The sequence below is a fragment of the Pseudorasbora parva genome, chromosome 9, assembly GCF_024679245.1.
Source record: "Pseudorasbora parva isolate DD20220531a chromosome 9, ASM2467924v1, whole genome shotgun sequence".
NCBI classification, from domain to species: Eukaryota; Metazoa; Chordata; class Actinopteri; order Cypriniformes; family Gobionidae; genus Pseudorasbora; species Pseudorasbora parva.
Window position 1 is genome coordinate 34,221,101 of NC_090180.1, and position 59,583 is coordinate 34,280,683.

The 59,583-nt window shown below is 38.0% G+C and overlaps 1 protein-coding gene and 1 long non-coding RNA gene across 2 annotated transcripts; one reads left to right on the forward strand and one right to left on the reverse strand.

Annotated features, from left to right (window-relative positions):
* Window positions 1-17,029: 17,029 nt before the first annotated feature.
* On the reverse strand, window positions 17,030-57,008 carry gng7 (guanine nucleotide binding protein (G protein), gamma 7). The gene is made up of 4 exons (XM_067452339.1): window positions 56,575-57,008; window positions 50,718-50,779; window positions 22,250-22,371; window positions 17,030-20,027 (listed from the first exon to the last, which is right to left on the reverse strand). Exons 3-4 carry the CDS (start codon window positions 22,328-22,330, stop codon window positions 19,902-19,904), a joined length of 207 nt encoding a protein of 68 aa, XP_067308440.1. The 5' UTR covers window positions 22,331-22,371; window positions 50,718-50,779; window positions 56,575-57,008; the 3' UTR covers window positions 17,030-19,901.
* On the forward strand, window positions 32,543-33,564 carry LOC137089668 (uncharacterized). The gene is made up of 2 exons (XR_010907757.1): window positions 32,543-32,675; window positions 32,893-33,564. It is a non-coding gene; the product is annotated as an uncharacterized lncRNA (long non-coding RNA).
* Window positions 57,009-59,583: the final 2,575 nt, after the last annotated feature.

Sequence of the window (59,583 nt, forward strand, 5' to 3'; positions counted from 1 at the left end):
CACAAGCCAAAAGTCAAATTTGGGAAAGGTAGCATTCGGAAATATTTCATCCGGTTATCTAAAATAGATTATTATTTATAATTAAAACTACTTAATTCATGGCCACGTTTGATTCATTCATTCCCCCATCTTAATTAAATCGTGACCATTTGCAAATCTGTTCCCTAATTTTAATTAAATAATTAATTCCCATGATTAAATTCAGTTCAATCGAGGCCATGATTGAACTAAAACTAAAACATGAGAAGAGATTTCTTAATTCATGGTCATAATATTTCCCTCCCCCCTCTCATGTCATGTGCAGGGCTCCATACTGTTGCTCAGAAAATATTAAGATTAAAATCCTTTGAAAATGAAATATTTATTGAAATGATTTCAATAAATATTTTTAAATGAACACCCCGCACCTGACTGAATGGTTGCATCCAATATCTATTGATAATTTCAACCTTGTTTTCAAATAACAATAAATACTGCACTGTAAAAAATATTTTAAGTACAATGAGCTTGGATGTTTAAGTTATTTAAACTGACTTTAAGAAATGAGTTGTATGTTGTATAACTAAACTTATAAAACAAAGTTTCACATTTCTTAACTTATTTTGATGAGTTAAAACAATGTAAAAACACATGTTGTCATAACTTACTGAAAAAATCATTTTTTACAGTGCGGATGCAACTATTCAGATGTTACTCGCAAAAAGTCAGTATAAAACATGACAGGTGCAGTTATGCATTATTCAAAAATGAAAAATCTTTCTTCATTTACTCACCCACAAGTTGTTCCAAACTTGTGGATTCCTTTCTTTTCCTGAACTCAAAAGAAGATATTTTGAATAATGTCAGTAACCAAACAGTCCCCATTGATTTCCATATTATTTTTTCCCCATACTATGGAAGTCAATGGGGCTCATCAACTGTTTGGTAAACCATATTCTTCCAAATATATTATTTTGAATTCAGCAGAAGAAAGAGATCCATGCCAGTTTGGAACAACTCAAGAGTGAGTAAAGGCAGAATTTTCATTTATTTGTTGAACTCTCCCTTTAACTGGGGTCGTGGATGGCCATGTTGCCGAAATAGTGTGAAGTCAGAACGAGAGTCATGTGCAGCTGGGTCTCTCTGTCTGACACACTAATGAGTTCATGTGTTCTGAGCCAAGGTCAGGGGCAGAGAAAAATAAGACCCTCTCATCACTCCGTTCCTTATGAAGTCCACTTTTGTGCAGCAGCAAACAGAGCAGTCACATGACTTTTAAAGACTCACAAGACATTTTATGTCTGTGAGTAGTTTAAATTAGTTCGGGTTGAATGACAAGGTCTGTTTAACAATAGCCTAAAGCAGAATTGTCCATTTGTACAAATCGCTTCATTCATTTCATTTAATGTTTTACAGCGCATGGATAGATGCATAGATGGATAGATTCAATTCAATTGACATTTATTTCTATAGCGCTTTTCACAATACATATCGTCACAAAGCAGCTTTACAGAAAATGCATGCGTCTGCATTACAATTTAGAGTGATTTGTTATCAGTCGTGACTGTGTCCAAGTTATGGATTTCAGAAAATACACAAATCGCAGTTAGCTAACAATGTATTAATAAACAATGTAATAATGTAAGGCAGAAACAATGGGCTCATTGAAGTCAAGAATACATGCTGTTAACAACAACGTAGAAAGGGTCGGTTGGTGGTAGAGTTGGAGTTGTCTCTTTACGGTGCTGGTCACCTGAAGTCTTTATGAGAGGCCGGATGGCAGTCCTGAGATAAAACAGAACAGGAAAATAATTAGCATAGCTGCTGTTCAAAACATTAAGCAAAGACAATCATGTGCAATGGTATAACTGGTGTACAAGGTGATGAGATGCATTATGTAAATGATTGTCTAAAGAGATGTCTTTAGCTGCTAATATGTGGCAAGCCACTCGATCAGATTAGATTCGATTTTTGCATCACATATCATTAATCGTGAAAACCTAATGCTGCATCCACCCACCGTTCTCCTTGACGCAACGGGACGTTGTTGTCAAATACGGGTCCTGTCCCATGGTAAATAAACTCATGAGCATGTCATACACAGCTTTACAGCCCACATTTCCTGTTGTCACCACAGCATGTTTCCTTTTACGACACTGGAGATGAATGGTCTGTAAATACGGAACAACCAGCAAGAATAGCAACACAAACAGATTTGTGCGACTGAAGGGCACCAGTTCAAAATCAACCCAAATTACTCTCTTCATTCTCCAGAGTTTTTATCATTTCCATGACAAAAAGGTGTATCGACTCATAACTTGCCGATTAGAGCACACTTTAAAAAAAATCCCATTCTAGGATGTATAATGTGTATAATGTGCTAGGTTAATTATTGTCTGTGTTGTGTGTATAGACTGTATTTTATGATTTTTCTGTACTGCCGGTGAGTGCAGACCATACACTGATAAGAGCACTCAGTGGTTTCTCCACTTCCTCTACAGTCTTACACTCAGGAGACACCATATCTGTCTGACTGAGGGTTACCGTTGGTAACAGATATTCATTCATTAGTCACGTTAAACTGAGGTTGGGAACACATGGACTCCCTCCTGTGACTGATTGATTAGCAGAAGTTAAGTGCGCCGGAGCCAGTGGGAAGTCAGGCACGCGCCCATCAGCTCTGAGTCTGTAATCTGACAGCACACATTGCACAAAGACAATGCCACACACAAAGCCCTGATGAAGTGGGCTACAACTTAACAGAGCATTTCCACTTCGCAAAGACACAGAGAGGGTTCGTCAGCTTTAAACAGTGCCACGTGCACCTAATCTTCATTTTGTACAAATTGCTGTTTGCATCCTCCAAACGCAGGGCCAGATCAAACCAACCCGTTTTTCATTTGAAGTTGCATTGTCACTTCCACTAATAAGCGGATCTAACTTCAGTGTTGCCCGAAACAAATCAATCAAGCAAACATTTCTAAAGTCACATTTTATGCTCATATGTGAAAGTAATTATTAGGCTCCTGTTTCCTCAGCAGAAATCAATCAGTCTGGGGCAATCAGCAGCGGCGGAGAGAGACGACCACTAATGCCAAACCTAATATTTCTGCAGGGCTCGGGGTCAGAACCACAGTGGCAGAAAGAAAGGCACGGTCACAGGTTTTAAGAACTAGTCAAAACACATGGCCTAGTGCACAAAAGTTTTAATCACTTTTAATCAGATCTCTGGTGTATGATTAGATCAGGATCATAACACATACTTTCATAGCATGTATTAAAATTATCTAAAAACTTGTTATTCCAGAATTCATAAAATGTACACAGTCAAAAAAAACTGAAAAAACCCTACCCTAAAAAAAGGTTTTAAAATGACCATGTTTTTCTTTGTGTAAAGAATATTAAAGTTTAAAAATAAAATAAAAAATGTATGTCAATGTGTTTTTAATATGCTTTCAGACAAATCATGAGCAAATTCATGAGTCAACACTGAGTATTTTCTTCTTAAAATCCAGTGAACCAATAGCCTAGAAATCAAGACACACCCTAGCGGCAGCAAATCTAATCTGCCTGCAAGTGTCGTCTAGCAATTCTCAATAGACTTCTGAGCTGTAATCGCCAAAGTCTTGCCGGGCCAATCACATCGTGTATAGAGTCGGTGGGCGGGGCCATAATGACGACGGCCGAGTTGCGTATGCGTGCTTCTAGTAAACACAGAAACTGGCGAACGGCGGTCTTTCGACCGCGACCCTGGAAGACTTGGAGTTAAGCTTTTCTCTGAGAAAAGAACACTGAAGTCATTCTTAAAAAGGGAAGATGTGTTCGGAGTTTTGCCGACCGGATATGGCAAACGTTTAATCTGTCACCTAGCTCTGCTTCACCTTCATTGCTCTGGTTGGTTGTAGCACTATCCTATCGTGTGCAGAGGGAGTTTGAAAGACAACCGTTTATCCCGCCCCTCAAAAATGCGGTTTGAAACTACCTTGTACCCAACCATCTCAACATGCGGCAGGCTGTTGCATATCATCATTACTATGCTGTGCAGCAGGAGACTCAAGAGAAGCTATAGGCCTACTGGTATATTTTTCTGTTGATATGTAAAATCGAGTTTAGCAATATAGCAGGTGAATTATGTATATGATGTACTGTACATTATGATGAACTACACTGCATTGCCAAAAGTTTTGGGACGCCTGCCTCTACATGCACATGAACTTTAATGACACCCCATTCTTAATCCGTAGGGATAAATATAGAGTTAGCCCACCCTTTGCAGCTATAACAGCTATTTAACTCTTTGGGGAAGGCTTCCCACAAGGTTTAGGAGTGTGTTTATGGGAATTTTTGACCATTCTTCTAGAAGTGCATTTGTGAGGTCAGACACTGATGTTGGACGAGAAGGCCTGCCTCGCATTCTCCGCTCTAATTAATCCCAAAGGTGTTCTTTCAGGTTGAGGTCAGGACTCTGTGCAGGCTAGTCAAGTTTCTCCACACCAAACTCGCTTATGCATGTCTTTATGGACCTTGCTTTGTACACTGGTGCACAGTTATGTTGAAACAGGAAGAGTCCACCCTCAAACTGTTCCCACAAAGTTGTAGCATGAAATTGTCCAAAATGTCTTGGTATTCTGAAGCATTAAGAGTTCCTTTCACTGGAACCAAGCCCAACCCCAAGAAAACAACCCACACCATAATTACCCCTCCACCAAACATTACACTTGCAGTCAGGCAAGTTACGTTCTCCTGGCAACCACCAAACCTACACTAATCCATCAGATTGCCAGACAGAGAAGAGTGTTTTGTCAGTCCAGAGAACGCGTCTCCACTGCTCTAGTATAGTGGCGGCTTTACACCACTGCATCTGATACTTTGCATTGCACTTGGTGATGTACAGCTTGGATGCAGCTGCTCGGCCATGGAAGTTTGTTGGTCTGTAGCTACTGACTTTGCAGAAAGTCGGCAACTTCTACGCACCGTGCGTCTCAGCATGAGTTGTCCCCACTCATGAAAGTGATAGAAACCTGAATTCAATGATTGGGTGTCCCAATACTTTTGGGAATATTGTTTGCATGCACACACGTACTGACGTTCCATGAAGTTCAAAGCGTTTCTAAGGATACTGATTTTTATAACAGGGACATAGTTTGTGTAACATTAGCAACAGGTTATTAGCTGTTTGATAATGTAGTCATAAATAGAACAAGGCATCGGTTTACCAATGGCGTCACATCCAGTACAGACAAAATCACTCATAACTGGTTCTATTGTCTTTTTTGGCAAAAACTGTAAAAGTGTAATTAGTTAACTGTAAGTTAATGGGGGAGGGAGGGGGGCTATATTTTTGAAATACAATACATGCAATTCTATTGTAAAACATTGTTAACAGATTCTAATTTATGCATGAAAAATTATGATGAATATTTTGGCCAAATAGGTTGGTATATATTAACATTAAAGTTAATAACTGCAAAATGTACAAATATTTGTTGTTAAAATTATGTACCAAAATAGTAACACTGTTTACTATTTACTATTACTGTTTACTAAGTTATGGGAACCACAAATGTTTTTTTTTACTGTAAATGTAACAAAAACCTTTTAGAAATGTAAAATAATAGATTTTTCCCAAATTGTATTTAAAAAAAAAGAAAGAATAGAAAACACATTTGCAGCTGCTTATTTAGCTGTTAGCAAACCTATTTAGTCTCTTCCTTGTCTTCTTTAAGCACTGAGGTCAAAGGCCACCTGATCACTTCAGGTCATCAAAGGTCATCTTATTCATTGAGTCTCTCCAAAAGTCTGAGTGAGCAGGTCATTTTAACAGTGCTTGCTCAGGGAGACAAACAAGGGGGTGGCTTAACTTTCACTTCCTGCAGTTGAGTGTTCTCTGAATCGGCTCTAAACTAACTGGAAGTGCAAGGGTCAGTATTTTATAAAATGATAATGATAAAAAAAAGAGTCAAATTATGGTAAACAAACAGGCAGTCAGATACAAACAAACATCTTGTACCGTACTATTCCAGGAATATTATTGGATGGTGGAGTAGAATCATGTTTACAGTGTTTTCATTCTGTTTGATTCAAGTACAAACATGCAGTTCCAAGATAGAGACACCGAATCCTGTGCCAGCAAAGCATCTTTTATGTAACCGACAACAGACTGTTCAATAATCACAGTGACTCAATTCTAAAAAATCAACTGTTTCTCACTGTCTTCTCAAAACTTTTTTTCCGCCATGCTGAGAATGTGTTGAAAAGCATATTTACAATGTTCACAGCAGGCCGTCTGAACCTCCATGACTAGCTGGCTCTCAGCCAGGCGTCTGTGTATCGGTGTCTGGGAGACTGCATGATCCGCAACGGTTACAGCCCTGATCACGCAGTCATCACAGTGGCTTAACAAACCTTCAGCGGCCCCAGCTAACTGTCTAAGTCTGGCAGACTCCAGCTAACTGTCTGGCTATGCAGGTAGCTTTTGCACTCAAGAGACAAATTAGGCAAACGGGCTAGTAATAATAATTGTAGTGTGTACTGTCTGTTCTTTTGGTGTGAGTATGTGTCTGTCTCGTGCGTGTGTAAATCAGACACTGATATAGTATATAAGAATGACTTTGTATGTTGTGAGTCAATATAGTTGCAAGATAGAGCACAGTGTTCTTTTGAAGATCCCAGGAGATAAATAAAACTATGAAAACTATCTTGAAAGCTTGCGTTACCAAGTACCAAGTGTTATATTATGTGACTACAGATTGGTTTTTCAGAGATCTCACTCTTCCCAAAATGACACAAAACAAGCAGAAAACAGGATTACAGCTAAAGAGACAAATTACACAGTTGTTTTGTCTGTCAGAGCTATGCAGACACTTTCTGACAGTGTTATTTCAGAATAAACAATCGGAGTAATTAGCCACTCCTCGCATTAGGACTTTGTATTTTTTGTTCTCTCACATTTACACATCAGAGCTATTTTTATAAGAATGTGTTTTTGTATGAGGTATATTTTTCATTTGCAAACATGCAATATTTAAATTAAATATGAATGCATTTTTATCATCATTGAATCGGATTAGACCGTTAGCATCGCGCTCAAAAATGACCAAAGACTTTATTTTTTCAAAGATAATATTTTTTCTCTTTAAAACTTGACTGTTCTGTAGTTACACCATAACCAACGGAAAATGAAAAGTTTTGATTTTTAGGCCGATAGTGATAGGAACTATTCTCTCATTCCTGCATAATAATCAGGGTACTTAGCTGCCGTACCATGGGTGAAGCAGCGCAGTGATATCACGTAGAAAATATTTCCTAGCTATATCGGTCTAAAAAAAAGATTTCATTTTCCGTTAGCCACGATGTAACTACAGAAGAGTCAAGTTTTAAATAGGAACATATTGAACGATTTTGGTCTTTTTTTTTGAGTGCAATGCTAATGGTCTAATCCGATTCAATTACCTATGCTAAGCTATGCTAACAGTGCTCCCGCCAGATACAGAGATCGGCTTAATCAATTCAAAAACAGTAAAACTCAACTGTTTAACTCTCAGGGACTTGGAAAATCAGCCTATTTTCAAAAACAAAAACAAAAGTGGTGTGTTCCTTTAAAAACATTACAAAGTCTTGTCTCTCAAAGAGGTTAAAAAGTATATAAATGTAAAAAAAATTAAGAAAATGGCCGATGGTTTCGCTAGATAAGACTCAATTCCTCCTCCGCCCCTGACGCCCTCGGAAGCCCTTTGAAACTGCATTGATGTGGACCTTCAACCTGTTGGTTTCTATTGAAAACCATTATGTGGAGAAACATTTTGAAATGTTTTCCTAAAAAAAAAAAGAATTTCTTTTCCACTGAAGAAATAAAGACATCTGGGATGGGATAGGGGGTGAGTAAATTTTCATTTGGAGTGAACTAATCCTTTAATTAAAAGTACAGTAAAAACAGTAATATTGTATAATAAAAATATAAAAAAATAAAATATAAATTGTACAATTTAAGAGTTTCCTATTTTAATATATTTTTAAATGTATTTCTAAAACAGCATTTGTTTATTGATATAACTGTATATTTTAAATGTTTTAACTTTTCTAAAAACCTTTAAAACACTGTCTTTATATGCACACTGCTTCTCAACGATTCACCTGATAATAGTCATGTTGCAACTTCGGTTCAAGCCCAGGGATTCTCCAAATCTACAAATGAGCAATACAAGCCAATGGCACTTTTTCCAGAAACCGAAGCTAATACTACGTCATTCGTAGAGCTAACAGGAAGTGGGCTTTGCATGCTGAGCCGAAAGGGTTCCAGATAAACGGTGACAATGCATAGAAAAAGGGAAGTGGCTCTTCTCGTTTCTTTTGTACCGGCAGTTAATCCTGGACTGAATGCAGATGGCTAGGGGGTGACAAAACCTGGCTCGGCATGGGGGTCAGAGGGGTCCACCGCAGACAAGCTTCATTATAGAGCTACAGGCTGCACAGATCCAAGTTAAATGCATCTTGGTAGGTAAAAATGCATCAAACTAGATCTAATTATGTTTAAGACCTTCAAAGACACACATCAAAGACAAAATGCACCACAGTGTTAAATACTCTTAAGTGACTGTTCCTTTTAAGAAAGAGGGAAACCATGAGGTCAGAATTCCACATCGCTCTGTCAGTTAGACACGGCACGGATTGCATTCCATGCATTCCACATTCCAAAGGTCACTGCAGGAGGCCGGTACAGTACTAACTACACCCTGAACAAGTAACTGCTTGATATGCAATTGTACAAGTCAGATTGCCTCTAGAAGTTTGTGCAACGTGCTCAACATTCCTGCCATGCATTAGTTGACTTTGACCATGCTAATTGCCTAATTTCATGAGTTTAGATATCTATATTTAAATCAATCCTAAAAGGCTCCCAAAGCCGTGATGATTGTCTTGTTATTCGTCTCTTTTTTCAAGGTGTGTCAGATCTGTCTCTTTTTCATTAGCAACGATAATGTTCACAAAAAAAACTGCAGTCAATTATTGCATTTAGAATGACTTGTTTTACTTGCTGGCTTGTTGTCAACTTAAAGTGGCTTAATACAATCAAAGCGAATATACACACCCTCACATTGGAAACAAATCATACACCCACCCACATAAATACACACATTCGGCCTTAAGAAGATTTCCAAAGCTGCATTTCGCTAAATTGGATAGTTCACCCCAAAAATCACTCAACTTTAAGTTGGTCAATACCTGTTCAATTTTATTTATTCTGTGGAAGACAAACACACACACGTGTGTGTGTGTGTGTGTGTGTGTGTGTGTGTGTGTGTGTGTGTGTGTGTGTGTGTGTGTGTGTGTCTTCCACTATATAAATAAAATCGAACAGGTATTGACCAACTTGAAGTTGAGTGATTTTTGGGGTGAACTATTTTTTTTAATTTGTTTTATTATAATTTTTTCTCTTTTGTCCACACAACGGAAGTCAGTCGTGTGTTATTTTGAACCCCATTGACTTCAATTGTATAGCAAAAAAACAGTTAAAACATTCTTCAAAATAACTTCTTTTGGTTTTTACAGAGAAAAAAAAAGGTTTGGAAAGGTTTGGAACAACAGGAAGATTTGTAAATTATGAAATCATTTTCATTTTTGGGTGAAACTATAAAGTACGCCTTGCCATACAGACAGTTCAGTAATTCATAGACATGCATAAATGAAATTTCCGGTTAAGAAATGTTCAGGTATTTCAGCTTGTTCATTCTTTTAATTCTTTAAACATGCCATTGATGCAGTTGACAAACTCAGTTTCAAGACACATGCCGTTACATGTTCTACTGAAGCATAATTGCTAACTGTTACCCATATATGGGTGCCATTTATAACAGAAACTTCCTGGAAATTCATAGTCTAAGTAAATAATTGACTGTGCTCAGGATGATGGGCATACCTTATCTCTGAACCTTTTCAAAACATGCTATAAATCTGACACAAGCTTCAGAGGAGCTGCCATCTAAGGCAGTTCATTTTAGACCACGTTTATTTGAGCGGATGCATTTCCTTTTTAAAGCATATTTCATTATTGGAGAGATTAAGTGCAGATGGATTCCAGAGTAAAAGACTGTTGATTATTGAACAGACAGAAGAAGCTAATGTCACTCAGTGTCAGCAGGGGAACGAGGCCTCATTATCTGAAGCCCACCTGATCAGCAATGAGAAGACTTAAAGATCATTTATGTAATGTTCCATGTGCAGCGACCGAAGGTGTTAACAAAGTCTGCTAATAATACTGGAATTACGCAGCCAAACAATTCATTCATAATGGCACCTAAAATTAAAGTGGTAAATCTTTCAAATGAATTTTGCATTAGATGTTTCTCCTAAAATGCAATGTGTGAGGAGATATGGTACACTAAGATTTTTTTGATCGACTGGCCAGTAGTGACACAATATAAACATTTCTGACTTGGTTGTGTGAGCGAAAATTGGCCCCTATGGGGGGACCCGGTTTATATAAAACCTTAAAATAAAACCTTTTTCTAATATATAATTGTACAAAAAAAGTTAAACTTCTATCTGAAATAACACTGTAAAAAAAGTAAAAGTATCCTGGTTGCCTTCAAATTTTGAGTTTATTGGGGGAAAAATAGTTAATAGAATGAAGGAAATTGGTTTAATAAATAGAAACTCAAAATATTATTGTATTAGAACCACATAAAAAAATGTGATAAATCATGAAAATAGCACAATTTGGCATGTTTCACTGTGTCACGAATAAAACACTCAATTACCCAATACGCTTACTATGGGGAACACATTAACTACGACTTTTGCCTCAATAAACTCGTAGTTTGTAGCATTCAAGGATTAAGGTTGGGTAGGATTAAGGGATGCAGAATAAGGTCAAAAGAATAAGGCATTAACATGTGCTTTATACACTCCAAAAAATGCTGGGTTAAAAACAACCCAAGTTGGGTTGAAAATGGATAAACCCAGAAATTGGGTTGTTTGAACCCAGTAAAAGGACCCATTTAAACAACCCAATTTCTGGGTTTGTCCATTTTCAACCCAACTTGGGTTATTTTTAACCCAGTATTTTTTAGTGTATACTAATAAACAGCCAATATCCTTGTAATATGCATGCTAATAAGCAACTAGTTAATAGTTAATAACTGAAAAGCGTTACCAATCTTTTAATAATATTTAAATAAACGTTGTCGATTCTCAAAAATGTTCATTGTATTAACTCAAATTTTTATTTTCAATTAACTAAAAATGAATGCAACCAGGTAACTTATTTAACAGTGTACTATATTTGCAATTATATTCAAATTACATGAGTGCACCTTAAAGGAAACATCGCCAACGGCACTCCATCTTGCTGCTTTTAGGAGTCTAAACTATAAAATAAAATTGTATGTAATGTTCTTTCTAATAGGCAGCCTTTACACACTGTTTAAAGGGATAGTGCTTACACAAATTTTAATTCTATCATCATTTACTCACCCTCATGCCTTTCCAAATTGTATGACTTCCCAAAACACAAAAAAAGACAATATTCTGAAGTCTTTCAACGATAAACAAAATACTGGTCCCCACTGACTTTCAATGTATATACTAATTTTCTTTCAGAAGAAAGAAAGAAACACCTGTTTGAAACGACACAAGGGTGATTAAATAATGGGGGGGGGGGCTTTTTGTGTGATCTACCCCTTTAAATAAGAGTGCTTCATTACATTTTACACTGGCATTAATCTAACGTTTTGCACTACAGATTTAGCATGCTTTACAGTCAATGTATGATAAAACATGTTATTTTGCCAAAGTTATGAGAATAGGATTAGTGTTAAGGAGAAAATCAGTTTGTAGGGGAGAATGTGCCTGCATGCCAACTAGAGGAAGGCCTATTGTGAAAGAAATGTGATTTTTTTTTTTTTAAACTAGCTGAGCTTGTGGAGAAAGAGCAAGAAAATCGAAATTCCTAAGCTTTTTGTTTTCTAGCATCTACCCATGCCCATCCTTTACTAATGACTTTAGTAATGCATGACTGGTTAAGGCTGTAGAGGATAGTAGTCTTTCCTGAGGAGCCGGGGTAGGACAGCGACGGGTGCCAGGAGTGCATTTTTTGTCACGAGACTAAATGGATTTTGTGGGGAGTGTCAAAACTTACAATGTAAAATATTCATAACATGTCTTCCATAGGAAACTGTAGGTGGAGGTGGAATGTGGCATGACAGAAAGCACCGTCTTTCTCTTTCTGTCCCCCCATCCCGTTTCATCCGCCCCCTCCAATATCAGGTTATGTGCAGGGCTCAGGAAACAAACGACTGTTTTGATCGTCTGATAGCGCGTTAAAAGCCTGTTCTGTGTACAGCTGATGTAAAGCCATTCAAGATACCACCACCGATAAAATCATGCAGAATGCTGACTGAATGATTTAGTCATGTTGTACAACCCCTTATTTGTGCATTGCAAGCGACTACTCACATACTGTAAACTCTTTGCAATGAAAGTACACAATTGCCAAAAGTATTGTAAAAGCACCCTCCAAATAATTGAATTTAGGTGTTTCAATCACTTCCATTGTCAAAGATTAATAAAATCAAGCACCTAGGCATGCAGACTGCTTCTACAATTTCTTTTATTTATGAAAGAATGGATTGCTCTCTGGAGCTCAGTGAACTCAAGTGCCATACCATGATAGGTTGCCACCTGTGCCATAAGTCCATTTGTGATATTTCTTCACTACTAAATATTTCACGGTCAACTTTTAGTGGATATAAAAAATAAAGTGGAAACAATTGGGAACAACAGCAACTCGGCCGTAAAATGGTAAGCCACGTAAAATCACAGAATGGGGTCAGCACACGCTGAGGCGCACAGTGCGCAGAAATCGCTAACTTTCTGCAGTGTCAATAGCTACAGACATCCAAACTTTGTGTGGCCTTCAGATCAGCTCAACAATGGTGCGTAGAGAACTTCATGGAATGGGTTTCCGTGGCAATGCAAAGCGTCGGATGCAGTGGTGTAACTGCCACTCAGATGCAGTGGCTTAATCTCCCCATTATTGTAAGAGGCGGGACCTTTCCGGGCAAAGTGCGCTAAGCTGCTGTCCAATCACAACACGGGAAGCGCTGGCCCAATCAGAACTCGTTACGTGTTTCTGAAGGAGGGACTTCATCGAACAAGAAAATCATCAGGCCGTTTTTAGGACAGAGAAAACAGCGGTGCACAGATAAGTAAATTGTGTGAAAAACTTTTTTTTTACACGCGAAACATGAACTCATGTTATATTGCACACTGTAAACATAATCAAAGCTTCGAAAACACACGAAGAACGGGACCTTTAAATTCCACGAATTAAGAATGTGGTCTTCATGTGAATATAAAGGCAGGAATCCCAAAACTCTTTATACTGTCAAATCCATACACATGGCAACCTTTCAGTGATGTTTGCCAGTTAACTACTGAACATTTGGAGTGAGAAAGTCAGGACATATGTGGACTACTGAGGCTGCTGTTATTATTGACCATTGCACAATCCCATCTTTTGCTTGCATTTTATAGCGATGCATATCATAAAGATATTAAGAGTTTGATTGATATTAATAAGCTGAGAATTATTTTCATGTTATGGATGATAACAGATAAATAGCTGACATTTATAGCTGGTATATACTATATATATATATATATATATATATATATATATATATATATATATATATATATATATATATATATTTATATATATATATATATATATAGTCCGGGGCGGGGGGGGGGGGGGGATAATAAAACACTAAAACCTGAAACATTCTAAAAACATCAGAAATTAAATTCAATGAAGTGAATCTAGGCCTCACAAGATTACAGTATGTAAAATATATACAGTGTTGTTTAATCCTACACATTTTTCAAAAAGATTATAAACAGGTGTTAGATGCGGCAAAAATGAGCATGCACACTAAAAACATCCAATATCAACCAATATAAATTTTTGGTAGATCAGTTAGCTTTTGTTTGTTGTTTTCTGATAGAAATGAATGTGTTTATTCAGCAAGAACACAAACTGATAAAGTGACGGTTAACACGTTTACATAGAAAGTGCAAGAGGACAAGAAAATTCAGCAAAGAATCCTGACAAATGCAAAATTTTCCACAAAAATAAAGCAGACACTGATAATAATAATAATAATAATAATTATTATTATTATTATTAACATGGACCGACATGTGGCCTTAACTACTATGTACTAACATTTTAATTAATGATTTGATACAATGTACTTGTTGTGTACATACATGCTTTAACATTGTACTTACATTTTTAAAATTAGCTGCATGTAATTACATTCTGTAATTATTACATTTATAATTATATTGCTGACCTTTCCCTTACACCTAACCCTACCCATAAACTTACCCATGCCACTACATCTGTCCCTAACTTTACCCTATCCCACCTCAATATCAGCAAAAGCGTTTTACAATACAATATTATCACAATAAGTACATTATACGTATTTTCTGATGCAGAGTAATGACACTGAAAATTCATCTTTGCCATCACTGGAATAAATTACATATTAAAATATATTTAAACAGAAGATGACTATTTTAAATTATATTGATATTTCTCAATTGTACTGTTTTTATATATGTAATTTTATTGTATTAAATGTAATCTTAAAAATATATAGCATAATAACTAGTATTGGCTGATTCATCGTACCTCAATGTGAAAATGCAGCTAGATTGTACATGTAATATTTATCTCAACACTGCTAAACTGCTTATAACTTATTTCTGTTGTTGTTGAAGTTGAATCAAGGCAAAATACGTTCTAGAAATGATGAACTGATATAACTCAGGCCGTTTTACAATCCTCTGCTTGGCTGAAACTTTGTTTTGCTCAGCTTTCAGAGTCTGCAGCACACTAGTAAACAAAGGCAAGCATGCATACACTTGCACATGCTCACGGATCAGTCTTAAGCCCTTAAGACGTTAACTATTGCTTTGCAACTGCGTGTTAATGATACAGACTCGATCCCTGCAAAACCAACACCTTTGCAACATGCAAAACAACAACAGCTGATGGTGGTCACTGTCATTTTTCCACCACAAAAACACTGTCTGTCCCTCATAATCCCCCTTGTATTTTCTGCCCCACCTTGCTGCATGTTTTCTCTTCAAGCTTGTGCACAAAGATCAGGTATTTTTTTCAGAATTTCCACAGCCGATTACAAGAGTAAGTGCATGCCAAAACAAAATAGAGGATAAATGTCTCCATTGTTGACCTCAAGCACACTTTTTCTTCCTCTCCGTCCTATGGTTGTCAGTGTCTGCACACATGCATGCCACTTATGTAACATGCCCAGTTTCATGTACCACCCTGAGTTGTTGTCCTCCGTTGAAAAGAGTAGCTGAACTGGGAGGTTTTGGCCCTACCCAGCACTTCCCTTTAATGTGAATATGACACATGCCCAGACTCCACTCCCTCCATACTCACATGTCAGGGAAGAATACTACGAGAACCCCGTCACACACTCTCACATGCTGCTCCAGGTTTGTTTACCACCAGCTGTTGGTTAGCTGAGTCACTCTGCCTTTATTTTAACAGACTGTTCTAATTTCACTTCTGCACCCTTCATTCTCTTTCAAGTCTTTTAAAAAATATATAGCTATGCTGTAGAACAGTGACTTACAGGGTGACCTACAACATCTAGTGCACAAAAACAGAGAATGGAAGATTTGTTGTATAGGTGCTGTCATTAGGAATATTTGTGCAAGTCTAAAATGAAAACCATAAGTCAACAGTATTATGTAATATCTCATCTATTCCAAAAGGTGAATAGCATGAATTGACATACTATAAAGCATTGCAAACATGTGCTTAAAATTACAATTCTGTCATTAATTACTCATTCATTAATTACCTTCATGTTGTTCCAAATCTGCAAGACCTTTGTTCATCTTCGGAACACAAATTAAGATATTTGCAACGATACCGTGCTCTCGGACCCCTCCATACGTTTTGTGTGCAAAAAAACAAACAAAATTAAAAAGTTTATTCAACAATTTCCTCTAGTCTGTGTCATTCTCCTAGGCTGTTGATGTAGTAAATGCAGCGCAGCATTTCCGAGATCTGTCAGAAAGGCAGCTCCCCATTGGCCAGCTCCTGCGTCAGCATCACACGCAGGCGTTGTGGTGAGCATGTGAACAGCGTCGGCCAATGGTAAGCCGGCGTTCTGACGTAGAACTCGAAGGGGCTGCACTGAATTTAGCCTAGGAGAATGACACAGACGAGAATACATTTTTGAATAAAGTCGCTATATTTTTGTTTGTTTTTTGCACACAAAAAGTATGGAAGGGTCAGAGAGCTCCACAATATCATTAAAAATATCTTAAAATGTTCATTTGGGTTCTATGGAATTATTTGACTTATTACATAACATCGATTCATGCTTAAATTGTTATAGAAATAGTTGACAATATCTGAAATCATTATTCTTATAATTATGCATATTATTCAAACTTTAGTAAACAATGTTAATGCTATTTACTTATAATAATTATTCACTCTAAAGAATGCTGGGTTAAAAACAATTCAAGTTGGGTTGAAAATGGACGAACCCAGAAATTGGGTTGTTTGACCCTACAGTGAATGGACCCATTCAAACAACCCAATTTCAGGGTTTGTCCATTTTTAATTAACCCAACTTGAGATGTTTTTAACCCAGCATTCTTCAGAGTGTTGTGCAGAAGAAGAAGAAAAAAGCAATAAAAAGACGATAGATAGATCGATCTGGGGGTGTTTGGGAAACCTGTTTGAAACAATAATTACTTTTGCAAATTCATTTGGACTTCCAGAAATGTCACACTTCTGTATTAATGCAAAAGTGCTGCAAAATACTCCTAAACCATTCCATTTGCCCAACATATTTAATTATTAATAATAAAAATAATAAAAGAGTGTATTGCTTTTCATAAATTGTATTGTTAACACACAACTGTCAGATGTGTGACACCGTTTTCTTCGAACAATTCAGTCAAGCATGTTTAATAAACAGATCCGCATCGATGCAGAGTAACATTTTCTTTATTTTATTTCATCTACTTTTTCCGATATCATCATTTTTAAACAGCAATATCCACAAAATATTAACATTGTGCAAGAAAACATGATTTATGGCACATCCGAGAAGAACAATTACAAAAAATAGATATATTTCTTCATAATCAAGGCAGAAAGATACATATGCATACACAGGAAAAAAACACAAATTAATGGGACAGGCTGAGATTGAAATCTACTGGCTAAGGACTCAGCTACAGATATTACCCACACAAAGCCTAAATCTCACCTCTCATGGTCATGAAAGAGCTCGATGGTGGGTGAAGTCGAACAACGTCAGGGAACAAGGAATTGAGGTTAAGGTATCGCGGCCTTCTCAGCACCTTGAGTGTCCTCGCTGCGCGCAACGCTCACTCGTCCTAGCGCTCGCAAACAACGGGTCTCACAACGTAGCGAGACGTTTTCTCAGCTAAATGATGGCGGGGACTTATTAAACCTAAGGGGCGGGGAGTTGTTAGTGTACTTAGGGTCGGCGCTATACTGAGTCAAGAAGGTGGAGAACTCGATTCTAACAAGCTAACTTAGCTTAGCTGACTTTCACAGTGGTTGCTCCAGTGTAATACCAACAAATGTGGTACAGCGAGTTTGGTGGCTTCTGTAGTGCTAGTTTAGCACATTTGAGCACTTTGCACTTGGCCTGAAAGGCTTGTTCCTAAAGTGGACTTCCTTTGCAATAACATGGTCAGCAATGGAAAAGTCAGACTTTCTAAATGTAACACTTGAAGCGATTCAATTATAATCCTTCATTATATAATGTGACGCTTTTTCCCCTGAAGTGCCCATCTCTCTCAAGTTATTTGAAATGCAAAAAGCCACCACACTGCTCCGTTCAGGATTGACAGGAAGTGATGTCGCTGGAGCAGCTCAGTCGCTGAGCGATTCTGTTGTTCGCTGACCTGCTGGATGACACATAGCATCTCGTGACCTTCGCACGCCTTAGTCATTCTTAACACAGGAGCTGATGACGGCGTCCCGTGGGCCGCAGAGAGCACAAACCCCCTCTGTCCCATAACGAGACCCTTTTTTCTGCACTGTGTTGCTATTTCCCAGCATACGAGGCGGGATAGTGGGGGGATGCTGTTTTTAGCACTTATCTAAATACTGAGAGTGACTGTTCGGGGATCGTCACATGCAAAACCTTGGTCACTCTTGGTGACCCAGAAGACTTTGTGATGCCTGCGAGCATCATGTGCTGAGTGCAAATTGGACAATTTGAGTTGTGGGTTGACCTTGCCACTCATCTTTTGCATGTGACTGCTCAGGCCGAGCCAAACCAGACGGCCTGTTGCATAACACTGAACATCCTGCCCTTTAGATAGACTTAACAACACGGGCCAGCTCATGAAACGTGCCTCGAAAACAAAACCTTGTGTGGGCATTGTGTCAACAATCTCTTCCACATTCCCTCAAAGGGAGCAGGTAACCCATTGACTATCACACGCACAAGCACTGAAGCCGTCCATCAAACCCTTCTCTCGCATCTTTTGCCTCACCTTAAAGAGGACTAACTCAACGGTTAAATATGAACGATGGAAGAAAACGGAAATATTACACAAAGATTACAAAAAGATAAAACATCCACAAAAGAAAGGAAGAATGCGCTTTAGTTATCAAACACTGTACAGTTTCATACTCAATGACCAGATTCCATGTTTCCATAGAAAGAAGAAATTGGAACAAACAAATCCAAACAGCTATTCTCAAAGTTAACACCTCTGAACATATCCAAAAGAAAGTTTATACATTTTTTTTCCTTCTGTATGGATTTTACAATCAAGTTTGGTTTCAGAGAAAAACAAAAATGGCCTTTGCAGGGGCTTCGACTTTAAAATGACTAAATTTAACGGGGCATGTCCAAGCCTCTGCTCTTAGGATTGAAATTGTTCATTATTATTTGATATATTTGATATCAAACTTTGGCCTTTTTTGGCTTTTAATAAATTTGACCACAAATGTTGCACCACGTTTTTGTATTTCACATTAATATCTCAAATAATAGGGCTCCATTTTTATAAAGAACTGCACTTTAGGAGGGAGCTGGGAAGGATAGTATTAGGTAAATATATTTTCTGCATTATATAAAATCATTTCTTTATAACTTAGTGTTTGAGGATTCTGAAATATAGTATAAACATTAGAGAAAAACAAAGCATTAAGTCTAATGAGTTTTAATCAATGAAAAGAAAAACTACAGCTCACAAACGGACTGAGAAAAAAAACTAAAAAGTAAAAATATTGGCAACTCTGGTTAATGTCTTGAATCCCTTTGTAAAACATGAAATGCACTGTTTTGATAAAGGTAAGCATACCTGGATTCAGTTTTGGCCATACAAATCTAAAAGGAACCTTAAGCTTGCACAATGCAGGTTTAATACTGAACAACCGTTTACCACAGGGTGACTGGGCTAGCCAGCTAGTCAGTCAGCATAATCATGACTGTCTTCCTCTACTCTCCTCCATCACCTATGGTAACAAGGTCAGCCGCTGCACTGAAAAACATGCTGGAGTATCTCTCAGTCTCTGTGTAATCTTTTGAAACGGTTTAGAAATCTGAAATCTGCCACCTCCTGTTAAGTGCGTCTATATGCATGAATGTAAACAGGCGTGCTGTGCTGATTCATTCATATAGATTCGCTCAACGCCGGGCTACATGACGCTAGGTAATACAGATACTGCCCCTTTTTGTTTTTACCGAGAGAGTGTGGCATTTATTTTCTGGAGAATACCAGGTAAAAAGAAGGGTTGGACTGAATTGCCCATTGACTGGGGATGGGCATCGGTTAAAGTGGGACTGAGATAGCTGGGCTAGACAGTGTAGCTATAGAATGATGCAAGGCTTCTTGTCTTTGAAAGGATTCTCTGAGGTGGGAACCCCCACCAGCAGAGGGTCGCTGCGGGCATGCTGCTCACAGTAACTCATGAGGTCTGCAGCAGCCTTAGACACCTAGGGAAAAGACAGAGAGAGAGAAGGGAAGAGGAAGAGATGTGATGCAGAGTGAAAGACTATCATCAAAGGCTGAGTGCAAGCAATACAAATCTTTCTTCATGTTTTGTTTTATGTCACTTTTACTTTGAAAAGTGTAGAAAGATGACTGTAAATGAAGGGGAGGGAGGAGTATTGCCCTATGATTTCCACGATGCAGAAAACGCGGAATCCCGTCATAAAAACGGAATGCCCTATATTACTGTATAAAGTGTAATTTCACAGAATTTATAAAATTATTGATGAATAAATAAAAGGCAGGTCAGTACACTTAAAAAAACTGCGATACAGACTAGTGTCTGTGAATATTAAACCGACACAAGACGCAATCCTAGATGTTCTGCGTGTCTGTGTGAATGATTGGCGCAGACGCGTGGTTTCATTTACCACACACACATTGAAACACTGCCGCCTCCCTATATGAAGACATGAACACGAGCGTCCGCTCTGAGAGTCAATTCATGAGCATTTTACCATTCCATTTGAGAAAAACTATCGTTATATCATGACACAGCAGCACATCAAAACAAAAGTTTGAAGTCGTGACAGAAATATATTACTTTTATTGTACAATAGAGTTTAAATGCATTAATGTAAAAATAAAACTAACACTAATAATAATAATAATAACAACAACAAATTATTATTAAACCTTTTTTTTTGTGCAGCACTTTGCTTGACAAAACGTTTAATTTCATATGATTAAAAGATCAATTAAAATAATTTGTTATGCCTTCGTTTGATTGATCTTAGAAATTAAATTTTATTTTTAAATTAATAAATTTATGTTTTTATGAATACATATAATTAATTAAGCTTTTTGAATATTACAATTTATTTAAATCATTAAAATGGAACCAGAACATTTAAAACAGAAAACAGAATTTGGTCAAAATAAAACAGAATTTGATAAAATAAAACATATTTCAAGCCCCAAGAATGTCATTTTTGTAAATTCTTGTTAAATTGTGTAAGTTTCATGTTATGATTTCAATTAATTTACATGCTTTTTGATTACTAAACTTGAATTTAACCATTCAAATTGAGTCAAAAAATACAAAAACTTAAAACCAGGAAAAAAAAATTAAAGCAGAAATGTTTTAATAGAATTAAATATAATAGATTTATACTTTATAGCTAAGATTTAAACTTAAATAGATTTCATAGGGCTCTAAAGGTTTTTTTTTTTTTAATACTGTTAAAATACACTTATAATACTACAGTAAATACCTGTTACCTGGAAATGGTTTAATATCTCTTAATATGTCAAATTAAATTAAATGTCAAATTCATGGTTTTAGGAAGGCACCATATCATTTATGGTGAAAAACAGTAAAATGACATTCTTAAAAGTCCCTGCATGATCCTATTTTATATATTATATTATATTATATTATATTATATTATATTATATTATATTATATTATATTATATTATATTATATTATATTATATTATATTATATTATTTATTTATAATTATATTATATTTATTTAAAAATGTACAATAACAAAAAATATATATATAAAAAAAATTATATATATATATATATAATTATATTTATTTAAAAATTTACAATAACAAAAAAATATATATATTTGTATCATTATTAATGTACATTGTGGTGTTTTTTTGTGTTACATTTTTTGCTATTTATTTAGTGTTCATTATTTCGTGTCATGTTTGTCAACACCCTTGTGGTATTTTGAATTGCGTGTATGAGTCTGTGCACGTCTGCATGAGAATATTGCTCATGCGTTATGGACAGGCCACTTATGATGAACTCTGATTCATCGTTGCCTTCTATTGTGACACCTGTATTATTATGGTGGTTATCAGTACATTTTAATATAAAGCAGATTTTAGTAAGGTGATAGTTATATTACCCTTATGTCACTTCTTGAAATTTACAGTTACAAGCTGTAAAATAAAAAGGCATCCCGTAATATCAGACACATTGTCACAGCATTTTATATGATTCATTTCTGGCAACCACAGCTGCTCTCTTATACTGTACTTTTAAGAAGATATTTCTTTACAGTGTAGTATTCAAACCGTTTTTCTCATATGAACATCACAGGCCTAGATAGCAACCACTGTACTAACATATCGAAAACAAGCAAATAAGCTATTGCTATTGGTTGAAATCAAATGTGTTTCACAGAATAATGAAAACTTGTGTACCTTAATACGTTCGAAGCCTGCCTCGATCCTCAGCTGCTCCACCAACTTCCTGGCCTGGGCTATGTTATTAGTCGTCGACATTCTCTGCCATCGGTTATCGTGCCAAGTAAAATGAGAAAATTCTACAAGAAAACAAAGATGCAACAACATTAAAATGCGAGCAGCATTCAAAGCATGCACAGTGTGATGTATGAACAATTTATGTAATAAATGAGATGCTTCTTGAGGTGCTTTCAAACTCAATTTATACTTTTAGAGGACATTAAATGGTTAGTTAACCCAAAAATTACGATTCTGTCATTAATTACTCACCCTCACCCTAATATTTTGTTCCCAACCCACAAGACCTTCATTCATCTTCGGAAAACACAAATTAAGATTTTTGATGATATTGGAGAGCTCTCTGACCTCTACATAGACAGCTATTTAACCAACAATTTCAAGGTCCAGAAAGGTAGGAAGGGCATTGTTAAAATAGTCCATGTGACTCCAGTGGTTCAAACTTAATATTATGAAGCGACAAGAACACTTTTTTTGCGCAAAAAACTAACAAAAATAATGACTTTATTCAGCGTGTCAGACTCCTAGGCTGTTGATGTAGTAAATACAGTGCAGCTCTGAGTTATGTCAGAGCTACGCCAGCACTCCAGCTTACCATTGGCCGATGCTGATCACGTGAGCACCATGACGCACGCGTGATGTTGACACAGGAGCCGACCAACGTAAACTGTGTAGGAGACTGACACATACTTGAAGAACTTGTTGAATAAAGCTGTTATTTTGCACAAAAATAAAGTTTTCCCGTCACTTCACAACATAAAGGTTGAGCCACATGGACTATTTTAACAATCGCACTGTTTAACGTTTAACAATCGTTTTCGTACCTTTCTAGACTTTGAAAAGTGTTATTACATTGCTGTCTATGGAGGGGTCAGAGAGCGGTCTGATTTATCACATCTTAATTCGTGTTCTGAAGATGAACGAAGGTCTGATGGGTTGGAAACGACATTATGGTGAGGAATTAATGACAGAATTTACATTTTTGGATGAACTATCCCTTTAACAAAACCTTAAAACTGGCAAGCAGGGACAGCAGGGAGTAAAAATTAACGTGTAATAATTAAAGGGATAGTTCACCCCAAATTAAAAATTTGCATAATTTAAATTGCCCTTATGTGGTACAAATCCACTATTTTTTATATTGTTTTTTTCATGCAATAAAAGTCAGTAGGGTCAAATGTTTTGAACCACAATGACTTTCATTATATCGGCAAAAAAATTGTGGTCATACAGGTTTTGAACAATATGAGAGTGAGTAAACAGATTGTTTTATTTTTTGGGTGAACCATCCCTTGAAGTTACTATTATATCTTATAACTTGAGAGAGTCAAGCCTCTAGAATAGTTTACCTATATAAATAATATGTCAATCAAGATTTTTGTTAGATAACTCCGACCACACAACAACCCAGAAACATCAGTCCAGACCACCCAGTTCAGTGGGCAATTAATCAGACTAACAGTACAACTGAAAACAGGTGCGGCTGTCCTCTGAGGCCAAGCAAACCAGCTTATCTTCTCCCTCCTTATTTTAGGACCAAGTATTCTGAAAACAAAACGTGTGAGGAAAGATGAACCAGCACCCTAAAAGGGATAACAAATTAAGACCTTTCCATCATGATTTTGAAGAATGTTTCAACTGTTTTTCCAATAAGGTCAAACTGGAACACACTTGACCCCATTGACTTCTACTGTATGGAGGCGGGGGAAAAATCATCTTTTGTGTCCCACAGAAGAAAGTAAGTCATACAGGTTTGGAACAACATAAGGGAGGCTAAATGATCCCTTTAAGGCATAAACTGTTTCTCTTTCTGTTTCTCATGTCATGTGATTTGCTTAATACAAGCCTTTCATACAGCTACAACCACCAAAAGGTCATTTTAAGAACCACTTAGCAACACCAAGCAAATTTTAATATCAGCACACCCACAGAGAGGTGATTATCAAAGTAACCGCAGAGAGAGAGGAAACACTGGAGGCAGTGAAAGGTTTGGTTCTTTCTGGAGACAAACACACTCCTTATACGACCCCCTCCCTTTGCTTCACGCACGCGCTCCCAAACCAGCGCTGCACCCCTGGCATTCCAGGACGTTCCTAGAAGGGGCCGTAGTTCTAAACACATGTTGCTTAGTGCCTGGGCTTTGTCTTCTCACAGCAAACACAGTCTCTTTCACGGCTCCGTGTGCTGCATTCCAGGAAATGTGCACAGCGGCCCTGCATACATAATTGCGGCACTCTAGAATACATTGGCATATTCATTCAAACATACAGGACGATGTCTCCCTTCACAATTTTTTTTCCAACCACATCTTCCTTTTTTTTTAAAGAAAACCCTCACAGGAATACTGTTAAAAGGCACTAGCTTTGAATACACAGTGTCATAGTGTGTTTCAGGTAGGCTCCATGTAGGCTGCTGATATTTCTTCTTATATACTGAAAAGTAGCAAGTTTTACATTCACAAAAGTGAAAAATTTATCTTCAGTATATCTGGGTATAATTAAGAAAGTTGCAACTGAATACTTGGTATTTTGATTTTAATATGAGACCTGTAAATTTCAATTTGACTAAGACTGCAACTAGTTGGCAACTAGAAGTGTTTGCATTGCAGCTTATTTTAATACTAAAGTGTAGATTAAAACAAAACGATGCATTGCAGAATGTACGTTTACATGTTCAGCTTTTATCAAGCTACAGCTGCTTTTTGCATAGTCAATGTAAAGTCTTCATCTTACTGCCCAAGTATACATGACACAATGCGTAATCAAATACTTGAAGGATGAAATACATGTCCGACGTGCAATCGCATTGCATTTAGATCTGTTAGTAGTCTGAATTCAGTCGGACTACCCTTATGTAAACAAAGTGTGCTTAATTGCATCGAATGTGCACTTGTAGTGTACTTCAAATCTTACAAGTATACTTAAAAAAAAAACTATACCTGCCGATAATCTAGTAATAATGTGAAGAACACTTAAAGGGGTCATATAATGGCATTTTTGTATAAGTTAATATGATTATTTAGTGTCTAAATTAAAACTTTGTAATATACTTTAATTAAAAATTCTATTTAGTATTCTAAGAAATCACTCATTTAATCTGGTGAAAAACAGCTCTGTTTTCAGCAAGCCGTTTCTGTGCATGTCCCTATTATGCTAATGAGCTTTGCTCACCCGCCCCTCTGTTCTGTGGGGGCTTTGAGTGTGAAGCGTTGCTTAGACAACAGGAGAAAGTTTGACAATGCGAGTCTCTCAGGACACATCTTTGCAAGTTAAACCGTATCAATTCGATATATCAGATATATCAACATCAAAACGACTGCTATGTTCATTATTACACCCAAGAACAGAACACCACAATCGCCAAAGACGCCATTCTGCTCCAGCATATCCACAATGGCGGACAACTTGCGCTCGCTCAGGGCGGGTCTGAGCTGAAACGCTGCTGTCAATCAACGGTCGTGGGAGCGGTGTCCAGTTCGTTTGACGTCACAAATCGAACGGCTTGATTTCAGACAGGTGAAAACATGAGATTTAAAAAAAAAACCACTTGATTTATTTTTATCATTATAGGATGGTTGTGTATAGTCACTACCAACACACATTGCTGTATAAACAACTTGTAAAAGTACATGTACCATTATATGACCCCTTTAAAGGAAGTGTATGTAAGATTGTGGCCAAAACTGGTACTGGAATCATTAACCCCCTACTCCTGACTCGAGGTTGCCAGATAGGCTGCAGGATCCAGGAACGTTTGTAGCTGTAGCTGTGGTAACTAGAGCAGAGCTGGCAACCCGGATGCCGAAACACTACTGACTTGTGATTGGTCGATAGGTGGAGGGCGGAGCTTCAGGCCAAAACACAACATGTCAACATCAACATCAGTTGAGGGCTGCAACAACAACTTTTAAATGACAATATCCTGGCCGGACTACTGTTGTCAGTGATATAAGTATTTGAAATCAACATGATTTCTTAATCTGACATATCAGGGCGATTTTATGATTCATTGAAACACAGCTTACATACAGTTCCTTTAAGTGTACTCAGGACTGACACAACTTAATAACGTCAAACTTAAAAAAAACTGTAAAATAACATTTTTAATCAATATATTTTAATAATCCTTTGCTGTGCTTTAATGTACACTTATTCTGATGTGTTGATTAACATACTGAAGGACTGTAGTGGGTTATGAAATATTGCATATAAAATATTTATTTGCAATTAACATGCAATCAAGAGCCATAAAACATTACATTCAGATGGCACATAAGTATTTTCTTAGTATATTATTTCCAGAATAAGTACTCTTTTTAAAAGGTTTGCCAATGTGTCACAGATGTGCATTTATTGGCATTTTACAACACGCTTACTCTACAAAGTGGGTTAAATCAAAGAGGCTTCGAATGTCATAAGGCACCACTGAGTGTGCTGAACTGCATAGATATTTATTTTCTCCTCAGAGTCAGTCAGGATTTTTAACCCTTATCGATGTCTTACACACACACATACACACACACACACCTCATTCTCTCTTTCGGAGCAGGAATCAGGCTCACGTGCAACCACACACTGCTCTTTGGCATAACAGTGTGGTCTGCAGCACCAAGGAGAGTCTCCAAAACAGGCGTCTCTTTCTCCACTCTGTGGAATTCTGATCCAGTAAGGAAGAAGAGGAGGAGGAAGGGGGCAGTGGAAAACTGCACCCCACCCTTGAGTCCCTATTCTCCATTTTAAGGCACAATGAGGTGGTACATATTCAACAATAATAAAAATGTATTCAGAGAATAGATAAGGTTTAATTTGCTGATATAACACTGAACAAAACCTTTACATTTAATCATCGATAAATGTTTAAAACATTTCTATATATGCACTAATGCATTTTTAAATTTACCATGAACGGGAGGTTGCACCCAACTTTACTTCAGTATTGTGATGTATTTTTCCAGCAAAACGGAATACTGAATGAGAAAAATAAAGGGTGTGGCATGTTTTTTTTCCCACTAGGATTGATTAGATCTAGGAAAGTGGGCGTTCAATTCAGCTCTCGGTCAAAACTTGCGGCAGACTGACAGTTGGAAAGGGTGTTCTACCCAAGAGGGGAATTTAAGATTTTGATCAAAGACTACAAAGCCCAACAAAAAACAAAATTGTGAATCAACTTGCATAAATTGTTCACAAGGCTAGTAATGTGTGCAATAAAAAGTAAAATAGGGTACATTTATGTTTTTCTACGGACTTAAAAATACCAGGTTGTTAATAAACAAACCTTATTATTATGAACGAAATGAATTAACAATGAACAATAAACTTTTTCCCTAGCCGACCATACAAAAAAAATAAATCATGCATTCTTCCAATATTTTTTTCCTTCTAACCCTTTTGGTGTGTCCCTGAAGCATCAGAAAAGCAAAACTAGAGTTGCAGGATGTAAAGGATGCAGCATGTAAACAGTGGTCAGGTGAGAATCCGAAGTATGCATCATTCTGTTTGGTCACAGTCTGTTCTGATATGTGCGGCTTTGCAAGCAGACATTTTTCTCGAGTTCAAAGTGAGGCGGCAGTTCCCGCCAGCTTTCCGATCAAGCGGTAGTATTAAATCAAAAAGCCTTTGCCTCTAACGGACACCTGGTGGCAACGTGCCGGCTCTCTCAGTAATCTCACCAGGCTCCAGATGCTTCCTCACATTCCCGCCCTTTGAGGGCTCGGCGGGAATACCGTATATGACTGTTCTAAACAAGGAGCGTGAAGAGGAAAAGAGGGGGGAGAGAGAGAGGAAAATAGAGAGTGTTCTGGCCGTCAACAAAACCTGACCAACGGCCTTTCGAGCCTAGCCAGGAAAGATGTCTCATTTCAACAACCAATAGAATTTGAGCCTGGGTGATTATTTAGGCCACAGGAATTTGTGCCTGCTCATTACTTAAGCATGTGAAAATAATAGCTGCTCCATCACTGCTAATACCAGGTTATGCAGTACTTAGACAAGGTGTTATAATTATATATATATATATATATATATATATATATATATATATATATATATATATATATATATATATATATATATATATATATATATATATATATATATATATATATATTATATTCAAAATAGCTTCGAACAAAAATGCAATCACAATCATCATCTTTTCAATGAGTAGCAGTATCATTCCTGAACTAAAGCTGATGTTTGTATTTTTTGATGTTAAGATAACGTATTGTGCAAAGGTTCCTTTAAAGGAACTGTATGTAAGAAATGTATTTCAATAAATCATTAAATGGCCCTGATATGTCACTAGACATTAAGAAATCATGTTCATTTCAGCAGTGTTTCGGCACTAGGGTTGCCAGCTCTGCTCTAGTTACCATAGCTGCAGCTACAAATGTTCCTGCTGATCCTGCGGCCTATCTGGCAACCTCGAGTCAGGGGGGAGGGGGAGAGGGGATACACCGCTCTACAGTCATTTGAAAGTGATTGCAGTGCCAGTTTTGGCCACAATCTTAAATACACTTCCTTTAAAGGAACTGTATGTAAGAAAAGCAGTTCAATTAATCAAAAAATGGCCCTGGTATGTCACTAGACATTAAGAAATCATGTTCATTTCAAATACTTATATCACTGACAACAGTAGTCAGGCCAGGATATTGTCATTTAAAAGTTGTTGTTGCAGCCCTCAACTGATGTTAATGTTGACATGTTGTGTTTTAGCCTGAAGCGCCGCCCTCCACCTAATCAACCAATCACAAAGTCGGTAGCGTTTCTACATCCGGGGTGCCAGCTTTGCTCTAGTTACCACAGCTGCAGCTACAAACGTTCCTACTGGATCCTGCAGCCTATCTGGCAACCTCGAGTCAGGAGGAGGGGAAAAGGGGTTACACCTCTTTACAGTCAGAAAGTGATTGCAGTACCAGTTTTGGCCACAATCTTACATACACTTCCTTTAATGCTCATCAAGGCTGCATTTATTTGAACAAACTCATTACTGCATGCATTACTCCACTCTTCAGTGTCACACGATCCTCCAAAAAAATCATTCTAATATGCATAGAAAGCCATTGAATGGACAAAAATCTGTGTAGTACATGATGAGTCATCACTATTTTCGGTCAAAGTCTGAATTTTTTAAATATATAGAGCTAAAAGTAAAATCTGTCAACACTAGCAAACGGATTTGCCTCAATGCTTACACAAATGGACTAAAAGCAGGCTAACCACCAACTAGTGAATGTTGATTATGTAGTTTTGCACATCCCTATTACTGCAAACGGCTGTTGCCTTCCACACCTTTCCCCGAACATGACAGGCTCAGTCAGCTGCCCCAAAGCTTCTTACAAGAATCAGAAACCGAAAACACATACAGCATGATCAGCTGCCAGCAGAAATGCCAGAAGTGTTTCCCTCAGTTTACAGGATTTTCCAGCAGAGCAGCACACTTGAAGGGGGAGGGAAATGAGAGGCAAGGAAGGAAAACGAGAGGAAATTAATGGGATTTCTCATCTCCCAGCTGAGATCAAGCGAGGGAGTGTTTGCTCACGTCAGCATGCATGTGCATGGAGGGGTCACAGAACATTTGTGTGCTTATGTCTGTGTCTGGGTGTGACCAATGGGGACACTGAGACAGACGGACTCATGGCCAGGCAGACAGAAAAATAGACACAAATAATTGAAGTGGGTGGAAATTATTTGGACAGGCTTGTACAACGTGTTCCCTGCAGAACCATTACTGATACAGTTCTGGCAGACACATGCGGTATATGCAAAAATGCGAAGATCATTATGGGACTGTTCTCAGTTTTAGTTGATTATAAAAAGGTTCATAGCATCAATATAATGAGCTTACCAATGAATTACAACGATGACTATGTTGAATTCTTGAGGTCAGGGACTGGTGCAACATCAACACCCCTCTGAAAGGTTTGCTCAGACAGGTGGAGCTGGCATTGCCGGTGTGTGCATCACTTCATGGTACCTACGCCACCCTGTTCAAAACTTGTTTAGCAAAAAGGCGAACAAAAGAGGGATTTGAAAATGCCTGAACATCTCAAGTCAAGCCACTTTATGATAATAACTTAAATAGTCATACAGTGAAAATGGTTGCTAAGGAATTCATTAAGCATTTGTTTAACAGTTGGAGGAATTGTAGGAATGCGGTCCGATGCAATGTGTCGAACGTTACAGGAAGGTATTGTGACCACAAATCCAGTTTTCACAACGCATAAATACTCCTAATGGGATACTAATGCAAGATGCAATAGTCAACATTCTTTAAAACAGGGGTCTTCAGCCTTTTTAGGTCCATTAGTGTTTAGAGACATAAAGCAAGACTTTTTGGCTACTTTGTAGTTTTGCTGAGTATCAATGATATTAGCAACATTTACTCTCCACTTGACTACATTTTTAAACAAGTAAATGTACTTTTTAATCCAATGACATTTGTGATGAGTAATGCAGTTGCACATTACATTTTGCATGGCACCTAACGTTTTCTGAGGCAGTTTAATTCTTCTATAAAGAAGCGAAATCGCATTCACCATCTAATAATTTACGTGAATGCGAGTGCATTAGCAGGTAGTTGCTGATTCGCAGGTGTTTGATTTAGAAGGTGAGGCCATGACTGCAGCTGGTGATGCAGTCAAAACCAGCACGTCCAGTGCAAGTAGACTTTAACTAATTTTACTTAACATTATGTTATTTAATCACCATATTGACAAGACCTTTTTGAAGGATATTGGTTTAGTTATAGTCTTTTTGCATACTTGAGCTTAACTGAGGCTGTTGTGTCGACCTTGATTTAATGCAATATGGAGGGGCTCAGTTTTATTTTGATTTTAGAAAATAAAAATGATTTCTAATCTTACACATTTTCAGTGGCATGTCTCTTAGGTGTTTAGAACTACTACATCTTTAAAAATGCAGCAATCAGTTTTTAAGTAAAAGTCTTGTATCTGATTCTGATTTTAACAGTGCTTAAAGCGTTACTTCAGTGATTAGCATATAGCTTTGTATCAGTAGAAACCCTGGAGAATATTCAAATGATTGTGCTACATACGAACTCCCCACCCTAAACCTACCCAAGAGCGTGTCATATATACGCCATAAAATGCGTATCATATGCACGCGAAAAACAGCGTATCATATGCACGGCAAAATGTTTTAAGTAATTTATTCCTGTGATGGCAAAGCTGAATTCTCAGCAATCTTCAGTGTCACATGATTTATTACACACACACACAAATTTTATTTAGAGGCCAAATACAAAGAGTGTCTGCCTTATTATTTTGCAGATACCTGCATAACACCAATTGTAATATTCTCTTAGATCAGCAGAAATACACCCAAACTAGACACTTAAAGACAGCAAGGCCATATGTATGCAAAACTAACTAACCAACATGCTTATTTTTTTAAACTTACAATCAGCAAGTGAACCTGTATGCAAAAACCGTCAGCCACTGTTAAATTGCACAGTGAAAGGTTCACTCTACAAATGACAGATACTGAAAACAGATGCAAGGTTGACTATGCACAACGCCCCGTCTCTGGAAAAACAGGCAGTTAATGCCAGAAAAGCACAGAAACATGTTTCTCTAGTGCCTTGGGAGGAGGCCCCTATTTTGACAACTCGGCAAAGTGAGGTTGAGGTTAAAACTCTGAGCAGGAGGGAAAATGAACAATAAACTTGCCCCTACAAAACCTGGAATAAAGGTGACAGGAGGATGAGGTCAGGAAGTGCATCTAGTCAAAACACAAAGAGTGTGTAGGAGAACCATGCCATCTCCGCTTCTACTACATAGGTGACTAGCCATAGATGGAAAGAAAATTAAGCACAAAAAGTTTTTCTGCAATGATGAAATATTTGGTTGCATGAAAATCGGATCTAGAAACGTGAGAAATACTAAACTAGGTGACTCAGGAAGGTACATGAGCTGATAAACATCTGCAGTGGAACAAAAAAATACTGTGTCTTGCCCTCTTCCTATTCTGAGAATTGGGTATTTACGAGATGGCACAAACCATAACAGCCTTTTTGTGATTCACTGCTGGTCAGAACTTTGTGACTGAGTGAGTCTAGAAGCAGGACACTTGGTTTACTCACAGGGTCGCTCGTGCAAACATGTGGTTTCACCATGATGTGTGTGCACATTGGACACAAACAAGGCCTTTGAGGTGGGAATCAGAGCCAGGTGGATAGTAATTAACCATTGTGATCAGGCAGTAAACATGCATACAGGGCAGAGCAGAGCAAGTGACTAACCAGCTTCTTTCACAACAGCCGACTTCCTCCCCCGGTCCTCTTCCTAATATGGGCAAAGGAAGCTGTATCAACGGAAATGGGGAACTCCTAAGGGGTACAGCTTACAGTAAGTATGATTGCTACTTATCTGGGGGATTCTGAGTTGACACGTCCCATTGCCTAATATAGCAAACTGTCTGTTGTCCTGCTCCTTCAAGTGAGCAGGCGTTTACACTGGAAAGTTTGCAACATGTTCAACAAATATAACACGTATCATTTTGAGCTGTGGATAAAGACGACTTGTGGTGGAAACATTATCCATGTTTTCCTCAATGTTTTTTTAGAGCTGCGCCAGCTCCAGTGACATTTTGTTTGGACTGAAAGACTTCGATGGGACAGAATGGTTGGATCTGTCCTTGTGGGAATGTACATGCGTGGAGATTGGGAGATATTTGAGATGACATTTCTGGTCAAGGCAGCCTGTGACGCAAGAGCACTGCGCATGTCTTTCCTCTTTTGGCCCCAGATAAAACTACAGCACTGGGAACACTGATAACTTACGCCATGAAATCAAAATTGCCAATTCTTACATTTTTTATGGAATACTGCAGTGAGTATTATACATACACTGTGCACATCTTTTATTTATTCATGTGCACTATCAATCTTTTTTTTTAAAAACAAAAAAACAATAACTTGACCTTGCCTTCACAATGACATCTCTTCATGAGGGCGGGACAAAAAAAAGCATCACATGAGATTGCAGCAATTCGATTTTAAAGGTGCCGTGGACTGACTTTTGACTGACGTGATTTTACATTCAAAAACATCATTATGAATAATTAAAAGGCTATTTTCTACCCTGGTTTTGAGTCTCTTCCAGCAACGTTCAATTTTTATGGGCATGCTGCACTGAAGACTTGGAAGTTAATGCCCACCGCTAGGATTGAATCCTATGTTTTATTATTTTCACTTTCCATATTGTGAATAATAAATGTATTTTAATTTGCTTGTTACACATGGAACCTATTTATTGTAATAATTATTTGACGTCACATAGCATACTTTTACTCTCAGAATTATTCCTTGGCATCCTCACGAAGTAAACTGGATTTTGTACATCGTTTGCGTGCTGGAGGTAAACGATTATTATTACATCAGGTGCAGAGGGATGTTAACATTTAAGATAGCACTATCAAAGAGTCTAAAGAGGGAAGTTAACAGCGAAAACAGGGCATACAAACAAGAATGGGAAGACATCTGTGCATGCATCCTACCTGGTTTTGTGAATGCAAAGCTGGTGTGTCTAATCTGCAACGAAGTTGTCACTGTTTCTAAAGAATATAATATCAGACGGCACCACAAGACGAAGCATGGCACCTTTTTTGCTGGTTCTTGTCAATATTTTTTGATAAAAAGGAAGCTCAATTTGAGTTGTTATTGTTCATGTGTGTTGTGCTGATCCCCCGCGATATAGGCAAACGTTTCAATGGTTCACCGTTCGCTTTATCAAACCACACATTTCATGACGGCTGTTTTAGAGGCGTGTCTAGCGATCTATTCCACAGACTCTTGAATGTCTTTCAGAACTTTTCAAATTAAAAACTCTCAATTTATCCCAAAATAAAACATTGCTGCTAAAACGTTGTCGTATTCTTTTGAAGGCAAAATCACTAAAGACAAAATTGATTGTAAGTGAATGCTGATTATACCAAGGTTTGCACTACCCGCTCTGAGCGGTGTTCGAACTCAGGACTTTCCGCACGGGAGTCTGACTCTCTTAACGACGAGGCTAAATGCTGCATATTTTTCACTGGCTAGACGATCCGAGCGTCTTGTGAAATGTCGGGAGTTTACCTCCACAGTTCTCATTAGCTCACCTCCATTACACCGACAGATACATTTCAGAACCAGCCACTATCAAAATGAAACAGATTTGGCAGATGCGGGCCGTCAGTTGCCAACCACTGCAATAGGGGGAAAAAGCCAGTCAGTTCATGCAAGTTCATGCCCTCGTCGAAGGAATGACATGAGCAAAAATCAATCAAATGTAAAAAGGAAATGAACATAAATAATCTGAAACTGATAAGTATAAAGAAAAGAAAAAAGTTCAATTCAATTCAACGACTCACTCACTCGTACTTGTTTCATTTCTGGATGTGGAAGAATCAACTTTTTTGAACAAATCAAGACAAATACATATTTAACCATCACTTGCCTTGGCAAATAATTAAAAAAAAGTAATTTAAGATATATAGAAATAAAAAGAAAATATAGAAGTAAAAGCTATTTAAAATATTTGTAAAAATATGCACAGTGAAATAGATGTCCAAAAATCATCTGGAATTGTCCTTACCCCCTTGTCACAGCTCCCCTGCAAAAGGCTTAGTATAATTTATGACTATGCAAACTGCCCAAGGCTACAAGAAAGGCAAGTTTCATCTTTGATCCAGAGTCTTGCAATCTTTCAGGGAAACCCTGAAAACCCTACCTCTTTCTCTTTAATCTGATATTATAACTCCAGGAAGTGACTGTGGTGTTCTGCAGTGTTACAGAGCTTGTTTATCTCCCCAAACAGTACACTAGATGACCTCTGTGACGACCTCTGTGATGACCTCTTTGACATCTTACAAGTGCCAGTTCTGCTGACAGACACCCTCCCCCGCTGACCGTTGCACTGCTTAACTTGAATCTGCACTCCATGACGCACATTACACGCATCTCCTGCAAGCTCTATGTATACAAACAAGAGACCCATTAGCATGGTTCAACACGCGGTTCAGTTAATGTTCTCCATTCCTCCTTAAAAAATAAATACAAACCTCTTCAATGACTATGACATGGTCATAGACAACAAACTAAATAAACCCTTAGGGCTTTATTGCAGTTTGACCCACTCGTTGGCGTTGCAATGAAAAGCTGCAATGAAGCCACTCAAGGGAAGCCTTCTCCTATTGTAAACATGCACAGGTGATTTGTGATTTTGAAGCAAATATGATGACTTGGTAATGATTACATAATTTACAAACAGTCAGGCCAATCCAATATGGCATCCAATACATCAAAATACATCAAAAATGATATAATAAGTTTTGTGAATGTGATAAAATGCTGGCAAATTACCTAAGGGTAAGAATTAACTAAAAAACATTGTTTTCATTAATTAAAATAAAGCTGAAAAAATAATAATAAAAAGTAAGTATTAGAAAATTACTGAAATAAATAAGTACTGAAATAACTTAAACTAATATACAAATATATATATATATATATATATATATATATATATATATATATATATATAAATGATTATTAGGAACACCTGTTCCTAAAACGATTTCTCATTAATGCAATTATCTAATTAACCAATCACATGGCAGTTGCTTTAATGCGTTTAGGGCTGTGGTACTGGTCAAGACAATCTCCTGAACTCTAAACTGAATGTCAAAATGGGAAAGAAAGGTGATTTAAGCCATTTTAAATGTGGCATGGTTGTTGGTGCCAGACGGGCCAGTCTGAGTATTTCACAATCTGATCAGTTACTGGGATTTTCACACACAACCATTTCTAGGGTTTACAAAGAATGGTGTGAAAAGAGAAAAACGTTTAGTATGGGGCAGTCCTGTGGGTGAAAATGCCTTGTTGATGCCAGAGATCAGATTAGAATAGGCCCCTGATTCAAGCTAATAGAAGAGCAACTTTGACTGAAATAACCACTCGTAAGACCGAGGTATGCAACAAAGCAATTTGTGAAGCCACAACACGCACAACCTTGAGGCGGATAGGCTACAACAGCAGAAGACCCCACCGGATACCACTCATCTCCACTAAAAAGAAGAAAAAGAGGCTACAATTTGCATTAGCTCACCAAAATTGGACAGTTGAAGACTGAAAAAATATTGCCTGGTCTGATGAGGTTCGATTTCTGTTGAGACATTCAGATGGTAGAGTCAAAATTTGTCGTAAACAGAATGAGAAAATGGATCCATCATGCCTTGTTACCACTGTGCAGGCTGGTGGTGGTGGTGTAATGGTGTAGGGGATGTTTTCTTTGCACACTGTAGGCCCCTTAGTGCCAGCTGGGCATCGTTTAAATGCCACGGCCTACCTAAGCATTGTTTCTGACCATGTCCATCCTTGTGTGACCACCATATCCTCTGATGGCTACTTCCAGCAGAATAATGCACCATGTCACAAAGCTCGAATCATTTCAAATTGGTTTCTTGAACATGACAATGAGTTCACTGTACTAAAATTGCCCCCACAGTCACCAGATCTCAACCCAATAGAGCATCTTTGGGATGTGGTGGAATGGGAGCTTCGTGCTCTGGATGTGCATCCCACAAATCTCCATCAACTGCAAGATGATATCCTATCAATATGGGCCAACATTTCTAAATAATGCTTTCAGCACCTTGTTGAATCAATACCATGTAGAATTAAGGCAGTTCTGAAGGCAAAAGGGGGTCAAACACAGTATTAGTATGGTGTTCCTAATAGTCCTTTAGGTGAGTATATATAATAATAGATTATATTTATAATGCAATTTTCATTCCGAAGAATCTCAAAGTGCTTTAATATATGAACATGAATAATATATAATAGTAATAACTAATATAACTAATTATAACTTAATATAATAATATAACTAATAAAAATAAATATTAAAATAAAAAGCTAATGCAAATATATCTACTCATTGAATGCCAAAATGATTGAACAATCAACATAAAGGAAGAATAATTTCCATAATATTTGCTTAATTGTGTCTTCTAAATGTTAGTGATGCTTACGACGATTCCAGTTAAACAAATCACACACAAATATTAGGGGTGTACGAAAATATCGATATACGTGAATATTGCAATATTATTTTTGGCGATACTGTATCGATTCTCAAAAACACTGTATCGATATTTATATATTTATTTCTTTACATCCAAGATTCGTGGGTTTGTGTTCGGTTGAAACCACAGAATGTATAACACCCAACCGCAAGATGGCAGTGTTATCTCAGAACGTATAACTGAGCGGAGCCGGAGAAGCGCAAGGTAAAAGTGTGTGCATCGCAAGTGTTTGCATTAGCAAACCCAGCTCTCAATACGATAGAATTATTAAGCTCCTGCAGTATACAGAGCTGAAGTGTGGACTCTTTTTGCCTTCAGCTAAAAAGAAGCCAATAAGGAAATCGACAAGAATCATTTTGTTTGCAAATAGGTCAAGTTAAAATCTAATACTCGAGAAACACATTGAAACAGAGAGCTCGCTTAACATCCTGACGTCACCCTCGCTGCTGAGAAGCGTTTCGATAGAATGTACTGCAAGTTTTCCTCTCAGTAACAAAATAAACACACATCAGAACTGACAGCGGTTGCAGCAGAATGAAAGATCATAGCGATGTGGATGCACCAGCTCTGCAGTTCAGTACTTGAAATAGCACTTTATACAATAGACTGCTTTATAGAAAATAGCTTAACTGTATTAAATATATAAAACAAACAGTCATTCAGTCATGAAATGGACTGCACTTTCTGTTGTTAAATAGCCACTGCTATACTGTGAACCTTTAAAACATATACAGCAGTCACTTTACATTTGACTTTACTCAGATTGCACAAAATAGTGATTAGTGATATAAATTATACTGTATTAATTAAATAAAATCTCGTGTTCACTTGTCTCGTGTCTCGTGTTTTAGGCATATGGTTGTGTTCTTTATTCTTTTAAATTATATATTTAAAAAAAAAAAAGAAATATCGCAATATATTGCCTCTCTTACAATATCGCAATATATTACAATATATCGTATCGTAACCCCTGTATCGTGATACGTATTATATCGCCAGATTCTTGGCAATACAGAGCCCTAACAAATATAACACTGCAAGCTCATTAATATTATTACGGTCATTTACCTAGATTGAGTTAGCAGAGTTCAATTTTTTTGTACCTTTTGAAAAGCATCCATATCACGCATATGTACATTGACCAATAAATAGCACAGTTCCCATTCTAGAGTAACTGATTTATCTGTCAGTTAATGAAGTGGAAGTCACAAAATGATTGAAATGCCTACCCTTAGGTAGAACAAGTCATTATTGTACGGGAGACGTTTCCTAACCGAAGCACATGGAATCAATTGCACATGACTTGTAATGGAGACAAATCTTGATAATTACTATGGCAGGAATTGAGGCAACTTTAATAAAGTGACCATTCACTGATGTCACACGGTTTTATAAATGGTGACCAAGGGGGAGAGAAAATGAGACGGAATGTTTAGAGTCAGTCTACGGTCGCTCTCTGCGTCTGTCGCCGCCTAAAACAGCAGGGCATTGGGAGATATACAGCAGGTCGTTTCGCACCTCTGTCGTGAAACTGCGTAAAGCAGGCGGTTCACATGCACGGCAGAGGATTCCTGACCTGGTCCCTGTTGGACTCCCGCTGAGAAGGGCTGTTGCAGATATCAGCTGCACAGGTGTCAAACCTCACTCCTGCTTTCCCAAACAAGCCACCCTCAGTGCAAAGAGTGTAACTGACTTCTCTACCACATGCCCCTCCCTGCCTGTTTGAATAGAGCACAGGGAACCAGGACTGTTTACATGCAAAGGACCTAAAGTAGAAAAGCTGCTAGGATGATTCAAGATATGTTATCAGGACAGGTGACTAGGTGTGAAGTATTTTTGTTGTTGTTGCAAAGTTGTTGTTTTTTTGTTGTTGCAGCCAACCAAAAAAAATGTTTCCTGTAAATGTTTTTAAAAAAGATGTCAATATACATTTTATTGTGCATTCAACACATTCCCTTGACCTTAAGCAGGTAAACAAATGAGAAACAGTCTTTGAGCCTCTTCCTCTATTTCAAAACTACCGGTAAAGGCCTGGTCAAGCGCCAAGCGTCAAGTGTTTTGTTTTTCCCTTAAATGCATGATACTGAACTATTCTATCTTGCAGGACTATCTTTTGCATTGATCAAACTAGGGCTGCACATATAAAAAATATAAAAAAATGATTAATAGGTAAAACAGCACTGAAATAAAGTATGAATCTAAATACATGAAATGTATTGCATCATAAAGTATTTAAATTTAAATATTTGATTAATAAATAAAATGTCATACTAATTTACCAGTAAGTGATTAAAGGTATTACTAAAATCTTAAATATTTTAATTTTAATTAACAATGCATTATTTTAAATGCTTTTAAAAAAAAATCAATTCTCTTAGGTCATATCAAGCAGAGAAAAGAAATCTCATAATCATGCAGCCCCAGATCAAACTGAATGAGTGCTGAATTATGTAGTGCTAAACCTTTGGCCCTGGTTTGCAGGACAGGACTCAGTGTTGGGAAGCCACACCTCTTCCCTCAAATCTTCCACATGGTGAGGACGTTTACACAGCGCGGAAAGGCCCTTAAATTAGGTCAGTGCTCTGGGAGCTTAACCTACTTGCTCAAGTATGAGAGGAAAACGGTATTTATCACCTCACCAACATATCAGCCCAGCCTTTAAAAGGTGCTGAAAAGAAAAGGAGTATGATTAGTAATTAATAAAAGAGAGCCATACGAGAGAAGAGAGTTTGTTGTTTCAAGTGTTTGGCCGCAGGACTGAAAATTGTGTTGGTGGCAAAACACCCAGGTGTCAGCTGCGGCACCCAGTACCCGTGATTGTGCTCTGGGGGGGTTTAGTGCACTCAGTCAGGATTCCCTCGTCTAGTTAAGGGAAGGGTCAACTTGTGTTTGACATGGGTCAAAGTTGAGTCTCATGTGCCAATGATCACGGGTTAGTCACCACAATATCTCCCGCTGCATAACTAGCCTCAGGACACCCGTGAAATTCCCAGTTGCCTTTTAAAATTTGAAATGCCTCAAATGTGAGAATGTATGCTATAAGAGCATCTATGATCACTTAAACATCAATTACAAAATCCCAACTGATGAGGAAATTTCCCTAAAAGACACCTGAGCTTTGCTCTCATAGGTTCTGTGCTGGATATATATATATATATATATATATATATATATATATATATATATATATATATATATATATATATATATATATATATATATATATATATATATATATATATACATTTTCACCCATTTTTGACTTAACTCAATGCCGCCTTATCCAATGGTCAGCAAAAATGAATAAATAAATACAATTGTGAGATATACTGTTGTATGCACCTTTTGGCATATCCTCCAGGCATTCTATGCATACAGAAACAGTATACATACTGCAGAACTACTTTTATGATGGAATGCAATCCCAAACATTCCCCATGCTCGTAACATGCAGCCACAATGCAAAACAGTTCAGAATTCACATGAACAATGAAACACTAACAAACTGCATGTGTTCCTATATTTGGATATCAGCTGACTTGCGCATTATACAGCTGGCTTACTCAGATAGGTAAGAGATAGCAACATTAATGCTTCTGAACTTTGAGTTGAATGATGTTGCAGAAGCCTTACATCAAGGAATAGAAAGCAGCACAGACAGTAGCTTACAGCTAGTACAGCAGACAAGGACATTTAAAACACTGATTATGCTATCAAATCAGCTAGAACATGGAGAAAATAATAGAATAAAAACAGTCTTTTTCGTTTCTGATGTAATCATCAACTCTGAATATAATGCACATCCTGGACAATTCCTTTCCGTGTGCAAAGTCTGCAAACCAAATCAACAAGAAACAAACAAACTAGCCGAGCGTAATGTTTTTACAAGGAAGAATTAATAAAATTCCAGGAAGAGCAGCGCTGCACATGAGAACAGCATTCCTGCAGCGCTTATGCAGTTCATTGGAACTAAAAGCTATTCAAACTATGCGTCTTTCCTCTAACCACAAGTGTAGCACAGACATGGAAGAAAACTTACATGCAAATTTATTTTGCAATGCAAAAAGAGCCCGGGGCAAGTAATGGCAGGAAATATTTAATTATTTGATATAACACTTTATTGACATACTAGCATACTGCTTAATATACTATAGATTCCAACAATAAATGTGACTCTTGACCACAATACCTGTCATAAGGGTCAATCTTGAAATTGAGATTTATTAATCATATAAAAGCTGAATAAATAATGCTTTATAATAATAAAGCTTTCCATCAATGTATGGTGTGTTAAAGGTCCTGTTCTTCGTGATTCCATCTCTCAAACTTTAGTCAGTGTGTAATGTTGCTGTTAGAGCATAAATAATACTTGTAAAATTATAAAGCTCAAAGTTCAATGCCAAGCGAGATATTTTATTTAACAGAAGTTCCCTTTCAAAGCCTACAGCGAACAGCCGGTTTGGACTACAGCAGGAAGAGCAGGGATGTAATGACGTCACTAGAACCGTTTGTTGACTAACCCTCCGCCCACAAGAACACGCAAATTAGGGGGCGTGGTCTTGTTGCTTTCCCACGTGGAGAAGAGCGCGCATTCAGCGCTTGCATCCCCCCCGTTATGGTAAGAGGCGGGACCTTACCGGGCAAAGTGCGCTAAGCTGCTGTCCAATCACAACACGGGAAGCGCTGGCCCAATCAGAACTCGTTACGTGTTTCTGAAGGAGGGACTTCATAGAACAAGGAAATCATCGGGCCGTTTTTAGGACAGAGAAAACAGCGCTGTACAGATAAGTAAATTGTGTGAAAAATACTGTGTTTGTTTACACGTGAATCATGAACTCATGTTATATTGCACACTGTAAACATAATCAAAGCTTCGAAAACACGCAAAGAACGGGACCTTTAAGATAGGACAAAATCTGACTGAGATACAACTATTTGAAAATCTGGAGGTGCAAAAAATGTAAAATATTGAGAAACGCCTGTAAAGTTGTCCAAATAAAGTGCTTAGCAATGCATATTACTAATAATAATAAATTTTTATATATATTTACTGTGTTAAATTAAAACAAAATACAAAATATCTTTATCAATCATGAACTTTACTTAATATCCAAATAATTTTTGGTATAAAAGAAAAAAAAGTATCGTTTTGACCCATACTGCCACAAATATACTCGTGCGAATTATAACTGGTTTTGTGGTCCAGGGTCACAAATGTTTTACAAGAATAATTAGTATAGCAATTATATACATAACAATATAATACATCATGTTTATCATTATTATTATTATAATTTTATGAAGCATATATATATTTTTTTTATATAGTGTCGTCTCTGGGATGAATGCCTTATGCTCCCACAAAAGCATCCGCTAAATGCATATTGTAACTTAAGTGTAATTCTAGAAAGTATTGTTGTATTAGTCTTACTATTAATAATGCAACTATATGAGATCCCTGCAAATGTGCATACAACGTATTTTGCCTACTAAACAGCACTAAATAAAACACTATATAGGAGGAGGAGGAGTGATGGAGGCGGCAGTGTGCAAGTAGTCTATGCGCAATGCCCTGAACCCCCAGCTGCGATGCATGAGCTTAGAGTGGGCTGCACACTCCCCCTCCGCACATGTAGGTGAGAGTGGGAGACTGATCTATATGCTGGGGAGTATGTGAGCGCAGTATGAGAGGCAGAAGGAGGGAGAGCATCAGCAACCGTTACTCACATTCCTCTTTCAACGACAAAAATGAAAGCGAGTGGAGAGCAGCAGGAATGCGGCCAACTGTCGAGCTGAATAGGGATTTTTAAATGCAGAGGAGATTGTGAGGAGGCAGTAAAAATAATGCTACCGAGTCCAAATCACACATATTACTCATTATTTTTAGATAAGCTTGCATGTCAAGCTCTTGGCATGCCACTCTTTGTCTTAGATGCAAACATATTATATAGCACACTATAAAACCTGCTGCATAATCCTGCCATGTGGAGCCTCAGGGACGTGATATAAGCTGTTACAAAATGAGTGCAATCCCAAGAGATCCACAACAGACTGTTTATGCAACAATCACTGACACATGTAACCGAGGAATATTAAAAGATATCCATGACGGTTCATCAAAAATGTTCATCTGCTCTGCTGGAAACTGAGGGGGGGCTGAGGTGCTGACTCATATTTTGAAAGCTCACTACATAAATAGCACAGTCATCATGACCTAGCACTTTTGAAGCGTTTCTCTCGCAAAGCCTTTCATAACATGTTCAGCTCTTTCACAACACAGACAGAGTAAAGGACTTAAGTGTGGGGTATTCACCACACATCCATCTGTCGAATTACAACCTTGCCAAAACAATCACAAAATCTATCACAGGTTACGTAGCTATTTTCAGCACTGAAAAGTTGTCACATGCTAGCTGGAGAGTTGCTATGTAAAGATTTACATTTGAAATTACCCAACAGCTCATTGTTTAACCTGAAAGTCAATGCAAGCCTTGAGCCTTCCTGACAGTCTATCAGACACTAACAGACGTCTAGTCATCGTATGGTTAAAAAAAAGAAGTTACCACAGTGAAATTACCACAATGCCTTTTCTCATATGCTGAGCATTGTGCAATGCTTAAATTGAATCTACCGCATGTATTATTTGAGAAAGTTGTCACATGCTTGCTGGAGAGAGTTGATATGTAAAGTGTTACATCTGAAATTATCCAACAGCTCATTGTTTGACCTGAAAGTCAACGCAAGACATGCATGACTTGAGCCTGACCGACGGTCTATCAGTCACTGACAGGCGTCTAGTCACTGTATGGCAAAAACAGAAATTACCACAGTCCCTACAGTATAGTTCATGTCTACCTCGAAAAATAATCTCTAGAAAAAAAACCAGACACGTGTTTGTGTAAAATTCAGGGCGAAGTCTCGGAAGGTGTTTTCCCTGAAGCATGTTTTTCCAAACGGGACCCCATACTTTCTCCCCACAGTCTGTGAGTCAGTCAGCTGACGCAAGAGAGCAGGAATCTGGTCAGGGGTTTGTCTCGTCTAGACTGAGCAGAACGTAACTAGAGATGGAATCACAATGGAAAACAAAAGGAAAGCCTCCGTAGTGAAGTCCTATACTGCCACTCTGTGGTGTAGTGCAGGTACGGCACTCTTTGACTACGGAACTCTGTGGATGTATTTGTACAATATTAACATATTCCCCCAAAAAATTGTTTACTGTAGAATTTACAACTGCACATTTACTGTTAAGATAAATTATATATGCACAGTGGGGTTTAAAAGGTATACTGGTGACACTCACTTCTATTTTCCTTTAAAATAAAATAAATTAATTCATTAATTAATTTATGTAAAAAAAAAATCTTTCAAGCTACACTGTGTAACTTTTTTTGTTTATTCTTAGCTAAAAACACTTAGATCTTTCAAAAATGTATGTGCTCATCAATGTATATTTACTTTTTACTAGCAATAAAGTATTCTCGTAAGTTTATAATATGCCAGTGAAAATACATACGGGTGAGGGGTTCGAATGCCGGTCGCCATGTTGCCTCTCCATCTTGAAGTACATTAGCCTTCAGAGGGCATTAAGAGGGACATACCCATAAATTCAAGCTTCGCCTTTCGCGTTTTAACACTCGATGGCACCGAGTCGAATGTGAAGAGGGGGATTGCCATGTTAATCTTGGACTAAATCGGCCACCGTAGGAGTTGAAAAGAAATCGGAATTGAGAGGAACAGAAACTAAGGGTGCGTTCACACTTGTAGTTCGGTTAGTTTGGATCGTTTGGTCCGGAACAAAAAACAAAAACAAAACATAATAGTCCTGGTCCGCTTAGCGTTCACACGGGCATTTTTAACAGCGAACCTAAAGTTACCGAACCAAAGGCACAGGGAGACGCTCACAACCTGATTGGTCGGCTTATATGACGTAGGAGCTCGCTTACCGAACATTCAAAATGGCGCTGTGTGCGGATTACACGCGTGGGCATTTTATGCGTGTACATTTGGCATTATTTTTTACCAGAGAACTCATGAAGAGCTCATGAAATGTTCAAAACATTCAAAACAACGCTGTGTGCTGGATTAAACGCGATCATTTTATGCGTGTATGTACATGTGGCATTATTTTTACCCGCTGAGAACTCATGAAGAGCTCATAAAATGTTCAAAACATTCAAAACAGCAGCAGGATTTCCACTGTTGTGCAGAAAAGAGACGGCCGTTCTGTCGTCTGTACCTGCTATGGGCAACACAGGAACTTTGATGAGAAGAGCCAGGTATGCTTTTTGTGTGTTTTTTCTAGCATTTTCGAAACATGCTCGTCTGACCAAATATTGATGAGGCTCTTCCTCGTTGCTCCACGTTTGCCCTCTAACGTTAAAGTTACTCATTTTGGATACACCGATCTTTCCGCGTTGTCAAATCAGCTGCATTATGCGTCGCATCTTGTGACATTATACGTCCGGTTTTTGGTCCGTTTACGTGTTTGGTCCGTGTTGCGTTCATATATCAATCGAACCGCACCAGAGTTCGTTTGGAAGCGGACCGAGACCCATCTTTTTAGCGGTTTGGTGCGCACCAGGGTTCGGATGGCAGCGTTCACATATGTTCAAATGAACCGCACTAACCGAGCAACCGCACCGGGGTTTGTTTTAATCGAACCAAACATGACAAGTGTGTACGACCCTAATATTCACTAGATGGTCATATACCTTTACACCGCTAGAGGGGGAAAATATCACACAGTGTAGCTTTAAAGTGTTAGTTCACCCATTGTCATTAATTACATTTCTGTCCATCCATTGACAGCTACGCAACTACCACTTTGATGCTTCAAAAAGTTCAAGATCGTAAAAATAATCCATATGAATACAGCGATTTAATTTTTCAAATTTTCTGAAGCGACATGGCCACTTAATATGATAAACAGTGCTGCATATCACACGAAAATGAACCTCATTGGTTCTTGCATGTCAAGCAAACATGCGTGACTAAAATGTTTATATGGGAATAAAAGCCTAAATTCAATCTGTTCATCATATAAACCTATCGTGTCTTGTCAGAAAATGTGGACTAAACCACTCAATTCGAATGTAAATTCCACACAGGGGACAGACATGAAATGTGCCGGGAAATCTATTTGGTTGTAGTTTAAATGAAAAACTGCAGCACTCTTTAGAGTTAGTGTCGCTATAGAGTTAGAGCAGGTGAATGAGGTTTATTGGTTTCTCAGAAAGAGTATGATGCGAGCTCAGTGAGCTAAATCAGTAGCCGGTAAGAATAGTCTTGTTTGCGGACAAAATAAAGCGGTGCAGGTATGACTACTTTGCAGGCCAATACGCAGAAATGAGCATTTTAGCACTTCTGGTTCGATGACCTTTTTTTTCTTTCTTTTTATGGGATCAGTTAAATGGCTGTGTTAAATGAAATAAGGTCTGTGGTGAACACAAGCTCAAAACACTAGCACATTTTATTCTACCACATAAAATGCATCAGTATTACCCCAGCCGTTCTTTCAAGCTGGTATGTGTCTTGAAAAGGGGGACGCTAACAAGTGGCTAACGGGACTACAGAGGCTGTCGAGGAGATTAAGGGTGTTTTCACACTTGGTCCTTTTCAGGGGTTTGAGAGCGGTTCACATGATTTTTGGCCCATATGTGAACACTCCAGACCATCTCAGACCACTTTAAAGCTAAACTGTGTGATATTTAACCCATCTAGCAGTGAAACGGTATATGACCAATCCAGTGAATATTAGTTTCTGTTCCTCTCAATTCTGATTTCTTTTTAACTCCTACGGTGGCCGATTTAGTCCAAGATTAATATGGCAATCCCCCTCTTCACATTCGACACGGTGCCATCGAGTGTTAAAACGCGAAAGGCAAATCTTGAATTTACGGGTATGTCCTTCTTTAGCTAATGGCGACCGGCAGTCGAACCCCTAACCCGTATGTATTTTCAATGGCATATTGTAAACTTACGAGAATACTTTATTACTTGAAAGAAGTAAATATACATTAATGAGCACATATATTTTTGAAAGAACTAAGTGTTTTTAGCTAAGAATAAACTAAAAAAGCTACACAGTGTAGCTTTAAAGCCGAGACAAGCCGAGACAAGCCGAGACATCACGGGAAGTGGTCTGGGTACGGTTCGATCTCATCTTATGGTACGGTTCGCTAAAAACACGCAATCTGAACAACAAACCGCTCTGGGCTTACTTGATTTTTTCCATTCACAAATTCCAATGTAGTTTGGTCATCAGATGCCTTCGTACAAATCGGCTGTTCATCGTGGCTGATTCTTCTGACAAATCTCTACAAATTATTAGTTCACAACATACACGTTTATTGCAATTACAACCGCTTCCAACCGGAGACACGGCTGCGTGCCTTGCCAGTTTAAAAAATGGGGTTACGAGCACCTGAAGCGCATGCACAGAAGCCAGCTGTCACAGTGTGTGAAATAAACGGAATCATTTTAGAGCGTCTTATTGCATTTATTTTAAAGCGTCAAAAACACAAGTTTCACATAAACAGGTGGTTTTGTCTTAAGTGAATGTAAACATCTGCATTATCAGCCTAATAAAATAATCAGTGGAGTGATACAGTGGAGAATTCTTTTTTCAAGATAAACTAACTTAATACTTCATTCTAACTAATTCTAACTTAATTCAACAGCATTTGTAGCAATGTCATTAAGTAATAATAATCTTCACAAACAAATATCTATAAATAAGCGAATAGGATCAAATGTTGAACAGCATAGGGTCAGCCATCAAACACTGAACTGGACTAGATCTAAAAAGCAACAGTCTGAACATAAAGGGGTCTGAGACCACATTCCTGCTAAAGGGGACCAAAAAGGATCTGAGTCCTTTTTCAGGGACAGGGACAGTGTGAACGTAAAGAGAACTGGGTCCTTTTTCACTTGGTTCACTCCTTGGTCCACCTAAAGGAGTCTGAGTTTGAAAGAGGACCCAAGGGTGAAAACACCCTCAGTCCGCTTTTACAGCCTCGTTATGCTCATAATTGTGCTCTTATAAAATATTTTCTAACTTGTAGTCAGAAAATGAGACGGATACTGCTCTATTGGGCTGTGATTAGGGGGCGTGTTCAACCGAACCAGGAAACAAAATGCCTCTGCACTCAATTGGATAGACTTGCAACCAATAAGAGGAATGAAGTAAGTGAGGTATGTTTACTTAAGCGACGCATATTAGTCAACAGAACTCAACTGCACGCACGCTGGAAGATGAAGATGATGATGATTTCTTTGCCGATCTTTGCCGATGTTGTCAAAGGAATTTAAGGATACCCGGAGTATGTACTAACACGATCATAATATTTGAGAGAAATAGTAAAGGTGAATGCATATACAAACAAGTTCTCCGTTTAGGATTAGAACCAATTCAACCCTAACCATCATCGCATAAAGCCCGCCCTGACAATTTGATTGGTCCGAACAGCTCTGGTTCCAGCATAGTTGCTCCACACCGGATCAAGTCCAGACCTAACTTCCCGACCTTAAATGTTGTGGGCAGGGCAAAGTTCGGCTGGCATCCAGACTAATTCGAACTCAGACGTTCTGGAAAGATGTTTTTAGATGAAAACTGAAAGAGTTGTCGGAAGCTTAGTGATGGTGACGTTGAACTCATGGGACCGTGGTGTAGTTCATTTATAGCCTACCTTTAGCTTTTTTTACTACTGTCAAATGCATTTCGGCTTCAACATTCATAAAAGACATGTTCATCTGTGTTCTTTTGGTCATCTCAATTATCTTGATGGAGAAAATGTTCAAGTATCATAAACTTTTGTTGCTAACAGAGCTTTTTTTTTTTTTTCATTGCGACAATCTTAAAGTGTATGAGAAAATACAATTGGGTTTTTGTTGAGGGATCCAGTGTGATGCCAATTGTGACCTCAGTGATGCCATGAGACGTCTTGACTGCACCCAGGGTTTAAATTAACACTCACCAGCACCAAATGCAAGTATATGAAACAGTGACAGACACCAGTTGTCCTGTAACAATTTTTAAAAATTCTACCAATGCAATATTGTGACAACATGAACGTGAACAGACATGAACGATGCTCTTTAAAGTTGACGGGTCATTGCTGGGTCATCACAAACTGGGTTTCAGCCTTTCCAATGTAAAGTGCTGAAACACGCAGAAGAGAATTCGTTACTCACGCCCTGTGTGGGAAGTCTAAACATCACAAGGGCACACCCTGAAAGCCACATCTCAGACAGCGCACAAAGCTGAGCTCTCTTTCATGCCTTCCTGCTCTTGAATGGACAAATTCACTCTCGACGAGTATCCCAGTAAACATGGTTAGTTATGTCTTAAAGGAACACTCCACCCTTTTTAGAAATAGGGATTATTCAACTTCTTTCCTACATTTAGATATGTGGGCAAATGTATTTTTGTCTCAGTGCATGCATTGTTTTAGTTTGGCAGGGTCGCCGCTAGCTTAGCTTAGCATAATGATGATTCCTATGTTGCCAGCTAGCATGTTGTGGAAATCATTAATTTGCAAAATAGCTATAAAAGAATTTTGAGATTTACACTACACCTTTAATAACTAAAAACGGAAAACTTTTTATGCATTTTGGCAGTTCATTTACACGACCATGGCATTTTGTGGGCAAGAAAATGCACACTTTTGAAAACGGGTTTCAGCGATTATTGTGTCCGTCTAAACTACAAAATGCTTATGCGTATTACACGTTCAGTCTATGGCCACATAGATTTTCTTTACCAAATGTCATCGCCATCGGCCTTGCGTGAATAATACCGCATTTTTAGTCGTTTTTGCGGACCTGTGTGAATGACAATGGTGTTGCAAAAAAAAAAATGCACAAAAAGTTTCAAAACACTGTTGTCATGTACTGTAAACACACCCTGATTCTACAAATGAAAACTTGTAGCTATGCATACAAAACAGTTGAAGTATGGTAACAAAGCAAACAAAGAAACAGTTAAAGTTATCCTAGCTCTCCTTTCATTGTTTGATTTCTATAAAAAAAATACACATGAACTGTCTATATATCAGCACTGAACCACTATGAGGACTCATCTATCTCTATTATCAGAACTGAACTGTGGACTGGGTGGTTGCTATGGACACAGCTCATTGTAGGCTGCAGAGTAAATGCATGAATCAGTTGAATATAGTTACTTTGACACCCCCATGTGGTCAGACTGCATCAGATTACCTGTAGGCCTATGTATACAATTCCTTGTCAATCACATACAAACATAACCTGTATCTGCATTCTTTAAATTAGATCAGTATAACTCGTATTAGACTTTGTCTTACCTGGATGATGGAGAGGCTGTAGACTAAAGTTGGCTCAGGTACCTGCAGGTAAGTTTGCTCGTCTATAAAACACAAGCACAATACACAAATCCTGTTTTTATTAGAACAGGAAAATATTCATGTAACATGTTATTTACCTATTTGACCATCTTTTTGCGTGGTCACTACATAATCTTATTCTATATTAAAATTGTGTTTAATCTGTGAAGAGTATTGCAAAAACTGATACATTTCATTAAAAAGTGACATATAAAAAGGAAATGTAAAGATATACATTATAAAAACATACAAAACAAAAATGTTTTAAAAAATAATGGCATAATTCATAGACACTTTTTCAATGAAAAGATAGGGGGAAAAAATGTCATATTTGATTCACTAGAGGGCAGTGTCCTGATGCAGGGCCACTAACATAATTTATATAATACAGATTAGGTCAGAATTAGCATTATTGCGATTTTAATCTGCTTTTAGTAGCTATGCGGAATTAATCTGCACCACCACCATCTGTGAGGTTTTTAATCCCTCTCTAATCATGACACAGAAACATGCTCAGACAGGCTTTATCCAAGCAAGTGTAAACATACTGTAAATTCTACCCTTCTGTTTTCACATGGGTTACTGACTGTCAACTGGTACACCTTTACACAGTATCATAGTTGTGAAAACCTTTACTTTATAATCCTCTTGTTCTTTGCAACTATTCATTCTAAATAATTAAAGTTTGAATATCATTGACTTAAAGCTGCACTATGTAACTTTTCCATCCGCTAGAGGTTGCCTATTCAAAACAAAGGCGTAGTTTGATGACGCCAAGTTTGAGCGCAGAATCTTGGGACATAAGGTCTTAACCTCACAGCCACTGGAAGAGAATCGGGACAGGACTCTGGCAGAAATCATGTTCATTGATGCGTTTATTAACATTACTGTATTATGGAGCGGAGCAGGGTCGAGTGTTGTGGGAGCTGAGCAAGGCCGCTGGAGTGATTGTTAAAGGACAACTCCAGTGAAAAATGTTCCTGGGGTAATTAACAGATGGTTACCGAGTAGATCGTTCTCTGGGATGCGTTTTCATGAAAATTGAATGTAAAGAGTTTTATCTCTAAAAACAGAATAGCTTATAATGCTTGTCTATGGGGCAGAGAATACGTGAAATTAAATCGCTAGTTAATACCACTAACAAGTCTCAAAATAGCCTCACGCTAACACGGTAGCATAATGAGGGTCCCTACATCGAACCATTGAGAACGCTGTAAGTGTACAAAACCTGTTTATGTACAGGCGCCAACCTTGGAAAACACTCTCGAGGAGTCGAGCCACGAACGCTGTGCTAAGTGAGCTGATCGATAGGAATTAAGTTTGTGGAATCTAATTACATGGAAATTTTTCTTTTTATTTATTTAATTTCTCTGTTGTGTTCAGTGCTTTCTTCGGGAAACAACGGACCATATGAGATTCCAAATCACAGTTCATCACTTAGAACAGCGTTCGTGGCTCGACTCATCTAGACTTTTTTCCAAGATGGCGCCTGTCCATAAACGCTTGCCCCATAGACAAGAGTTATAAGCTAATCTGTTTTGATAAAACTCTTTACATTCGGTTTTCATGAAAACGCATCCCAGAGAACAATCTACTAGGTAACCATGTGTTAAGTACCCCTAGGTTCATATTTCACTGGAGTTGTCCTTTAATGAGATTAACAACAAACGGCTCACAAGCAACAGGGACCTTTATTATGACGGGACATAATATCCATTTGTGCTTTTCCAGTCACGAGTATGAGGTAACGCAGGTCTGTTTATCATATTAGATACATTGAAGTGCGTTGACAATGATGTTATGACGTTACTCTGTGCGTTCGCTCAGCGGCTGCTGTGACACTTGTTTACACTGCTAAGAGTAAAGCGCTTCTGCAGATATGACGCAATTGACAGGTGACTAATACGCTATGCTTAGACGTCCCGGGTCCTTGGTTAAAATAGCAATACTCTCACAATTTACAAATAGTTGGAAACATTTGGGATATTGTAAGAGCTCAGCTGAACAATATATATATGTGTTGTCACGATACCAAAATTATGACCGATACGATACCAGACTAAAATATCGATATATTGATCCTAAATCGATACCACAGTTAGAATAGAAGATATACAAATTAAATAGACTGCTTTTTTTTAGGTAGGTCTAACAGTCAGATAAGAAACTGAATAAAAAAAATGCATAGTAATTACATTTAAAACAACATTGGATAATGTTCTTTGTAAAGATTAAATAGCCTACAGATGAAACTATTAAAGTTACTCGAGTTGATCAGTCAAGAGCATTGTGATCGTTTGTCTTTTTGTAGTTTGAATAACAAATGACTGCGGTCCCTTTAAGACTAACGGACGCATGGATCCTAAACACTGTTCCTGTTACTCGTTCTTCCTGAACTGTTTGCGACTGTGTTTACGTTAATACTCTTCCAGATGTGCACTGATAATTCTTTGAGTGTATTTGACCAATAATAAGCTGGAAAAAGAAGCAAATGTTTGCACTTGTATCATGTCAGAGGCGGCTTTATTACGGCAGGCTGTGTGTGCGCTTCAGATGTGGAGCACGAAATCTGCGGGGATTAGTAGAATTAATTTATGTGCAATCCCGCGCGAAATTTAGACCGATCACACACTAACACTAACACACTGTCATGATGAAAAATTCCAGCAGAACACGCGTTCGCCGTGCTCAGAGGTTAACCGGGCTGAGTGAGAATGCCGGTGTGTGTCAACTCGCTTTCGGTCGGAGAGGAAAGCGCAGCTGGTATCGATACAGTAAAAACTGAGAATCGTATCGTGTCAGATATTCCAGTATCGATACATATCGAAATATCAATATTTTTGACAACACTAATATATAAATATATATATATATATATATATCTCACTGGCCTGGTGTTTTTTAGATATTTTACTGCCAAAATTCTACATAGTGCACCTTTAAGGTGTGTTCACACTTGGCATGTTTGGATCTATTAAAACAAACTCTGGAGCAATTGCTCTTTTAAGTGCAGCTCAGTTGAATAAGTGTGAACGCTGCCCTGGTGCGCACCAAAACAAGCAGACCAAGACCGTTGAAAAGATCCACTTCCAAACAAACCCTGGTACGCTTCAAATTAAATATGAATGCAATATGGACCAAAAAATGCGACCCTAAAAAGGACAGACATCAGAACCGCCTGTCACAAATTTGTGTGTGTGACGGAGGGATTCCTGCCGCTGTTTTGAGTCCTTTACATTTTAAGCTCTTTTTATGAGCTGTTCACAAGTTCTCAGCTGGTCAAAATACCAACATATGTAGGCTACGCACATACAACAAGCACATTTAGCCTTGTATGGTTAGAGTATTGTTTTGGATGTTCAGGGAAAGTTTGTTTTGGAAATTCTGTCAAGAAATATCCGTAATAAAAGTCCACCAATCGGGGTAAGAACATATCTTTAGGTACGGTGTTAAAATGCCAATGTGAACACTAAGCGGACCAAGACTAAAAAAAAATGTTTTTCCGGACCAAACAAACCGAACTATAAGTGTGAACACACCCTAATTATATCACTATGACACTAAGTCCCATTCCACACTAAATAGTATACTAGTCTAAGGGACTGTATAGTTAAACATTTCACAATTCACAATAAATCAATCCCATAAATATGCAATACTGCATTAAAAATAAAATAACCCAACATATTTGTAGTCTAATCATAACTGGCAGCACTTTCATCATACAGTTTCAAAGTTGTACACGAGATGATGAAATAATGTGCGTTACAGCTATAACCATTATTCATGTTGTCAAAACAAATATTTCCAACCAGGCAAACCAGAGTAGAAAGAGAGAGAGATGTGAGACGGCAAAATCAAAACCTATGAATAATTAATCTCATCTCATTCAGTGGAGCTCCGAGTATGATCCTAGCCAAGCAAAACAAAGTAGCAGGACCAGTTGAAAAACCTACTGCATTTCACTAACCATCTGTTACTCTACACAGAAAATGCATGGTACTACTGTTTAAAAGAAATGTATATTTTAATTAGCGTTCCTATGGAATAAGTGAGTGAGCTGGTTCTGTAATTAGTGCACAGTAACAGGTCTAGCTGTAATTATATTCACGTCCCTGGAAGACTAAAAAATATAGGGCACTTCAAGCCATCTGATTAGCTTGAGCTAATTGATTTTAATACAATCAATTTGGTAATACATTCAATAAATACACCAATTTTTTGATAATTATCAGAAACTTGATCAGTTCAAATAACTGCTCTTTAACAAAGTATGAGTTCCAAATGGAAACAAAACCAATATGGGCAGATGTCTTTATATTGTTATGTTTTGTACATACAAAAGAGGGGGAGGTGGTGCTTGCACCTGCACTAGACAATGTGACATATAACTGACCTGAAATACAGCATTAGATACATTGATAAGACATGGCAGACTGGACTCTGTAGAGAATCTAACCAGGCCCAGTGCACTGTGTACTAGCAGACTGTGAATTCTGTGGCTCAGTATGGTAACGTTGCCAAAACTTGATAATGGCTCACCATGATGTCATTTTCTATCATAGGAAAACAGGAGCGATACATCAGCTCTACAAATGTAATACATTATCTGTTGAACCTAGTATTGTAAAGGTTTACCTATAAAAAGAGATCTCAAAAACTTCTTGACACGCAGCACAAAACGAACATTAATATACATTAATATATTATGCAATTTGCTTCTCTATAATAATAATGTATTATCTTTACATTATCTAAATGTGATTAAACGTGACTAGTAATAACCATACTATGTAACTAAATTATATTTGGCATATGCACATTTATTGTAATAGACTTCCCAGAGGAGGATGAGCTCCCCCAGCTGAGTCTGGTTCTTCTCAAGGTCCCTGTTCACCTAAACATCTTTCTGAGTTTTTTTGTTCCCTTGCCACAGTGGTTTGTTCACTTGATTATATTCTGTACAGCTACTAAGAACGAGACGTATATATGGTTAAAAGGGCTAAAGAAAGAAGACTCACGTGCCTATTAAATTATGTACAACCTTATAAGTGAACTACAGTATGAAAAGCAGGCCTGTGGAGCTGATATTAATGCTGCTCGGCTATTTTTTAGTTTTTTGTTCAAAGTCCAGAACAGAATAACTGCATTCAGCCAACATTTTATCCTGACATCGTCACATTAAATCAGCCCAAAACGATGCAGAAGTGCAGGCAGTTGCATATCTGCCATAACGCACAGCCTTTCGCTCCAGAGCTCTGTTGCTGTTGGTAGGCCTTGCTCACACTGATGGAAAGACAATGCGGGCATTTTGACAAACGGTACACCATGTACGCCTCCCTGCCTATGGCTCTGAAGACTCCATTAAACGATGTATATAATGTGCAACCCTATAATGACCCGGCGCTGCAAATATCTGCCACAGAATTAGATAAAATGTAAGGCGTAAAGGTGTTGACAGGAGGCGCAGGAAAGCTTCTTCTCGCCTGTTAAGCTTTAGTTTGAGCCAGAGAGCAAAGATTGATTCATGCAAACACCCAAATGCCAGTCTTGCCCTCGCGGTTTTTTATAAAGCAGACATATAAAATGTACAGTCTACTAAATATTATTGATACGAAGCCCACTCCCCACCCCACCGGACAACGCTCAGAAAATTCAAGCGGTTTCGGATTCGTGACACCGGTGGAGTGGAGCGCGCGCCCTGCCTAACGCAAACGCATTGAAAAACACAGGCGTTTCGGCAAAGCAAACGGATGCTCGATTACAAACCTGAAGAAAAGGAAGGAAGGAAGAAAATAAGAGCTTGTTGTATACTCACCTCGTCTACAGTGATTGTGGAGGTAATTTAAAGGGCCAGGTTCGCGCAGAATTGTTACCCCCCCTACCAAACAAACACCACCCCCTCCGTGCACCAGTGTCCACCCAGTCAGTCCCCCCACCACTGGTGACAGCGTTCTCGCACACAAACTTGCTTTTCTCTCCTGGGAAAAAGCTGAGTCGGTTCTGAGTCAAATAAGGCGGCTCTTCGTTAAAATCGAAAACCAATCAGTTTCGCCAGCTCTGCCCTCTCCACCCTCATCGGGTGCCTACGGGTTTGGTTGCGTCCGTCGATGAACTGTTTCGATGCTCGATGGGATTTTGGGGGAGGTTTTGAGTTGCCGAGCGGTTTAAGAAGTACACTTTACGCAGCGGTCCACCGACCCAGTCTTCTACACATTTGGGCGCACCGAACTCGAGCCCGTCTTGCACTGCAGTATGCAGTAACGCCTACTGGCCCAAGAGGGCGCTAGTGTACAAACTCTGCTCGCACATGGAAGAAGAGCGACAACAAGGAAACAAAATATATTGAATTCATCTTCTTGTTAACAACATTTTATTTATATCAATGCAGATTCTCAAATCTGAAACCAATTTTGTGTGTTCTGCATGCTGACTGTATATTTTATATTACCAATTTACTAGATTATTATGTTTTAAAGTATAGTATCAGCCTATACCCCTGTATTTTCCCCATTTTCTTCCCTTTCTTGCGTTGTAGCTGCCACTTCCATTGCTGTTCTATAAAACACACAAATAACATTCCATAGAACTAACTGTGGTCTGTTTATGTAGCCTACTTGTTTTCTAAAAGGTTTTAAATACCAGTAAGTAATCAAATTGTTGCTAGCCTGTCCTTTTTAAAATTTTACTAAGCCTAACTATTGATTACTTATAGTAGCAATACTAAAAGACTACACAATTTTATTCCAAAGCACCTGTTATTTAAGCCAGTATTTATTAATTAGATGCTACCCAGTTCATAGTCATTATTCCATTGTTTGAATTAAAAATGTTTGAATGTGCATTGAATTCTAATTTTTAATGTTATCAGTATTGGCCTGATTAGAAATTTGGCTTATATATTAAAGCCGATAAATAATAGATTATTTCCTTCAGCTGAGACATTTCAGATGCGCACTGTTCATCATGATGGTTTTGAATGACTTGAATTATGATTGCAATCTATCATATAGGCTACATAAAATAGAACAAAAAGAGAACATTGTTATAATTGTGTGTTTGGGACATGGTTTTCAATGGTGAGACTTTTGTTTTTGTAATCAGGTTCTCAAATATTTGTACAAATTTGGATTTATATTTATCTGCCAATATATCCGTTATCTGCTTTCAAATCTAAAGAATTATAGATATCGGACAAAATTTTTCATATGTGCGCATCCATAAAACGAGTAGGAAGGTGGCTGGCCATTTAATATGATGTTTAGTAACATAAAAATAGATTTAAAAAATAGCACTTGGTGGTATGGTAAATATTTAAAGGGCTAGTTCACCCAAATATTATCCCATAATTTACTCACCCTCAAATCCTGTAGGCTATATGGTATTCTTCTTTCAGACGAATACAATTGTCGAATACAATAACAAAGAGTTAATGTCCTGGCTAATCCAAGCTTTATAATAGCAGTGAATGGCAGCCTAAAATTTGAAGTCCACAAAAGTGCATCCATCCATTATAAAAGTAATCCATACAGCCTTCTGAAGAAAGTAATATAAATATCCGGTGGACCACCTTTCGTATGCCCTGTATTCAACCTAAAGGGTTACTTCAGCGATTAGCATATGACTTTGTATCAGTAGAAACCCTGGAGTATATTCGAATGATTGTGCTTTCCCCCCCCCCCCCCCCCCCCCCCTCATATCCCCCTGAGACAAGAGATTTATGCATTTTATTTCTGGAAAAATTCCTCCCATGACGCAAATATCGTCAATTTGCGCCATCGGAGGAATTGTTGGCCAGAGGCTAAAGACTACAGCCAGCAGAGGAAGACATTTCTGCATGTTTTTAACTGAAGCATGGGGGATGGGAGATCTCACAGCACTCAGCAAGCAGTTGCAGCCTCAGGCATTCATGTTTAAACAGTGAGGCCAGCAGAGCAAAGTAAGTCTTTCAACTTCTCAAACTAATTCCTATGAAAGTTAAGCTTTCAAAGATATGAACTGAAAACATGCCAGACTGAACATGCACTGTGAATCTATGCCGCGGACGCGTTTCCTCAGCTCTCATCACAAGCTCATCCATGACTGTCAATCTGTCGGACTCCTGCAGCGATTTGGGCTGTGAGACTCCCTCAGCAGCTAAATCACATATTGAACAGATACGTTCAGTTTTTAATTGTAGTGTCTGTTCTCTAACTGAACTGATTTTATAAAAATGAAGGCAGTCGCGGTGGGAAAGTGATCAGTGATTAAAGGCACAATATGTAATGTTTCAGCATTAAAAATATAAAAGATCACTATATCTGTTATATATTTTTTAAAGTTGTGTGTTTACATTATCCCGACAGTTCCAACTAACTTCTAAATCCAGAGAAATTAATATTTTAATTCGAAGACACGGACCGTGTCTTTATTTCCGTTATGTCGCCCGTCTTTCACGTCATATCCACGTTTGCGTCTTGCTTCCTGCGAACTCGGCGGAACCGCCAAGCTCAAAGAGGAACACTGACAGTATAAGGGGAACACCCGTATAAAAAAGTCTGTATGATAATGGATCATGACTACTCTTTGCCTGTACGTTTTGCCAGCTCAACAAAGCGCAAACGTACGGGTGAAAAAAATGACCCGAGAAGATTTTGGGACAGTAGAAGAAGCAAGAGACGTGTAAACCTTGGAGAAGCCTTTGAAAGATGGCGAAATCTTCGTGACAAGCTCGGACTGCAGAGAGATGCTGATCTCGCTTGCGTTTTAATAAACAGGTCATTTAAGTAACCATTCAGCTAACATAATAATCATATAATCATAACATCCTGTATGTTTGCATATTGCA

What these genes read in the sequence shown, in the direction of transcription:
- gng7 (XM_067452339.1), bottom strand. Translation starts at nt 22,330, where the DNA reads ATGTCGACGACTAATAACATAGCCCAGGCCAGGAAGTTGGTGGAGCAG. An exon ending in CAGGCTTCGAACGTATTAAG is followed by an intron (nt 20,028 to 22,249) that starts GTACACAAGTTT and finishes TCTTTTCCCTAG; the next exon opens with GTGTCTAAGGCTGCTGCAGA.